Source organism: Pyrus communis, chromosome 17, assembly GCF_041283825.1.
Source record: "Pyrus communis isolate YQ-2024b chromosome 17, ASM4128382v1, whole genome shotgun sequence".
NCBI lineage: Eukaryota > Viridiplantae > Streptophyta > Magnoliopsida > Rosales > Rosaceae > Pyrus > Pyrus communis.
Window position 1 is genome coordinate 20,496,827 of NC_142581.1, and position 72,089 is coordinate 20,568,915.

The window sequence follows — 72,089 nt, forward strand, 5'->3', positions numbered from 1 at the left end:
AAAATGAGTTATGATAAAATTAGGTTAAGTGTTCGAGCCCCTTCCTAACACATCCCGACCCGGAATGTCCACTAGGACTTTGAATCGAGCTGTGCTGGCCAATAACTGGAAGGTGATGAAGCCATAAAATGTAGTGATGTGGAATTGTGAGTAAATGTAAACCTAAAAGTGCCTAAATATAAGAGTGCGCTGTGAGCGGGAAGGAACTCATTTCATGCGTGATGTCAGAGTATAAGTAACGTACAGTAAGATAGGATAAGGATTATACCCTCAAAGATAGCCACCTATACTGAGATTTGCCTAGAATCCTTGTCAATACAAAAGTTCAACAGCTAAAACCTGGAGGGGCGAAAAATAAGGGTGAGTGGGCCTAAAAATAAAGTTTTAATAAAAACCTTTGAAAACGTTGTAACCCCTCGCCGTAAAACATGTATAGTTTTCAAAATATATATACTACGTATAGTATGAAAATACTTACCGTAACCTGCAAAACGTAAATAAGGCATGATATCCCAAAATCACAAAATCTCAACAGTAATATAAGTAAAATTAAGTGCTCAACAACCTATGCTAGCACACCAGTCGGAGTCGCCTAATGCGACCCAAAAGTCAACCGTCAGTCAAAGATTGACGGTAGGGTACACTACCCTACGTAACTCAATCCAGATGATCCAAACCTCAGATTTCTGATATGTAACTTCTAAAGATCCACATTATACTTATAGAACAACATCATAAAGTTTCAGAATGATCCAACGATCGGATCTTCGCCAATTGCTAAGATTAAGTGGCGGCCTAGATTTACAAACTTAAAAAACCCATCCGGGAAGATCCTTACGTCAGATTCCGGATCCGTTAGTTCCTAATATCCTTTAATATTATATACTATTACGTATTAAATTTTGGTGATGATCCAATGGTCGGATCGTCGAATCATACAATAGCCAAGTAACGGCCCTTAACAGAAATATAACCAAACAACGGAATTTCATCAATCGGATGTCTAATATGGAATTGGGGAACAAATTTTAGCCTAGGGAGGTTAAGTGGTGTCTCTGTCCACGCGTCGCCGCACGCGGTGGCCAGCCGCCCCAACTCGCCAAAAAAATCAATTATTTCCAAAAATTACCAAATTTCACAGAAAAGAAGATCTCAATGAGTAGAGCAAGTTTTATAACTGTGGCCAAGTCCAATTTGGCTGAGAAAAGCTCCAATTTGTCTCAAACCCTCCAAAAACCCTAGAAATTGGTGGCTTCGATCAATCACCTTTGGTGCTTTGCCACCCCCAAACCTGATTGGCCTTTGTTCTTGACCTCTTGAAGAGTGTTTTGGTGGTGATAATTGAAGGAAAATGTTTCACAGTTAGAGGATCAACACCTAGACACCCTCGGATCTATTAGTGTTCCATCGCACAATCGAGCTCCAAATCTCATCGAGTTTGGTTGGAAATTGAAGGGAAAGTGGCGGGGAAATGATTTGGCAATGGTGGGGAGCTTTTATTTGCTCAAAAAACGCCGTGAGGGCATCGGAAATGGGTGCCTCCCGAATCAGGTCGAGTGAAAGAAATGGGTCAAGGGGATAGGTTTTTGATTGGGTGCCCATCCTCTCTCTCCTTTCCCCTCCTTCCTCCTGTTTCTCATTGATCAGTCTTCTTCTCTTCTCCCCCGATTGGGCAGCTCTACCCCCTCCTTCCTCCTATGTTTCTCTTCCTCTCTCATTTGTTCTTCCTTTTTCCCCTAATTTCTAACCAAATAATCTTAAAATAATAATATAATAGTTAGGAAAAATATATAAAATAATAAATAGTAATCTTTACAAAAGTACTTTTCGGATTTGTAGTTCCGTAAAACCCCTATCGTAACTCCGGTTTCGATTCAGATTACGCTTACACTTTCGTATCGTCGAGAACACGGTAAAATAGAAGCTTGTACATGTCACGAAATGACGGTCAACTAAAGTCAACTATCTCGCTTCTAGGGTATTTTCGTCCTTTCACTCTTCTAAAATTAATAAAATCGTAAAAATAGGGACGAGTTATCACACTTCCATTATAACAGAAAAAAAAAATAAACAAGGAATATCCTTTGAAAAATCTTTACATGCCTCTTGAAGACAACAGGGAAATGAGTGAACCAAAATTAATAGGAGCATGTACTTTAATTGGATCTACTATCACCAGTCATCCAAATAATCAAAGTCACACAAACACATTTTGTCACATCCCAGATCGGCTCCGTTGTAGCACGATATTGTCCGTTTTGGACCCCGGCCACGCCCTCACGGTTTTGTTTCTGGGAACTCACACGAACTTCCTAGTGGGTCACCCATCTTGGGAATGCTCTCACCCGAACTCGCTTAACTTCGGAGTTTTGATGGAATCCAAAGTCAGTGAGTCCCCAAAAGGTCTCGTGCTATATGGAGGTGGACATGTATATATAAGGCACATCACCCCCTATGTTGGTGGATGTGGGACGTTATGACGGCCAACATGCTTCAACCTTCCTAGGTCGGGGTGTGTCACATTTAGTTGATAAAAATACCACTAAACAGTAGCATTATGTGTCTTGTCCTTGTAGATAAAATAATTTAGAAATATAAAGGAAGAAGGCTAAAAATGTGAAGTTTTCACAATATCAAAATTGTTCTTCCCTATTAGGATTATCAAAAAAAAAAAAAAAAAAAAAAAAAAAAACTGTATAAGGTAGTTAATAAGTAAATTAATTTTCACACTATATTTTAATAAAGAGCAATAATATCTAAAATGTTGTAAACTTCGTATTAAAGTGTGATTGTGTAAATCCTAAATTAGATTTGATTCTAGTTATCCTTTCGTATTATGACTTGTATTCCTTGAGGATGAATGATTTATTCTTTCCCTTATTACTATAAATAAAGGCATTATGTAGGAGGGATAACACACACATTCCCCTACATTCCTACAAACACATTCTCTCTACAATCTCTCTCCCTCTGCCGCCGGCCGTCTTTTTCCCTGTCAGATAAAATAAACCATAACACGTTATCAACAAGCTCCTTCAGTTGCGCTTAGGAATCTGGCGATGAAGCTTTCTACATTAAACCAGTTCATCTATATCATCACGCAATCAGGTTCTTCCAAAATAACAATTTTTATCTCGATATTTTTGCAACCCTGATAGCATGAACATTCACCATAATGCATGACCTAACTTTAGGATTTTTGAATTTTAGATTCTATATAAATTGTGTATGCATTATATTCATAATTGTTGAATTATGGGAATTTGATATTGTCATGAATTGCATCAAAGAATTGCTCATGCATTAAATTATATAATATGCATTGAATTAAATTGAAAAAGAAAGAAAAAAAATTGCGAACTACTAGGGTTCTTCGAACTCATGACCTGAACTGTGCAAGCCGCCAGCAGCCTGCGTCGGCCTGGTGAGCCTATCCTAGCAACGAAACCTAAACTGCAAGCCCAGAACCGAAACGGTGCATTTAAGGCACCACCATCCCGACCTTCAGCTTGAAAGCCAGGTACTCCCCATTGATTTTTCCAACGAAATACAACTGGCAGTCGTGTAATTTGGACGAAACTCATCGTTTTTACCAACGATTTTTTTTCGAAAATCCAAAAGAATTTCATGAGTTTTTATTCGAATTTGATCGAATTCCTTCAGTTTTTCCACCCTCCCCCCCTCGACGTTGAGATTACACCTCCGTTGACAAAATGGTTCTCCGATGAACCATGGCTTGCACCGACCATAGAAACACCGTTTGAAGCAGTGCCGTCAACTAGTTTCTACAGATCCCTACACCCAGCACCGCTGGGGTGGCCTAAAGATCACACTTGAGCCCTAACAAGCCTCGATTTCCATTCGGTCTATTCACACAACACCCTTATTATTTGGGTCTGCTTGTGCCGAGAGTTTCGATTCACATCACTAGCCCTTTGGGCTTTGGTGATAACCCGACCTAAGAACCAGTTGAGCCCATATGGGCTTTTGTCGTTTCTCCCATGCACCGCATCACATAGGATCCTAGCTTTTGCTGGTATATGTATGCGTGACGCACTAGATTTCAACTTCGCTGGAGTATCCATGTTCTCGTGTCTGCATCACAAATGATACATGCCCTTCACTGGCCCTTATTTTGGGCTTGTGCATGCAGCCCACTTACTTTGTGATGTTGGTCCAACATGCATGCTCGGCCCGAGACTAAACTAGCTCAACATTTGGGCTTAAGATGGGATGCACAACACCTATTTGATTAGCCCATCCATGGGCTTTGGCTTTATTTTGGGTCCTAAGTTTAATTGCCTAATTATTTTAGGCCCAATGAGTTATATATTTTTTCACCACTTTAAATTTGGCCTGAAGTTCAAATAATTAATTCAATTATAATTCTAGACCTGAAGTTTTATTTGCATATTTACTTCTTGTATATTTCTGTATATATATATTTACGTTTATCCGCAGGAACATATGAACCTGAAGTTCATAATTATTTCGAAACTTGAAGTTTCTAAAAATATGCCTTGTTTGAAAACCTGAAGTTTTCCTTAAAAACATCACCCCTGAAAACCCGAAATTTTTTTTCATGCAAATTTAAACCAATACATATTTATTAGAACCTGAATGTTCTACTCCTATGTGAATGGATTGATTTTTCTCCATTACACTAACCACATCTTGTCTATCTATTTTGTGATAGGAACATGTCGAATTTGAACAAACTCGACTTCACATTTTTTTGAGGTCTCTGGAATGAACTACCTCAAGTGGGTACTGCAAAGAACTTGCGTCTCGGCATTGAAGATGAGACAACGGACAACCTGGTTGGCGAAGCTGAGAAAGCCATTGCTATGATCTTCAACCGAAGACATATTCATGACGCCCTGCAAACCGAGTACCTTGCTGAAGAGGATCCACGAGTACTATGGGTCACTTTGGCTGATTGTTTTGATCACCAAAAGGACATCTTCTTGCCTGAAGCAAGACATGACTGGCAATATTTACGCTTGCAAGACTTTAAGTCTGTGAATGAATATAATTCTGAAGTTTGTTGAATCCGATTACTTCTCAAGTTTTGTAATGAGACTTTGCCCGAAGATAATTTCCTGGAGAAGACTTATTCGACCTTCTCTGCTACTAATATTGTCCTGCATCAACAATATAGAGCTCAGAAGTTCACTAAGTTTTCAGATTTGATGTCTGTTTTACTTCTCGTTGAAAAACAGAATCAGTTGTTGATGAAAAATCATCAAGCTCGACCTACTGGGGTGACTGTTGTGCCTGAAACACACTATAGCACGAACCAACGTCCAAAACGCCAAAAGAGGTGTGGTAGAGGCAGCCAGGAGCCACCATGTCAAGGTCAACAGAGCCAAGGCTTATCTAAGGGAGGAAACAAAGCTTATAAGCTTCATAACCTCGCTCTCAAGGCCCGAAACTTCAAGAATGAGGGCAAAGCACATGAAACCATGGATACGGATATGTGTTATCGCTGTGGTTCAAATGACCATTGGTCTAGTGTTTGCCGAGCTCCCTAGAAGGTTGTATCTGAATATCATTCTCGTCGTAAGAAGTTTAAATCAAACTTTGTGCAAATGGACGAACCAGAAAGTACAAAGATGGAGGTTTCTGACTTTCAAGAGGTTGTTACCCCTATGGAAGATTAGAATCTTAGACATAAACTATTTTTTAGTTGAAATTGGACATTGTGGCCGAATTCCATAGTAGTGGCCGAACCCCCTTGTGTTTTGGTTAAATTTGAACAATTTTCCTTTATGTTTGGATTATTTGTTGGTGATTTGTTTTTTGGATATTAAGTTTTTAATTAATTACCATCCTTGAATACTTAAAATTATTTTGAATGGATATTTGTTTTTACAACTTTTATGCATGTGACTGATTCAAATTAATTTTTTCATTTTAGGTATAACTAATGGGGAAGTTAGTTGTATGGCAGATAGTGCAACCACGCACACCTTTTTGAGTGAACGCATCTATTTCACTAACTTCATACCTAAAGATGCACCTCTAACAACCCTCTCAGACTCATCCAACCTAATCAAAGGATACGTTAAGACACGTATAATGTTGTCCAATGGTACAATCTTGACCATTAATGAGGTACCCTATTCTCCACATTCTGGAAGAATTGTTGAGTTTCAAGGATATTAGAGATAATTTATGTGCATAACTTCCTATGAATATGGCCAGAAGCGTATCCCGAGTGGTCTGTATACTATGATAATATGACCCATAAAATGCCATTATGTGGTCAGCCCTACCTCTGGGACCGCGCGTGAAATTACACTTTGGCATGATCATTTGGGACATCCTGGACGAATAGTGATGCACTGTATCCTCAAATCATCACACATGCATCCACTAACCTGAAGTTTAGGTTCGATTCAAGGAATCGCATGTCAAACCTGCTCTATGGGAAAACTTATCATTAAGCCTTCTTATGACAAGACTCGTTCGAATCTTTCCATTTTTTTACAAATGATTCAGGGGGACATATGTGGACCGATTCACCCTCCATACGGACCATTTAGATACTTTATGGTTTTGGTTGACGCTTCCACACGTTGGTCACACGTGTGCTTGTTGTCCACAAGGAACACTGCATTCTCCAAACTGTTGGCTCAGGTTATCAAGGTCACGGCTCACCACCCTGATTATTTGATCAAATCTATTCGATTGGATAATGCTGGAGAATTCACATCTAAAACTTTTGATGACTATTGCATGTTGGTTGGGGTGGAAGTTGAACATTATGTACCCCATGTTCACACCTAGAACAACCTTGCAGAGGCATTCATTAAGCGCTTATAAATGATTGCTCGATCGTTGGTCATACGTACCAAGCTCCTAATCGTTGCTTGGGGCCATGCAATATTGCACGCAACCATGTTGATTCGCTTGAGGCCTATTACGACCCAACCATATAGCGCATTTCATTTGGCTATCGGATACGAACCCGACATATCACATCTAAGCATTTTTGGTTATGCAGTCTATGTGTCTATTTCACCGCCCTTACGTACAAAAATGGGGCCTCAACAAAGGATGATAATCTATGTCGAATATGATTTTCCTTTGATATTTCGTTACTTAGAACCTTTGACAAACAATCTGTTTACTGCTAATTTCGCAGATTGTCACTTTTATGAGACATTATTTTCGTCGTTAAAGGGAGATAAGAACGTCAACATTCTTGAAGAATAACCCGAATTATCGTGGACAACTCCCATTTTGTCTCATTTAGATCCCTGCACCACTTAGTTTGAAACTGAAGTGTAGTGCCTATTAGATCTCCAAAGCATAACTCAGAGCATGCCAAATGTTTTCACCGATCTAGCGCGAGTGACAAGATCACATATTTCAGCTGTGAATGTGCTTACAAAGATGGAAGTACCAAATGTACGATGGACTTCCCTCCTGGAGTCCAGGGACGCCACTTTGGTCAATCCACATACATTAGCAGCTAGCCAATCATCTACCCCTACACATAAGCGTAACATACCTTTTGGTTTATGAGATTCACACCCCTAGGAGAGGAAACCCACGACACAAGCACCTGAATAACCTACCATGAATCCGACTATCGCTTATTCATTTTATCCAACTCATAAGGAAATTCTAGATTGCGGAAGCGTCTTTGAAGAGATGAATCCTCCTCCTAAGAATCGTGAGATTTCGGTCTATTATGCTAGCTTAGATGATGTGTGGTGTAGAAATGAGATGATCGTCGACGATGCATTAACATATGCAGTAACTACTGAGATCATGTTGAGCAATGACATTAAACCATGTTCCGTTGATGAATGTTGACATAGAATCGATTGTCAAACTGGAAATAAGCAATCTAAGTCGAACTTGATTCGCTTGCGAAACGTAAAGTGTTTGGACATGTAGCTCCTACTCTTCCACATGTGAAGCTCGTTAGCTACAAGTGGGTTTTCGTTCGGAAGTGTAATGAGAAGAACAAAATTGTGCGTTACAAAGCTCATCTTGTTGCACAATGCTTCTCACAACGCCCCGGGATTGACTATGACGAAACTTATTCACCCGTCATGGATGTGATTACTTTTCACTACCTTATCAGTTTGGCAGTTTCCGAAAAATTAAGTATGCAGCTGATGGACGTAGTAACTGTGTATCTCTCTGGGGATCTTGATACGGAAATTTATATGAAAGTTCCGAATGACTTACATTGACTAGATCAAATATTTCCAAACCCCAGAACATGCTCTTAATTCGGCTGAGGTGTTCACTCTACTGTTTAAAGCAATCTAGAAGAATGTGGTATAATCATCTGAGTGCGTATTTGACTAGTCAGGGATATGTGAACAATGAACGATGCCCTTATGTGTTTATTAAGAAGTCACATTTTGGTTTTGCAATTGTTAAACTATATGTCGATGACATGAATCTCATCAGAACTCCTGAAGAGCTCGCAAGAACTGCCGCGCACCTAAAGTCGGAATTTGAGATGAAAGATCTAGGAAATACTCGATACTGTCTCTGTCTTGAAATAGAGCACTGTTGGATTGAGTCTTAGTACATCAATCAAACTACATCCATAAGGTGTTGTGTCGCTTTAACGAGGATAAAGCGAAGCCTTCGAGTACTTCTATGGTCGTTCGATCGCTAAATGCAAAACGAGATCCCTTCTATCCGAATGAGGATGATGAAGAGATTTTGGAGCCTGAAGTTCCTTATCTAAGTGCGATTGACGCTTTATTGTACTTAACTCAATGTACTACACCCAACATCTCCTTCGCTGTTAAACTTTTGGAAAGATACAGTAATGCACCAACATGCAAACTTGGACTGGTGTTAAAGACATCATCTGTTACCTTAAGGGTACTATGGATTTGGGCTTGTTCTATCCTTACGGATCCTCGAGTGATGTCGCACCCCTTGCTTCTCGAGTTGATTCTCGCCTTGTTGGTTATGCCGATACATTATACTTATCTGATCCGCACAAAGCGCGTTCTCAAACGGGTTATGTCTTTACCGTTAAAGGCACCGCAATCTCTTGGAGGTCAACTAAATAAACCTTAGTTGCCACTTTGTCTAACCATGATGAAATTCTCGCATTACATGAAGCAACTCAGGAATGCTTTTGGTTGAGAGTAGTTGTGGGCCACATTCGAAGCTCCTGCAATCTTTACCCCGTTGTTGATGTCCCTACGACGATCTATGAATACAACGCATCATGCATCGAACAGCTCAACAAGGGTTACATCAAATGAGACGACACCAAGCACATTACGTTGAAGTTCTTTTTCTCACATCAACAACAAGAGCATCGGAAGATTGAAGTCACGCAAATCCGTTTACAAGACAATCTAGGCAACCTCTTCACCAAATCACTGCTGAAGACAACGTTTCAGAAGCTTGTTCAAGGAATTGATATGCGTAAACTTTCTGAGTTGTAACATTGCTAGTTCTCTTTGGAATTGTGTCAAACTCAAAGGGAGTATTTTGAAGTATACTTGCTTGATCTTAATGTACTCTTTTCCCCTACAATTAGGAGCATTTTTTCCGCTGGGTTTGTGCTACCTAACTAGGTTTTAACGAAGCTCCCACCTTGGGTTGATCATATCCCTGATGACGCCCCGTAGACATTTCATTTGATTTTGCATTGCTCACGCATTTTTCCTTAGACTATGGATTTTGTCCTTACTTGGATTTTTGCCACAGCCTTAGGGTTTTTTGATAGACTTACTTCCTTATGCAAGTTTCTACCTTATTGATAGGAGCATATTCATGCAACTTAAATGGCTTGTTCTCGTGCATTTACGTTATGTTTCTTTAGTTATTTTAGTACTTTAAGCTATTTTCGTGTGTTTGTAGGTCCAAAGGGCTAAATGAGCAAAAAGATGCATTTTGGAGACTTTTGGAGCACTTTTGGGCTAAGGATGGATAGCTTATGCTTGGAGCCAAAGTGTTGGACGAAATTGAAGACCTAATTGAAGACCAAAGTGTTGGAACCTTGTTCCCTTTAGTTTTAGGACATTTAAACCTTTCCAATTCCCTTATGCCGTGCATCTCCACAATCCCATTCATCAACACATGCATTCACATGCTTTCACAACCTAATCCACATGCTTTCCCATTACTTATCATCACCACATATCATACATTTATCACTTATCACTTATCACTCATCATAACCATACACTTATCACTTATCATAACCACATATCATACACTTATCATCACCACATATCATATCACTTATCATCACCACTTATCACTTATCATCACCACATATCATATCACTTATCATAACCACTTATCACTTATCATAACCATACACTTATCACTTATCATACTCATAATCATTCACACCTTGCAGCCACATGCATTCCCCTTTTGCACATGTTTTCCCAATTCATTAAAACATTGCACATGCACTCCCATCCTTTACCATTGCAGCCACATGCATTTCCCCCTTTATCATTTCTGCACATGCACTTTGCCTTTCATCATTGCACCACAAATCAGCACATTCACCTTCATTTCCAGATTGTCCCCTTGCACATGCAGCCACATATTCATTGCACATGCATTTCCACCCTTTAATCACATGCATAAATCAGCCACACGCATCTCCCATCACCATTCCAGATTTCCACCAAGTTCCTAGCTGTCATGTTCCCCCCATTTCACCTATAAATAAGCATCCATTGCAGCCACAATTCATCATTCCATTCATAACACAATACACTCTTCCATATTCAGAAAATCATCCATACACACCTCAATTCATATACATTCTTCCATATTCAGAATGTAGACCATCAAACCACCCTTGCCGTGCCTCTCCCTTACAATCCAAACACCATCCTTCCATTTCCACCACTCCCCAAACCATTCACACCATCAAACTATCCTTAGACCTTGTGCCACAATAAAGAGGAAGAGAAGAGTGCCTAAACGTTCATACAATTCAAGTTTGAGTTGTTGGAATGTTTAGGTGTTTCTTTGATTTCAATGTTTAAATTCAATACTCTTTGTTTTGTACGAATGAGGAATGGAAGAGAAGAGGGCCTAAACGTTCATACAATTCAAGTTTGAGTTGTTGGAATGTTTAGGTGTTTCTTTGATTCTCTTTGTTTTGTACGCATAAGGAACTAAACCCCCTTTAGCTAGGGGGTGATTCGAAATATATATTTATGCTTGCATTTTGATTTGATTACTTCTAATTGCGTTTCATAAGTTGTGGATTCAAATTGTTTAACTGTTTGATTGATAACTTATTTATGTATGTTTATTGAGAGTGCACGCTTAATTTTCATGCATGAATATGACGCTAGAACATAAGTAAGTTTCACCTAATAGTTACGAACTTATATTCACAAGTAGTGGAGGTTGCTTATAAACAATCGCGTTAAACGAATTCTTGGCATAAGTTTCATGCAATCCATAGTAACGAATGCCTCGTCAACACTTATAATTTTCATAGAGCGTAATGATTCTTGCTTGTATCTCTTCTATGCATTCATGTTGAGGACTTGTGGGGAATGTTTTGAATTGTGTATGCGCTAACCCATCCAATTCAATAATGTTAGGAAGATTTGAAGGTTAATTAGTGCATCACGGTTAACTTGGGGTGTTGAGAATTCATGGTTTATTGAAATGCAATTGGAAATCATTTTATTATGCAAGTGTAACATGTATGGAGATGAACCCCTTGGCTAGCATCCATCCATTCTAATCTATCACAAATCCATATTTACATTCTGTCTAGTTTATTAATTTGTTTCATTATTTCAATTTTCGTCAAATCTAATTCCCCCTTTACTTTAATGTCCAATTTAGTTAGAAATACATTTAGTTTGTGTTTATAAGTGTTGTGATTCAATTTATTACATAAATTCGTCCAAATTCACCAAAGTGCTCAAAACTGCCCAGAAAGTGTTTTTAAGGCAGTTTTGAGTGTTTTGGGTGATGTTTGAGTCTTTTGGTTTGTTTTAGTGTTTTAAAGTTTAGTTTTGCATTCTTTGAGTCTAGTATAGTGTTTTATATTGTGTTTTTACGTTTGAATCAAACCATAATCTTAAATTCGTCCAACATTGGGTTTAAGGTCAGAAACTGCCTAGTTAGTGTTTTTAAGGCAGTTTTGAGTGTTTTGGGTGATGTTTGAGTCTTTTGGTTTGTTTTAGTGTTTTAAAGTTTAGTTTTGCATTCTTTGAGTCTAGTATAGTGTTTTATATTGTGTTTTTACGTTTGAATCAAACCATAATCTTAAATTCGTCCAACATTGGGTTTAAGGTCAGAAACTGCCTAGTTAGTGTTTTTAGGCAGTTTTGAGTCTTTTGAACTTGTTTTGAGTCCTTTGAGTCTTTGTGAACGTTTTTAACTTTGTTTTTACGTTTTTGTGTCAAATCCAAGTGATTAACAATCCCTCCTAATCCCCGGTCCAAAACGATCCCTACTTATACTTATACTACAATTGACAAAAAGAGGGTTTAATTTGTGTGCGTATAAATCTCGCATCAAATTTTGGCGCCGTTGCCGGGGATTAGTAAATTTGCTAATCCCTTGGATTGTTTTATTTTTGTTTGTTTTATTTTATTCCAGATTCTTAATCTTGTTTTGTTTCGTGTTCTAGGTACAAGTTTATGACTCGGAGTTCTCATCCGATTCGTGAACATATCCTGGAGTGATTGGGTTCTTCGTTCGGCTGCAAGACGTAAAAGAAAGCGCTACTTGGGAGGCAACCCAATGCACTGAATAAAACAAAGCATGTTCAGTAAAAAAAAAAAAAAAAAAAAATGGCAGAATGATGGAGCCTTCACAAAGGTTGTTTACGTGAACCCCTACTACGAGGCATCGGAGCGGAAGGCATCGGAGCAGGAGGCATCGAAGAAGAGGCCTCAACACTTGGTGGAACGCTAGATGAGCCAGGAAAAATATGCCTCTGGAAGAAAGCCGCAAGCCTTTGACGGTCACTTTGGCGGTCACTTTGCATTCGATCATTGGATTCTTGCAGCTCATCAAGCTTCCTCTTCATGCCCGACGAATAGTTATTTGCAAGCACATGCAAACTTCTATTCTCGTACTTAAGCAGTTTGATCTCTTGCTTAAGACTTTCCACCTTCGTCATCAACGATTCAACCTGACGGGAGCGAGCAAGTAGGCGTTGGCCCATGTTGGACACAGAGCCTGTACACTGAACACTGAGTGCTAGGGACTCTTGAACGGCCAACTCATCGGACCGTCCTGAAAGCAGCCGACTATCTTCAGGAGTGAGGAGGTTCCTAGCTACTATCGTAGCTGTTGTTGCGTCCTTCATCACAGAGTCTTCACCTGTAAGAGGACCGTTAGAAGATAAAAAAGAAGGGCGCCATACATTACCTTGATGGGGAACAACCGGATCGCTGCTGAGACTCAAATCTAAGCAAAGGTTCCATGGGTTAGTCATTTTTCAAAGGTGTTCACAGAGAAGGGATGGAGTAAAATTTCAAAGGGTCGGAGACGATTTTTCAAGAATGGAAAATCTTCAGAGTGTGTATGTTGGTGGTGATCAATACCGCTATAAAATGCCAAGGCGACACGACCACCAATTCAAAAATCCAGATTTTCCTGCGTGAAGTTCGGCGACGCGTTCGCGGCTTTTCAGAAAACGCGTTCAACTTTGTCAAAAGATATCTGACAAAGGCGAAAACACGTGGAGGCCATCATCGCAACTACACATCTTTAGCCGACAAGCGCAAAGTTCGGCAACGCTTTCTCTGCTTTTCAGAAAACGCGTGTAGCTTTGTCAAAAGGAACCGCATCCGCACTACTACGTGTCGTTCAGAAAGCGAAGGGGCGTCGTTCAGAAATCGAAGGGGCGTCGTTCAGAAATCGAAGAGGCGCCACTATTTCAAAAAGTCGGATTTGCGGGATCAAAACGTTTGTCGACAAGGGTAAAAGAACAGTACCACCACTTGATATTATCTCTATATATGTCGACCTTCATCTTTTATGGCAAGGCAGACCTGAAGAAAATGCCCAACTCTTCCTCACCTCTGAGGGCGCACTCCCAGCAAAGCCTTTCGAAATACTCAATTTTTTCTTCTTCCCCAAAGATGATACCAGATGCCTGGAGTATAGATGACCCAGGAGGAAACGGTAGATTGAAGCATGTGCTGATTCATTCACCGTTTCTTCAAAAGCAAAGGTATCTCATATCATCAAGGTCAAAAGCAAAAGTATCTCATATCATGCTCTTTCCCTGTCCTTTTCTTTGTCTTTGTTCTTACTCGCATGGCAAAGTGAAAGAAGCAATCAGCCGGCACTTGGAGTCAGTCTTCCGATCTGGATCCGACTGCCTGGAATTTATTCCTGGTTGTTTACCTAGCGTTGCTCTCGAGTAGTCATCTTCAACGGTTGATACACTTCCAGAGAAGGGACCACTCCTGCAAAGATTGAACAAAGAAACAGATAAAAGGGGAAAGCTCAGACCTTCGGGGGAGACCAAAAGAATCCTGCTGCCCAGTTCAAGAGTAGCACAAAGGAAAATCAACGATGGGAGGAAACCAGTTCAAGAGTAAGCCTGTGGAATCACCAAGATCAAAGCCTCAATGCAATTACCAAGGAGAAGATGGAATTTACACTCCATAACCAGATTTGCGTCCCTAAACTCTTCTCTTTGTTAGTTACATTCTGCCATGTTTAATATGTTTAAGTGCTTTTTGTGTGTTTACTTATGTTTTGTGTGAATCTATGCTTAAAACATTGAGGACAATGTTTGATTTAAGTGTGGGGGGGGTAACTAATGTTGTTAATACAAATTCGTGGGATTTTATCACCCATTACTTCAAATGTTGTTCCTTACTGTTTTAAGGTGTTTTTAAGTTGTTTTAGAGTGTTCTATTATGTTTTGTTTTTATAACTCCGAAAATCACATAAAATTTTGAAAAACATGTTTTGAAAAACCTAAAAAGAGTGTTTTGAGTAGTTTTTGTGTGTTTGTGTCTTAGGGTACCTTCCAACACAATGATAAGGATTTGGTTTGTAATTGCATGACTGTTAAAAAGAGTTATAAACATAGAGAAAAGTTTGATTTACTCTTGGTATATGCTTGGTTATGGTTATAATGTATGACTTCACATGCAATCATAAAAGAAAAATTCGTTGTTGTAACATGCTTGAAGGAAGGAACTCAAACAAACGCTACAACCCTGTGAGACTCGAGCCATTACCTTCCTTGGAGAGTTATTTTCTGTGATTCTTTGTTTTCTAAAGTTGTTGCATGATCTCATTATTCCTTGCTTGGTTGCTACTTAGAATGCAATTGTATCATAATAGAACTAAATGCTAGAACTTATATCCGTTTCATTCAAAGCATGATATTGTTTGCATAACATACAATAAGATGAAGTTGTTAGTCAAGCCAAAGCCAAAAAGCCTATCCCTTTTCATATTTCTTATTTGTTGTAAGTTTTAACCCTTTTTAGCCTTTTTCAGCCTATTTTCTTTGTTAACCACATTATCCTCACCTAGCCTAGATTAGGACTTTCCATACCCTTGTTCTTAAAGGATAGTGAAGCATGACTTAGAATGAACTCCTTTTGATCAATATATTGCAGAAAATAAGTGTGGGGGAAGATAATAGGGCACGGCCAAAGAATGAATTAAAGAAAAAAAAATTGTTGAAAAGAAAGAAAAAGAGTTGAAAAATAAGTGAGAATGATCTCACAAGCATTGGTTATTGAAGGAAGGGTCCAAAAGAGTGAATTTGACCCTAGTTGTTGCATGAATCTTCCCTTGTGTTTAAAAATTGATTTCTGCCATTAAAAGTGAGTTTAAGTGTCAATTTCATTACTTCGCTTCCTATTACTTTAAGAACCTTGGTTTTACTTTACCTTTCTTTGTTAAACCATTACCCTTAGCCCCGTTACAACCCTCAACTTCTATCTTGATGTTATGTATTCAATATGTGGAGTTTGAATTTGGTATGAGCATATGGAATCACTGGTTCTCGTTCTAAGTAGTAGCTTTCCATTCATGAGATCATATTCATGTCATTGTCGTAAATCCAGAAAATGCTTTCCTTGTTATAACATATGTGAGTGTTCGTCTACATGTTTACATCAATCTTCTCACATATAACTAGTGTAGGGTGTGTAGTCAGAAAATCTGTGTGAAAATAGAGTGCATTCTTGTAAGGATTTGAGCAAATTCTCTAAGGCATGTTACTACATTCCAATCATGATTTTAAATGCTTAATTGTGAACTAGTATATGGTGACTATGAGTAAGAATGTACTTAAGTGTAAAGATAGCTAAAATCTATGGGAATAATGATTTTTAACTTGTCATGTGCATTGGAAATCCGTGAGACGATTGTTGGAAGGTGTAGGTTGTGTTTTGTTCGTTTTGTCTAGTTTCGTGTTCTTTTGTTGTTTTGTTTTGCTCGAGGACTAGCAAAAGATAAGTGTGGGGGTATTTGATAGAAGCATATTCATGCGACTTAAATGGCTTGTTCTCGTGCATTTACGTTATGTTTCTTTAGTTATTTTAGTACTTTAAGCTATTTTCGTGTGTTTGTAGGTCCAAAGGGCTAAAGGAGCAAAAAGATGCATTTTGGAGACTTTTGGAGCACTTTTGGGCTAAGGATGGATAACTTATGCTTGGAGCCAAAGTGTTGGACGAAATTGAAGACCTAATTGAAGATCAAAGTGTTGGAACCTTGTTCCCTTTAGTTTTAGGACATTTAAACCTTTCCAATTCCCTTATGCCGTGCATCTCCACAATCCCATTCATCAACACATGCATTCACATGCTTTCACAACCTAATCCACATGCTTTCCCATTACTTATCATCACCACATATCATACATTTATCACTTATCACTTATCACTCATCATAACCATACACTTATCACTTATCATAACCACATATCATACACTTATCATCACCACATATCATATCACTTATCATCACCACTTATCACTTATCATCACCACATATCATATCACTTATCATAACCACTTATCACTTATCATAACCATACACTTATCACTTATCATACTCATAATCATTCACACCTTGCAGCCACATGCATTCCCCTTTTGCACATGTTTTCCCAATTCATTAAAACATTGCACATGCACTCCCATCCTTTACCATTGCAGCCACATGCATTTCCCCCTTTATCATTTCTGCACATGCACTTTGCCTTTCATCATTGCACCACAAATCAGCACATTCACCTTCATTTCCAGATTGTCCCCTTGCACATGCAGCCACATATTCATTGCACATGCATTTCCACCCTTTAATCACATGCATAAATCAGCCACACGCATCTCCCATCACCATTCCAGATTTCCACCAAGTTCCTAGCTGTCATGTTCCCCCCATTTCACCTATAAATAAGCATCCATTGCAGCCACAATTCATCATTCCATTCACAACACAATACACTCTTCCATATTCAGAAAATCATCCATACACACCTCAATTCATATACATTCTTCCATATTCAGAATGTAGACCATCAAACCACCCTTGCCGTGCCTCTCCCTTACAATCCAAACACCATCCTTCCATTTCCACCACTCCCCAAACCATTCACACCATCAAACTATCCTTAGACCTTGTGCCACAATAAAGAGGAAGAGAAGAGTGCCTAAACGTTCATACAATTCAAGTTTGAGTTGTTGGGAAGATTTGAAGGTTAATTAGTGCATCACGGTTAACTTGGGGTGTTGAGAATTCATGGTTTATTGAAATGCAATTGGAAATCATTTTATTATGCAAGTGTAACATGTATGGAGATGAACCCCTTGGCTAGCATCCATCCATTCTAATCTATCACAAATCCATATTTACATTCTGTCTAGTTTATTAATTTGTTTCATTATTTCAATTTTCGTCAAATCTAATTCCCCCTTTACTTTAATGTCCAATTTAGTTAGAAATACATTTAGTTTGTGTTTATAAGTGTTGTGATTCAATTTATTACATAAATTCGTCCAAATTCACCAAAGTGCTCAAAACTGCCCATAAAGTGTTTTTAAGGCAGTTTTGAGTGTTTTGGGTGATGTTTGAGTCTTTTGGTTTGTTTTAGTGTTTTAAAGTTTAGTTTTGCATTCTTTGAGTCTAGTATAGTGTTTTATATTGTGTTTTTACGTTTGAATCAAACCATAATCTTAAATTCGTCCAACATTGGGTTTAAGGTCAGAAACTGCCTAGTTAGTGTTTTTAAGGCAGTTTTGAGTGTTTTGGGTGATGTTTGAGTCTTTTGGTTTGTTTTAGTGTTTTAAAGTTTAGTTTTGCATTCTTTGAGTCTAGTATAGTGTTTTATATTGTGTTTTTACGTTTGAATCAAACCATAATCTTAAATTCGTCCAACATTGGGTTTAAGATCAGAAACTGCCTAGTTAGTGTTTTTAGGCAGTTTTGAGTCTTTTGAACTTGTTTTGAGTCCTTTGAGTCTTTGTGAACGTTTTTAACTTTGTTTTTACGTTTTTGTGTCAAATCCAAGTGATTAACAATCCCTCCTAATCCCCGGTCCAGAACGATCCCTACTTATACTTATACTACAATTGACAAAAAGAGGGTTTAATTTGTGTGCGTATAAATCTCGCATCACTTATTAAGAATAACATGTTCCCAGAATTAGTGCTGACGAGTCGACTTCCTCAACTTTTACCTGATGCTGAATCTACCTTGAGTATTTACACACTCAAGGAGAAGTGTTGTAAACTTCATATTAATGTGTGATTGTATAAATCCTAGATTAGATTTGATTTTAGGTATCCTTTCCTATTATGACTTGTATTCCTTGGGGATGAAGGATTTCTTCTCTTCCTTATTACTATAAATAAAGGCACTACGTAGGAAGGATAACACACATTCCCCTACATTCCTACAAACACATTCTCTCTACAATCTCTTTCCCTCTACCGCCGACCTTCCCTGTCAGATAAAATAGACCACAACATAAAATAAGTAAAATAAAAAAAAAAATAAAAAAGAGCCTATTGCCACACGTAATTTTGAAGTTAAGGTCTTATAAAAACATAAATAATAAAAAAGAATATTCACAATAATAATAAACAAAAAAATATGGGAGATTCGGGTTCAATGCTCCGAGTTGGTAAGTATGCTTGACTGATTCCCCATAGAGCTTGGAATGGATAGATAATCGTGGGTTTTCACCGGTTGTTCTCTTTTTTCTTTTTGAAAAAAAAAAAAAAAAAAAAAAAAACAATGATAATAAAAAAAATAAATAAATAAAAAAGAGAGGAAACAACCATGAAAGTTGTTTTCTTTAACCGTAAGCCATACGAACACCAACTGAAACTGAAAAATTGAAAAAAAGAAAGAAAAGAAAAGCTCTGCCTCTGAGCGTTCAACACTCTATCCCTTTATCCCAACCGGTCCGGAAGCAAAGAAATCAATCAACCAAGAAACAAAAGCAACGGGCTTTCTCATGGGGAGCTCTTGCTTTTTGCACTCACCCCTCTCCCTCTCTCCTTTCCCCTCTTCTTCTTCTTCTTCCTCTCACCCCATTTTCCTGTGTTCCTCCTCCAGAAATGCAGATACCAGGAGGAGGAGGACGACGTTGCCAATGGCGTCCCTGCGTCAGGAGGACTCAAACGACGGCGTTTGCAGCAGCAGGAGGGCTATTCTGTTTGTGGGTATTTCAGTTCTTCCATTTTTGCAGCTCAGGGGCACTGCTCTTGAAGGCTTGGCCACTAGTAAGTTGAACTTTCATTAGAATGTTGTTTTTAAGGCAAAGAGATTATTGGGTTTGCTGATTGCTTGCCATTTTAATTCTTAGAGATTTGGGTTTTTGGCAAGTTGATCATTGCACTTCAATTGTTTGCCATTGAAAAGATTTGGGTTTGTTGCAAATAGTCTTGAGAAACTTATTAGAATTTGAATGAGTTCTTTTTTCTCTTTATTTTTCTGTTTTAAGTGACTGGTGACTCAAGATTCTGTAAATGCATTAGGGGTTTTGATAGTGCAGTTTAAGTTTAAAGGATGATAATAAATATTAAAAATTTGATGGTGATTAGGCAATTCTAGAGTGGTTAATTGGTTATGGTATATTTCCTTTTGTACTGCATCAAGTGGGAAGTTTCTACTTGTAAGCATAAGTGATTGTAAGATTTTCCGGTTGTTTAAGGTAATTGTGCATTGCATAGGCATTGATCAGAACAAATCTCCTAATACGTGTCATATGGTAGTACAAGAGAGTTTACAAGCTCTTGGGCCCCCATGCCTTACTAGACAGTTTTGTGCAGAAATTTCTAACCATGAGTCATGCCATTTGGTACGAGGGTAGGTCTCACCATGCAATTGGGCTAGATTCCATGGCTGGGGCGACCTATACCAAGTCTGGTTTAGAGTGCGCATTGGTATTATGCACGGGGTATAATATTAAGTCACTGAAAGTTGGTGGGTGGTAAATGAGTGTAGAAAGACAGGTAGACAAGGATTAAGGCATATAAGTGTTGTTGACTGTCTCGTCCCAAATTCCCCATATTGGAACAAAAAGAGTATCTTTGGATAGTTTATAAGCTCTTGGACACCCTTCCCTTACAAGATGGTTTTGTAGGGGTAAGTTCCACCCATCATTCATGACTTTAAATGCTTAATCAGGAGTAAAGAGAAAATCTGACCCTAATGTTTTAGGTTGTTATAAGTTTATTAGTTAATCTTAATGCCAGGCCAGCTACATAAATTTATTGTCCGATCAGCTGTTCTGCGAGTCAGTTTCTTCTTTAGCAACTCAAAATAGCAGCAGAATTTGGGTAGTCATGTTGGATTTTTAGTTTCTTTGTTCATCATGTTGCCAACCAAACGATGGGAAAGGGATGCAGACAAGCAGGATTTTGGTAGAGTTCCACAAAACACAGTTCATATCCTTTAAATGCGCAAAGATAGGATGTAGTTGTGGATCTTATTAATTAGGCAATAATATTTCTAACGTAGTTTAGGGTATTACTATTTATTAAACCTTCTCCTTATATATTTTTTATACGAAGACTCTTACTGTGCTGCATTTTTAGTTCTTTTCTTAGCAAGGACTGGTGTTATTATAAATTATTCTCTTTGATAACAAATTTCCGTCTCGTTTCATGTGGTTTATGCGTCAGTTCCTTTATTTATTTTTATTTCAGAACAAAGTGAGCTAAAGACACTGGAGGAGAGTAAAAACGCAGAGGTATGAAATTTGAATGTCTACTAGATTCACTATAAAATCTTTATTTACTTTCCTTTTTATTTTGTTAAATGGTTGCCATAAGGCTTAATGTTCTAAAGTGAGTTATTCATTAAACAGGAAGCACCTCAAACAAATGGGGCACCAAATCCCGTTTTGTCTCTCCTAAATGGCATTGGTATATTCAGTTCTGGTGTCGTCGGTGCACTCTATCTGTTGACTCAGTCGGAAAAGAAAGCCACTGATGCCATGGTCGAATCTGTAAGTCCCTATCCAATACCACAGAAAAAGCTTTTCTTGGCATGCTGAGACGACATAGACTTACCACAGATGCTGAAGGGAGTCTAGTCCCTTTGAAAAGGAACCTCAAAAAGTACTAAAAGCATAATGTGTGTCTTTTAATTTGGCTCCCAATCTTGTTTTTGTAAATGCTTCCTTGGAAACAGATCCCCCATCCGGCGCTCCCTTTTTCTTTCCTTGTTTCTCTTATAGAAATGTGAACTAAGCTCAACCAGTTAATGTATGAGTCTGAGCTCGGTTAAATCACTCTCCTTTAGTTTTGGTTCTGTTCAAGAAAATACTTTTAGATGCTTTGTCTGATTTTACCCACATATACTATGGTTGAAATGCACAGATGAAGACCAAGCTGAAAGAAAAGGAAGCTGCTATTGTTTCACTGGGGAAGAGCTATGAATCTAAGCTACTAGGTGAACAGGAAGAACGGAGCAAGCAACTCGCAAAGGCAAAGGAAGAGCAGAATTCTCTAACAAGCCAACTGAGTTCGGCAAAAAGTACAATTGCAAGCTTAAGAAAGGAACTAAATGGTGAGAAGAAATTGATTGAGGAGCTTAAAATTCAAATTGACAGTCTTAAAACCAACCTTTCAAGGGCCGGAGAAGAAAAGGTGGTACTTGAAGAAAATTTGAAGGAAAAGCAAAACTCAATTGAAGTCTTACAGGGAAGAATTGATTTGCTCAATTCAGACATCAAGGATAAAGAAAATAATGTTCAAAGTCTTGGCTCTTCTCTTGTAGCAAAAGATATGGAGTTGAAGGACTTGAAATCTATCTACAATCAAACGAGGGATGAACTAGCCAATACACTTACAGATATTCAAAAATTGAAAGGCGAAGTCCTGAAAAATCAAAAGGAATTGGATTTGAAGAATTTATCTGTCGATGAACTGAATGCAACAGTTAGTTCTTTAATTTCTGAGATAGATGATTTGAAGAGCAAGTTTGTTGCTATTCAGGAGGAATACAATAAGCTGAAAACATCCTCCGCTAGAAAGGCAGATTTGGATTCTAAGCTTTTGGGAGAAAAGGAAGAGGAACTTCAGCAGCTAAAGGAAAAGCTTGAACTTGCTCTGAATGACACGAGTAGAAACAAAGAAGTAATTGCTGATTTGACCCGAGAGAAGGAAAACTTGAAGGAAATTCTGGATAAAGAACTGGAAAATGAAAAGAATCTGAAACATGAACTCAAGAGTACTCAGGAAGCTCTTTTAAAATCAAGAAGTGAAGCTTCCAATTTGGAAAATCAATTAAAACAGTCAAAAACTTTGTGCACGGAGCTTGAAGCTGAGATCTCTAGGGTTCAGGCCGAGTTTGCTGGGGTCAGGGAATCGCTGCAGAGGAGCCTTGATGAGGCTACCTTAAGTGGTGATGCGGTTGCTGGTGAGCTTGCTGCAGCAAAAGAACTTTTGAAGAAGACAAATGCGGAACTGCAAGTTCTGTCCCAGGACTTAGCAACTGTTGTGATAAAACGTGATAGCCTGCAGGAGGAATTGGTTGATGTCTATAAAGATGCTGAAAGAGCTTCTAATGATCTAAAAGAAGAAAAAGAGCTAGTTTCTTCTTTAAAAAAAGAAGTTCAAGCGCTGGAGAAGCAGATTTCGAAAGATAAGCAGTCTCGTAAGTCTCTTGAAACAGACCTGGAAGGGGCTACCAAAGCACTGGATGAGATGAGCCGAAATGCGTTGGTACTTTCCCAAGATTTTGAGAGGGCTAATTCTCTAATTTCTAGCCTTGAAGATGAGAAAAAGGTCGTTTACAAGTCCCTTACAGAGCAAAAGATTGTGTCCAAAGAGGCCCGAGAAAATATGGAAGATGTCCGTAATCTTGCCATGAGACTGAGCAAGGAAAGGGATGGTCTGGAGAAGAGAAGCAAAAAATTGGAGGAGGAATTGGCATCTGCCAAGGGTGAAATATTGTGGCTAAGAAATCAAATAAACTCGTCCAAACATCTTGTAAATAATCAGCAACTGCCGGAAAAGGCTGAAGAGCCTGTCACTGTCGCTCCAAGAAAACGTGGTAGGAGGAAAAAGGCTGCTGAGTAAAGGTAGTGAAGTACTTTAATTGTGGTAATCTTCTTTTCCCGATTATTTTGAGTCTTCCTGTACCATCATCCTATGAAGCCAGTTGTTCTTTGGCTCTCTTGTTCTTGGACTTCAAAATTTTTCCCCGATATGAATGCGTTTTCAAGTAGGATGCTGAGGGAGTAGTGAAAAATGAATTGTATGTAACACGGATGTGATCCCTTTCACGCACATGTTCAGTGTATAGTATCGATTCTGGAGATTAGCGGATGTACAGAAGATTCAATATCCAATATTTTCTTGCAACTTTCTGCGTCTCTACTATCTGTATGCTAAATAGATTGTTCTTCAGCACAAGGTTTTCGGATTATGCTCGTTTAACAGGAAAATCCATACACAACCCTACTCATTGGAAGCACGATTTTCTGTTTTTCATTTTTCCTAATGTGAAATCGTTATAAATAACTGTATCAGTAATCCGGCACCAATTTGAATTCATGCAGTGACTGCACACTCGAAAAAATAGTAGTCTAATTCGTGCATGGCTCGAAAAATATATATATATCAATGCCTCAAACCCTAGAAAGTTTACGAACTTTTGCTGCTGCATTGTGATTGTGATGTGGAGATGCTGAATTAAAATCCAGTGGAAATAATGAGATCCACAAATTGAATCATGGGAGGATAAAAGCTGGAATAAGTGCTTTTATTCAAGTGCTTTTGGAGTGATAAGTAAGAAACTAGCTCATCCAAAAAGCACAGACACAGACAGATACCTTCGAGTGGAAGATAAAAAAAAAGTTGAAGTGGTTGCGACGCAAAGCAGCACAAAATGCTGTAAGTGCAGCAGCATTTTCCGGAAACCCAAAAAATTAAAAAAGGAAAAAAAATGAGAGCTTGAAGCGATCACAGTGGAAGTCAAACGCGCAAATCCAGAACCGAGGACTTACAAGTGAGATTCGAGGAGCTTTTGACCTGAGGAGGAAGACAAAAACTTTGGCTTTGTTTTACCCTCACCGAGCGCTCATCTCATCTCTCTGTCGAATTCCGGCCAGCCACCGGCCCACCGCCACACCATACTATCGTCTCTGATTCTCCAGCCTTCCTTCACCACACAGCCACGCCACCACTCTCTCTCGCGATCTCTCTCTCTCGTGCGATTTTCTCTCACAGACAGAAGACCTCTCGATCCAGCACCGAGTCTCACTCTCACCCCAAATTAGGTAATTAATTTAGTGTTTTGAAATCTAATTTCTGTCTTCCTTTTGAAATTTAATTTAGGGTTTGGAATTAATTTTGTTTGCGGAGTTCCCTTACTGTGTTGGTTGAATGAATTGGCATGTTTACCATTTGGTTATCTTTTTCTGGTTGATCCCCTTTTTGCCCTTTATTCTTGTCTTGCGTTTGGTAATTTGAAATTTGGATATTTGTTGATTTTTGTTTTTGATGTGTTTGGTTAGTGAGAAAATGGTGGGACAGTAGAAGGAAAACAGGTGTTTGGTCATTTGGGTGTGTGCATATATTGAATGAAAGAAATTTGAGAAGGTGGTCCGCTCTTAAAAGAATCCAGATTTAACATTCAGTTAACTTAATAAGCTGAAAATAAAATGAAAAATGAATCATACAAGGAAATTAAATTAGGGTGATCACTGTTTGAATTTGTTTCGGTTGTACTTTCTATTTATAGGACAAGGTAATGGATGGATATCCCAGTTTGCCCATATAAACTTTTTGGAGGTATGTGTCTGTTTCAACCAGATCAGAATAAACTCGATTTGTAATGTGATACAAGCTTTCAAAGATATCCTGTTTTAAGCAAAAATACTCTGCATTGCATCTTATGTCTATTGGCTTTTGTGTCCATTTGCAGGATGGGTTTCTCGTACTTTGCTTCTTATATACATACGCACTATCATTCATCTATTTTTTATTTATTTTATTTTTATCATTATTCAGAACCACTTGAGGAGGTTCATCTGGCTTAACATGATGGTAAACTCAGCGCTCCACCAAAGGGCAGAATCCAGCTGTTGAGGTACCAGATAATAAAGTTCCAGCAGAATGCATTAATTATAATAATTTAGTTGCTGCAATATGTTCAGTATTGTTATGCTTGAACTCACAGAATCACTAGCATGTTTTTTCTTTCTGCTGTACAAAACCACCTGCAATCGCACAATGTAGAAAGAAATTATTGTGTTTGGTTCTTCTGATCACAGCATAGTAATTGCAAATCGTACTCAACAATTGAAGTTATTTGCCATTAGCTAAGTTTGCTGCATGACGGTTGCGATAACATCTCATTTTATGTACAAACAAACTTATTTTGTCCCCACTTGCTTCTACATTCGCTAAGTTTACTTCTCTCTTGCATTTGCTAGTAGTGCTGGTGCTCATTAAAGTTTACTTCTCTCTTGAATTGGATGTGTGATTTATTGATTGGAATTTGGATATATGCTGAACTGTGGTTGTGATATATTAATGTGCATTGTTATTTTATTTGTTAGGATGGACGGGTCTAGTAGCCAATCTAGTACACCTATGGTCTCGGTATTAGGAAAACGAAAACAAACCCAACCTAGTGCTACCCTTCAACTAGGCACTCCCTCACCTGAAGATTATTTGCATGATGATTATTATGAAGATTGTTGGGATGATGATCCGGATGTGGAGGAGGATATTGCATTAGAACAAATAGAAGAAGAGGGGGAAGAGCGGGAAGAGGAAGTAGAAGTAGAAGTAGTAGTGAGACAATGGGAGGGTCCTCCTCGGAAAAAGGGCAATAAGAGAAAGGGTCCAAGTTTGGCGTGGAACGATGTTAAGAGGGTAAACGATCGCCAATAATAATGGGGAGAAATCGTTCATGGCCGAATGCAAGCATTGCAAACTCTTAGTACTGGCACACCCTAGAACTCATGGGACGGTGGGAATTCTTAAGCATTTGAGGAAATGCCTGGGTTCTAGTCTGTTTTAGAATGTGGATCCGAACTAACCTACATTGACACAAGCGAGGGAAATAATAGGACTAGAATGTGGATGGTAAAATAGGGAAATGCATGCTAAAATGTACCCTAATATGACTTAAATTGACGAAAAATAAAATAAAATAATAGATTTGAATATAATAGTAGGATGAAATTACCAGCTTTTAATGAATTTAGGGACTCATTTTACCCAAAAAATAATAATTTAAGGACCTAATTTTCACTGGAGTTACAATTCAGAGAATAAATGACTATTTTGATTAAACAAAAATAAAAAATGGAATTAACGACTATTTTGATTAAACAAAAACAAGAGTCATATTTTTACAGACACAACTTGTATATAATTTATATATATGTTGTTTGATTAATGTCTATTAAATTCCGCTACTCAATTATAAGTATATGATTAACGATTCTAATTAGCAGTATGACAAAAATAATTATAAGATCGATGTACAATTTGTGCGCTACTTGTCCTGGCACTTAGCAACTCGTAAATATGATCAACTATATATGGCCAACCTACTTGTACAAGCTGTTTTGCTATGTGCTTTGGATTATGAGGTTTTTTTTAGTTTGGTCAATTTATGTAAGCATTAGGTGAACAAACTCACAAACACAATTTATTCTCTTATAATCCTACTCTATTGAAATATCCAAATTTAGTTGGTTCCATATTTGCCTATGTTAGGTGGTCTTAGTTAATCTTATATATAAATGGGGTAATCCGTGGCACAACTCCTTTTACACAGTTTTTGACACGGTTTTGTGGAGGCCTCTCTGCAACGTATTTTAACAAAGCAGTATTATTCTTCATTTGTAAGTGAATTCTTCTTCACTTGTAAGTGAGAGTTTTTAGGTTAGATTCTCGCCAAAGACGAAATTATTAAGTTATCACAGTCAGTCCATGCTTGCTAATTTCTTTAAATTATTAAGTTTCTGTATTTTTGCGTTCTTTTGGTTGATGTGTTCTCAATTCTTTTTTGTCTTTGTGTACAAATGTGTTGTCAAATTTCTCGTACTTGAGAAGCGGAATGGTTATCAAGCGGCCGCTACTTGTTTGTGTTTGCTGTGTAGAGTGAGCCATTGAACGATAGGATAGTAATACAAGCATAAGATAATATCACAGAAGCAACTATATTACAGGAGTCCCACAAATTAACCTTATATTGGTTTTCCTTTAACGATTGTAAAATGACTTCTGTTACCATTTCTGTACACACTTCGGGCTCGTTTTGTACACATGATTGGATTGGATACATGATTGCTGCTACCATTTCTGTTCACATGATTGCTGTCTAGTGAGTTGGTAAATGCTTAAACAAATTCAAAATGTTTAATCCTGGGTTCTATAGTACAAGTTGTGTATGTGTGTGTTTGAAACAATATCCCTAATGCAAGTTATTGCGTTTTTACGCTGGTCTAGTAATGTATCCCGTGCTTCAGGTGTATGCCGGGAAGGAAAACAAAGCAATTTTCCTAATGAAAGTTATCATCTATGCTTCCTTTGTGTGTGAATGTGCTGTAGTATAGTTGAATACAGTTTCCAAGGAACATGTATTTCTTGTCATATTGGAAATGGAAAATAATATAGCAGAGCAGATGATGAAGTTCTGAGTTTTTAGGTATATTTTTGTACCAATGATTCTGCTATTTTGGGGACAATAAAAGAGAGGTTGGTATTGAGGTCATTCTCTTACGTTTGCTCAAGTTGCCATCGATTTTGCTTTGTTAATTAGATATACAAAAGATAGGAGACAGATAAATATAAATATTTCCTGGCCTCCTAGAAGGTTGAATTGGGACTGAAAAAGAGTTAATACATGTGCTAAATTTGTTTAAAAGTAATGAGGTCATTTGTGTTGTGTTTCTGTGATTTTAAAAGAATTTTATTGTTATCTTCGATTCTTTAAATTACTTGTATTTTTTCTCTCTGCATTTCGCGTTGAATTGTAAGACCTTCAAGCTATTTATTGGGGCCAGCAAGCTGAAGTTCTGTTTGAAACTTGAATTATTGTCCGTTGTTGATTGAATTTAAAAAATATAAACTGGTGTGTGCCTGTTTTTTCACTGTTGTTTGTAAAATTTTCACTGGTGCCCAGAAAAGATCTTCTGGTGGGCGTTCGAATTTGTGGCTGGTTTAATATTGGTTTTCTTTTGTTAATTTGCAGGATCATAACGAAGTTGTTGTTCTGTATTCTAAGAAAATAATTGAGCTGTCAAAATTAAGGAGATCCTTTAACACAATATCATCTAAGGACTCAAAGATTTCTCATCCAGATTTGGTCCTGGTTACATTACGGGATGTAGAAGATGATGAAAAATTAGATGAAGACGATGAAGAAGTAGAAACATCAGAGTCAGCATAGTACAAAATCTCAACTTCTTCTTCATGTTTCATGCATCGCCTCAGCGTCTCCATCACAACCATCTCTGTTTCCCACAAATTCTCAACCATTTGCTCTCTAAACACCTCCAGGTTCATCAGACCCAAATCATATCACACCCGTCCTGCGCTACCAGCAATGAATTTCTTGACTTCTTTGAACACCTTCTTCGACAATGTGCTGGACCTGAACAGTGCAAACAAGTTCATTCCCAAATTGTTACCACGGGCACCTGTCAGTCAGCATTCTTGGCCGCCCGGCTCATAGCTGTTTATGCACGTCTTGGCCTCGTGTTGGATGCAAAGAAAGTTTTTGACACCACCACAGTTGAAGGTACATCAAATGTGCTCATGTGGAATTCAGTCCTTAGAGCTTATGTCTCTCATGGGTTTTATGAAGAAGCACTCCAACTATATGACAAAATGCGTAAACTGGGGGTTTGGGGAGATGGGTTTACATTTCCTTTGGTTATTAGGGCTTGTGCATTTATATCAAGGCTTAAGTTATCCAGGAGTGTGCATGCTCATGTTATACGTATTGGTTTTCAGAATCATCTTCATGTTGTCAACGACTTGTTGGGAATGTATGGGAAAATTGGTCGGATGGATTGTGCTCGCCGGTTGTTTAATAGAATGGGTGTGAGAAATTATGTTTCATGGAATACTATGGTCTCTAGCTATGCCTTTAATTATGACTGCGATGGTACTACTGAGATGTTTAGGAGGATGAAGTTAGACGGGTTTGTGCCGAACCCTGTGACTTGGACATCATTATTGTCAAGTCATGCTCGTTGTGGCCGCCATGAAGAGACCTTGGAGTTGTTTGGTAGAATGAGGGCGGTAGGAATTGAAACTACAGCTGAATCGCTTTCTGTGGTGTTATCTGTATGTGCTAACCTGGCTGTGGTTCACAAGGGTAAGATGATTCATGGATATGTTATAAGGGGTGGCTTCCAAGATTACTTGTTTGTGGAAAATGCCCTTATATGTATGTACGGAAAGTGCGGTGATGTAGAAAATGCTCACGAATCATTTTTGGGAATGAAAAGCCAGAACCTTGTCAGTTGGAATGCTTTGATCTCAGCCTATGCTGAATATGGTTTGTGCGATGAGGCCTTTGCAATATTTTCTCGGCTGAATGAACACCCATTAATGAGACCTAATATCATAAGTTGGAGTGCTGTTATTGGAGGGCTTTCTTCCCAGGGACGAGGAGAGGAGTCTCTAGAACTTTTTCGGCAGATGCAGAATGCAGGAATAATTGGCAATTCTGTCACCATATCCAGTGTTTTATCTGTTTGTGCCGAACTACCAGCATTGAACCTTGGTAGGGAAATTCATTGTCATGTGGTTAGGGCTTTGATAGATGGTAGCATTTTGGTTAGAAATGGCTTGGTTAACATGTATACGAAGTGTGGAAGTTTTAAGGAAGGGCATCTAGTATTTGAGAGTATTGACAGTAAGGACTTGATAACGTGGAACACTATGATTGCTGGATACGGGATGCATGGACTTGGTGAGACTGCTCTAAAAGTTTTTTATCAGATGCTCGACTCGGGATTAAAGCCAGACAAAGTAACATTTGTTTCTGTTCTTTCTTCTTGCAGCCATGGCGGGCTAGTCACAGAGGGTTGTCGTCTTTATGATCAGATGATTAGCGTCTACGGTATAGAACCCCAGATGGAGCACTATGCGTGCATGGTTGATCTTCTCGGCCGTGCTGGGTTATTGCAAGAAGGAAGCAAGATTGTGAAAAACATGCCAATGGAACCCAATGCTTGTGTTTTGGGTGCTCTTCTTAATTCTTGTAGGATGCATAAGAATAGTAATATTGCAGAAGAAACTGCCACCAACGTTTTCAGCTTGAGCTCTGAAATGACCGGGAGCTACATGCTGCTGTCAAATATGTATGCTGCTAGCGGGAGATGGGAGGAGTCAGCGAAGGTGAGGATCTCAGCAAAGACAAAGGGTTTGAAGAAGATCCGGGGCCAGAGTTGGATCGAGGTGAAGAATAAGGTTTTTATGTTCTCGGCAGGGGAGACTATGCAAGCAGGGTTGGAGTTGATTCATGGTATCCTTCAAGACTTGGCGCTTCAAATGGAGAGAGAGGGATTCAACACAACAGGCTACAAATGTAAACATATTTTTCCAAATGATAAATTGGATTGTGTTATTCTTGGTCAATATATTTATTAACTACTAGTTCTTGTGCACTATAGTACTAGTTTTGACTTTGCTTTAATTGATTGGTACCTTTTTTTTTGGATTAATATTTTCTTGGCTTTTCTTTTTTTTTTTTGTTGAATAAACGATATTATCTACAGTACGGGAGTAAAGAGAAAATCTGACCCTAATGTTTTAGGTTGTCATAAGTTCGTTACTTAAACTTAATGCCAGGCCGGCTACATAAATTTATTGTCCGATCAGCTGTTCTGCGAGTCAGTTTGTTCTTTTAGCAACTCGAAATAGCAGCAGAATTTGGGTAGTCATGTTGGATTATTTGTTTCTTTGTTCATCATGTTGCCAACCAAACTAAGGGAAAGGGATGCAGACAAGCAGGATTTTGGTAGAGTTCCACAAAACACAGTTGATATCCTTTAAATGCGCAAAGATAGGATGTAGTTGTGGATATTAATATTAGGCAATAATATTTCTAACGTAGATTAGGGTATCTACTAAACATGAAGATTCTTACTGTGCTGCATTTTTACTTCTTTTCTCAGCGAGGACTGGTGTTATTATAAATTGTTCTCTTTTATAACAAAGTTCCGTCTCGTTTCATGTGGTTTATGCGTCAGTTCCTTTATTTCTTTATTTCAGAAGAAAATGAGCTAAAGACACCGGAGGAGAGTAAAAACGCAGGGGTATGAAATTTGAATGTCAACTAGATTCACTATAAAATCTCTATTTAATATCTCTCCTTTTTATTTTGTTAAATGGTTGCCATAAGGCTTAATGTTCTAAAGTGAGTTATTCATTAAACAGGAAGCACCTCAAACAAATGGAGCACCAAATCCCGTTTTGTCTCTCCTGAATGGCGTTGGTATATTCAGTTCTGGAAAAGCAAAACTCAATTGAAGTCTTACAGGGAAGGATTGATTTGCTCAATTCAGACATCAAGGATAAAGAAAATAATGTTCAAAGTCTTGGCTCTTCTCTTGTTGCAAAAGATGTGGAGTTGAAGGACTTGAAATCTATCTACAATCAAACGAGGGATGAACTAGCCAATACACTTTCTGATATTAAAAAATTGAAAGGTGAAGTCCTGAAAAATCAAAAGGAATTGGATTTGAAGAATTTATCTGTCGATGAACTGAATGCAACAGTTGTTCTTTAATTTATAAGATAGATGATTCGAAGAGGAAGTTTGTTGCTATTCAGGAAGAGTACAATAAGCTGAAAACATCCTCCGCTAGAAAGGCAGATTTGGATGCTAAGCTTTTGGGAGAAAAGGAAGGGGAACTTCAGCAGCTAAAGGAAAAGCTTGAACTTGCTCTGAATGACACAAGTAGAACCAAAGAAGTAATTGCTGATTTGACCTGAGAGAAGGAAAACTTGAAGGAAATTCTGGATAAAGAACTGGAAAATGAAAAGAATTTGAAACATGAACTCAAGAGCACTCAGGAAGCTCTTGTAAAATCAAGAAGTGAAGCTTCCAATTTGGAAAATCAATTAAAACAGTCAAAAACTATGTGCACGGAGCTTGAAGCTGAGATCTCTAGAGTTCAGGCCGAGTTTGCTAGGGTCAGGGAATCGGTGCAGAGGAGCCTTGATGAGGCTACCTTAAGTGGTGATGCGGTTGCTGGTGAGCTTGCTGCAGCAAAAGAACTTTTGAAGAAGACAAATGAGGAGCTGCAAGTTCTGTCCCATGAATTAGCAACTGTTGCGACAAAACGTGATAGCCTGCAGGAGGAATTGGTGGACGTCTATAAAAATGCCGAAAGAGCTTCTAATAATCTAAAAGAAGAAAAAGAGCTAGTTTCTTCTTTAAAAAAAGAAGTTCAAGCTCTGCAGAAGCAGATTTTGAAAGATAAGCAGTCTCATAAGTCTCTTGCAACAGACCTGGAAGAGGCTACCAAAGCACTGGATGAGATGGGCTGAAATGCGCTGGTACTTTCCCAAGATTTTGAGAGGGCTAATTATCTAATTTCTAGCCTGGAAGATGAGAAAGAGGTCATTTACAAGTCCCTTACAGAGCAAAAGGTTGCGTCCAAAGAGGCCCAAGAAAACATGGAAGATGTCCGTAATCTTGCCATGAGACTGAGCGAGGAAAGGGATGGTCTGGAGAAGAGAAGCAAAAAATTGGAAGAGGAATTGGCATCTGCCAAGGGTGAAATATTGCGGCTAAGAAATCAAATAAACTCGTCCAAAGATCTTGTAAATAATCAGCAACCGCTGGAAAGGGCTGAAGAGCCCGTCACTATCGCTCCAAGAAAAGGTGGTAGGAGGAAAAAGGCTGCCGAGTAAAGGTAGTGAAGTACTTTAATTGTGGTATTCTTCTTGTCCTGATTATTTTGAGTCTTCCTACCATCATGCTATGAAACCAGTTGTTCTTTGGCTCTCTTGTTCTTGGACTTAAAAATTTTTCCCTTATATGAATGCATTATACAAGTAGGATGCTGAGGGAGTAGTGAAAAATGATTTGTATGTAACACAGATGTGATCCCTTTTACACACATGTTCAGTGTATAGTATCGATTCTGGAGTTTAGCGGATTTATAGAAGATCCAATATCCAATATTTTCTTGCAAGTTTCTGCATCTCTACTGAGTATCTGCATGCTATATAGATTGTTCTTCAGCACAAGGTTTTCAGATTATCCTCGTTTAACAGGAAAATCCATACACAACCCTACTCATCGGAAGCACGATTTTCTGTTTTTCATTTTTCCTAATGTGACATCGTTATAAATAACTGTATCAGTAATCGGGCACCAGTTTGAATTCATGCAGTGACTGCTACACTCGAATAAATAGTAGTCTAATTCGTTCACGGCTCGAAAATATATATGCTAGTGATTGCCCGTCCTATTAAGGTGCTACATTTCAGCTATAGACTAGGCAGCTAAATGCCTCAAACCTTAGAAAGTTTACAAACTTTTGCTGCTGCATTGTGATTGTGATGTGGAGATAATGAATTAAAAATCCAGTGGAAATAATTAGATCCACAAATTGAATCATGGGAGAATAAAAGCTGGAATAAGTGCTTTTGTTCAAGTGCTTTTGGAGTGATAAGTAAGAAACTAGCTCATCCAAAAAGCACGCAGACACAGAGTGATACCTTCGAGTGGAAGATAAAAAAAAAAAAGTTGAAGTGGTTGTGACGCAAATCAGCATAAAATGCTATAAGTGATACCTTCGAGTGGAAGATAAAAAAAAAAAAGTTGAAGTGGTTGTGACGCAAATCAGCATAAAATGCTATAAGTGCAGCAGCATTTACCAGAAAACAAAAAATTTAAAAACGAAAAAATTTAGAGCTTGAAGCGACCACAGTGGGAGTCGAACCCACGACCTTTTGATCCGAAGTCAAACGCGCTAATCCACTGCGCTATGCGGTCTTCATGCCAATCAGTAAGTTCTATATCTTAGTGTATCTTAAAGGGATTTTTTTTTGTTTAGCCATACCCCTTTTAGAGCTACAAGCGAGTTAACTGGATTCGTGATTATAATTTATTGTTTTAGTATTAAAAAGCTTTTACATATTGATTAATCAAATGAAAAAAAATGCATAGTATGCCATACTTTATTTACATTTTATTTCAAGAATTTTCATCATTTTTTTAGAGAAATGTGAGACAAATTATTATGTGAAAATGTTAAAATACATGGTAACGTGTGTTTGATTTTGAATACAAGCACATAAACAATTATATTCCTATTGTAGATAAGTTTCACCGAATGAGTTAAGAGCAGCTGCGCACGACGAGTTTTTATTATTTTTTTATGTGACTTTAGAGTACACGTGTTTCGGTATGGGGTTTCAAACTGAAAATAGGATCCTGATCCCAAATCGAAAATTTTCATGACGGGAATTTGAAGATCATTCTCAAACCAAATTTTCATTCATAACAAGTCAAATTAATGTTCCAAAGTTCCAAAGTTTCAAACTACTTAATTTCATACTTCTATTTCTAATATAATCTACTATCAAACTACTTCAATTCAACATTCAACATGCATACAACTAAAATAAAATAAAAAATAAAAAAAAAAAAATATATATATATATATATATATATATATATATATATATATATATTTGGTTGGGTTTGGGATTTCTGAATCATTGAATATGTAATCCTGATTCCTGTACTAAAAAGTTCGGGATTGATTTGGTATGAATCCCAAAAATTTTAGTATTATCAATTTGAAATTTTTTCGATATGAGATCGAAATTTTTTTAGTTTGGTTTGGGATTTCAGGGAAAATTTTCCATCCCAAGTTAGAGAATACAAATCATTAGATATGTCTAATAATACACACGTTTTCGCAACTTCAGCGGCACAGACTATGATTTTCCACCAAGTCACTAAAAATAATTCAAAGAAGAAATGTAGTACGCATCTATATATAAAACGACATATAAACGAACACAACAAATTCAACAAAACTACAGTCCTAGTTTATATGGAAAATCTTGTATAAATCACACCGTACAAGTGCCAATAACGACATGTGCAAACGATATTCTATATTAATTTACAATGAAGGAAGATAGAGAGATTGGGTTCGAGACACAGTAAATTAGAGAAGAAGATCCTAACTACTAAAATAATATAATGATAGTGTTATCCATACACTTATTTTCATTTCTTAATCTCTTAATTCCCGACCATCATGTTGAATGAATTGAAAAAAATCAATGACAAAAACTTAACAAGTGTAGGAGATAAAAATGATTGTGTGAAATGTAAATAGCACTATTCGTATACAATAGTTGAAAAAGAAAACAATAAAAAAGGAATGGATACTAATTTTACACTATTTTTAGCTTTCCTCACACGTTTTTTGATTTCTAACCATCGAAGAAAATGAAGTAGAGAAATAATAAGAAGACTCTTAAAAATGAGACTCTCTATTACCTCATTTTTTTTTGCACAATATTATAATATTAGCACAAGAATGGTGTAAAAAACATGAGATGGCGGAAGGTCATGAAAAGTCTTAAGTTAAGAAAATCTCCTTAACATTTCTCAATAAAATAAACAAAATCAACCGTCGTAATTAAATATGAATGTATAAGAAACTAAAAATGGGTACAAAAGTAGTACGTGTTTCCATTAAAAAAACATAAATTAAAAAATTTGGAATTGTTTTTTTTTTTGAAAAAAAAAGGAAAGAAAAAAGGCCAGCACTATCTGGCCTCTGCTTTCTCATGCTCTTGCAAATTGCAATTAGCACAAACGAACGACGAATATCTTTGTTCGTTTAGAAAAAAAACACAAGAGAGTCCAGAAGAGAAGAAGAAGGCTTTCCTCTGAGAGACTCTGCAATTCCCGTCGCCGATCTCTCAACTGTCAGCTTCAAGCTCTTCGTCCTTCTCGATCTAGGTTTTCCAATTCCTCTTCTTTCTATACAATTCCCTTTTGTTCGATTTCAGATTGGATCTTTCAGTACACGTTTAATTTCATACAAGTTCCAATTCGGCCTTAAATTCCCAATTTTCTCGAGAAAATTCTCAGTTTTTTTTTTGTTATTTCTTTAGTGGGGAAGATCCCATATATTCTGGCTTTGTTGAATTCAGATTATTCATGGGTTTCAACTCGGGGTTCAGTGAAATGAATGTTAGAGTAGAAATCCAGAATTTTGTAAAATCAGGTTGATTGTTTAGGGTTCAAGCTTGTTGATTGAGCATTGGGATTATTGGGAACTCTAATTGTCCTTAAAGTTGCAGACTTGGGTTTAGGTTTAATTTTTTAGAGCAATTGGGAAGTGGGTTATTCATGCTTTTGGAGAAATCATTAGTGGTTTGAGAGTTTGAAGGGCCCCTGGCTGTGTGGGAATTTGATTATTGTAGTAGACAATGTTCTATGGTACATTGGTATGGGACCCTTGGCTCATTGTTGTCCAAATTGTGTGCCTTCAATGTTTATACTATCTCACTTTAGGGTTCTTCTTGTCTATTCTTGTTGGCACTCGCGTGTCTCGAATGAGCCTTGTGTATTTCTTTGACTATGCTACTCTCACTATCTCCACGGTCACTGGGTGGTGTGTCATTGGTTCCTATCTGCTCAGTGCACTTGCAGGGTGAGAATCTCATACTACTACTATTTCCAATTGCATTTTATTTTTATTTTGTCGTGTTTTCCATGTCTGCATCGACATTACATTTATTGTCTGGAATACAATTGATTTTATTTTATGTTTGTAAATGAAACTCTTTAGTCTTGTGTGAATTATGAATTGTGCATATGTTTGTTTGCAGCGCTGGATATCTGCTTCTTCTGATTGAGAGGGCAAAGAAGTGCTTAGATTTTTCAGCCACCCTATACATTGTACATCTCTTTATATGCATCGCTTATGGGGGTTGGCCTTCGTCAATGACATGGTGGGTTGTGAATGTTACTGGAGTTGCAGTGATGGCTTTGCTAGGTGAATATCTCTGCATTAGACGTGAACTGCGCGAGATTCCTATAACACGATATCGTGCAAGTAAGAGTTTTTCCATCCTAAACTAACTAGCTAGATGTACCCAACATAAAGTTGTCATGTTCATTCATCTGGGAAAATTTGGGTTTTTTTAGTAACCCCTTCACATAGACCCAATAGAAACTCACCTTTATTTTTTTTCAAAATTTAGAAAACCAACCTATTTTGGATAAGCAATTTTAAGGCCATTCTATAGTCGAGATGTGGGATGGGTAACAAGATTTTGTCCCACATCTTGACTCACACATCGACAATGTCTTGGTTCCTTCAAGTCCGAAACAGTTTTATTTTCCAAAGTTTTTAGAAAAAGGGTTGGTGTATTAATGGACCTATGCAAGTCGGCTAATTTACGAAGAAATCCATAACATTTCTTTTTGGGGTCAATTTTATGTCAAATATGTTGTGTCCATGTGCTCTTTGTACTATTTTTTATTATATGCATCAAGAACGTGCAGTTCTTCATTCTTATTTGTTAGTATTTTCATAAAATATCAGTTTTGTTTTTACCCAGATGAAAAGATATGATAATACTTATTCTCTCTGCCGTCCTGCATATTAGATGAGATTATACCTTGTCTGCCATGTGTTTTAAAATTAGTTGTTTACCAATCATGATTTAGACTTCCCATTCATGTATGTCTTTTTGGTTGATCGATTGTCAAATGTTGGGCTTGCTGGTAGGTTGATCATACCTTACATCCTAAGAAAGTTCCATTGCTTGCATTAATTAGTACTTTAGGTAATGTTTTGACTGGTCAAAGCTTTATATATAGAATCAAGAACTGGTCAAGTAATTGCATGACTGACTTTTATCCTCTCTTCTCAAATCATTATATCTTCACAATTACTTGGAACTATCTCCATGCAGATGTTTGACTGACGAGAAACTCGACAAGCAAGAACAAACATTCATGTGGGATTATAGTGGCTATTCTTTCGTTGCTGAGGAACTTCTAGATAAAGATTATTAATACCAAATTCAATCTATGATGAGGAGAGAATCTACCATAATGTGTGGAATCTTTTATCTATGACGGTGGCTGTTACGGAGGACAAGTGTAAAGTTTGACACAGTGCTTTAAATGATGGGGAGGTTTGAGCAAATGAGACTAGGTATGCATTGTGCTAGGAAATCATAATGTACAATTTTAGGTGGTTTTGAGTAGAGCAACGCCTACTACGTTTCTGATATCATTGTTCTATTTTATTTTCTATAAACATGATACGCCTTGTCAATCTGGTTGCATAATTCTTGTTTGTTACCATTTCTGGTAATTCTTCTGTGTTGTCAGACTTTATTACATAGGATTAGTAAATTGAAATTCCGAGACAGAATGCTTGAACCTGGTAGCACTTGTTCTTTCCCTACTTTCTTTATGTTGATCGTAGGCATGCTTTCTAATTTAGCTAAATCACGAGTTGCAAGCCTAAGAATTTTCTTAATGAGATTAATCGAACAAAAATTCTGCTAGTTTATAAGAAAGCTTAGTGTTAAAAGATGTGTTTTGCTGTCTAGTGTTTTTCCTGGTTGTTGCTTGTATATCTAACTCTTTGTTATCATACTCCACATCTCTAGAATTGTCATAGTTTCTCTAGTCTGCATCAGAAAGTTTTAGGGCCCGTTGGATAACAATTTGGTTTTTAGTTTTTGAACTTGAGATACGAGGAAAGTATGTGAAGACTATAAACCAGAAGCCAAATGGTTATCAAACGGACTCGTAATGTTTAGAGCACGTTGTACATGAGAATTATGTATATTTTTGGTAACATCTGCATTAGGAACCTTTCTCAAGTTTGGAAGCGTGAGCTGTTCTTTGTATCAAGAAATCATAGTAACTAATGGAAAATTGATTTCTCTTACCGAATCGTTGACTTACGACTGGCTGGAAACGTTATAAGTAGACGAATTCTATATGTGGTTGCACAAACCTATTGCATTTGCAGCACTGTTCTAAAAATTGTTCTAGGAGGCCACCTAGGTGCTAGGCGATGGAGGGCCGATGCGATTTAGGCCTAAACGTGTATAAAAATCGAGGGGCTAGGTGGCGGCTAGGTGTGGTGATTATAAATTAGTAAATTTTCAAATTTAGTTTTTGGTTTTTCTTATTTTTAGTGCATTACTCTGATGATTTTTATTTTTAAGAGTAACTAAACATTTATTTATATGTTATATAATAAATTTAATTAAATTCACCGAGTTTTCCTAATTCCCTGCCTAGCGTCTTCTAAAACCTTGATTTGCAGACACAAGCTTTTTCTTCCTGATGCGTTCGATGATGCACATTTCATTCAACTTATAATTTGAATAGACAGCCTTTACTGCATGTTGTTTTTATTAAGTCGTGGTTCAGGAAGGCTTGCAAAATGTTTTCTCAGGGAATGCTGAAACCTATTCCTTAGCCTCAATTTTTCACGTCGTTGAAGATGAAAAAATTTCAGCATCTAAGTAACACCGTCACGTGGTATTATTGGCTCTCTATTGTTATAACGCATGTGTATTTGCTAATACCTCTAAACGATACATCTGTCATCAAATCATGTTATAATACGTGAATTAGTAGCAGCAATCCAATCTTTCGAGAACTAGATCTCGAACCCTCTCATAGAGATTGGATTAGTGCCACTTAACCAAGCATCTAATTAGTTTTTGGTGTGATTTGACTTATTGTTGAGCTTTACTTCATCATGCAACACAACATTGAAGCTTAAAATAACGCAGAAATTGGACAACAAACTTCAAAATTTCTTAATTCAAAACAAAATGATTCGCCTTGGATTCCCTACGCAAGAAAAAGTAAATAAAAAAACCGCTGGCCTCGACCGAGCTCTTCCTACCTAGACTACGGAGGAATGCAGAGCTAGTTATGCATAAGTCTCTATGCTTCTCCTTCCATTCTCCAACTGAAGCCCTTTGGAGTAGCAAGTCATGGTTGAGCCTTCCAGTCGGATGAAATGTCAGCTACAGCTTCTCCGACTGTAAGATAGAGCCCGTTCAATCCAAACGACTCCAATGTTTCGGATTGTTTTAGCTTTTCCATTACACTTCCAACAGGGTTTGCCAACACAAGCTGCCAGAGTAAACAATCACCAGAAGAACAAAATAAGAAACAATGTCCACAACTACTGAAGTTTCAGAGCACTGAATGAAGTGTTTCGATATAATTCTCACCGGAAGCGATCTTTTCTCCAGCATTTTTCTAAGTTCTGACATCATGTCGGTACCACTAGTGTCTATGGCTGTCACAGCTGAGAAGAAGATGAAAACCATGAGCAAGATGTGGGAAAACATTTGCTACCACATTGTTACATGCTGTTAATGTTCGAAGACTCAGCAAAGATTTCATAAATGGCGTACCTGTCATGTCCAGAATTACACATTTCAGTGTGCTCTCGTTGCTTGCTTTGATCCTCTCTTCTTCCTCACGAACCCATCCTAGTATCCTGCACGTAGGAGAACATAAATCAGATAACGAAAGCAAGAAGGTGATCGTATCTGTATTATCTTTTAACAGTCTGCTGGAAACTTACCTTTCTTGTAGGTACGTCGAATTTGCAAAGTAGATGGGTGCCTCAACTGCTAGTATGAGGAATGAAGGAATCCTTGAAGCTTCTCTGTATCTGTTGAGATTGTGGTATGTCTGTGTCCCCGGAATGTTCCCCAGAGCCATTGTGTTTGGCCTGGTGACATGAAGAAGAATCTTGAAAATCGATACTCCAACCTGAAATGTACAGTCAAGATGTTAGAGATTGAAAGTTGACAAACGCCATTCAACCCGATAGAGAAAGTAATCTTAGAAATTAGGAAATTTAGGAAATCTTACCGCAATTGCAAGACCAAGAGGAACGGAAATGAAGAGAACACCGAAGAAGGAGCACATGCAGGCCATGAAGTCGAGTTTGTCAACTTTCCACAACCGATATGCAGCTTGGTAATCGACGAGTCCGCTCACAGCGGTTATGATAATGGCTGCTAAGATGACATTGGGGGTGTAGTAGAACAATGGCATTAGAAACAGCAGAGTGACAAGCACAGCTGATGCCATAATTATGTTCGAAACTACTGTTTGTGCTCCAGCATTGTAGTTAACTGCAGATCTAGAGAACGAACCTGAAAGTAAACGAAAATTATGCTTTTAGTTACTGCCTTAATCGCTGGAGTTGGATTGCTTTTAGGTCAAGCAAGAAGGGGAGGATCTTTACCGGTGGTAACATAGCATGAAGAGCAAGAACCACAAATGTTCATGATCCCAATAGCCATCATTTCTTTGTTTCCATCAACTTGGTAGTTTTTCAGAGATGCAAATGTTCTTCCTACTGCAACTCCTTCCTGCAATGCAAGAAAGATACGCGTGTTTAATAGCTATATGTGAAGCACTGCCTCGTAAGAAGAAAAACTTCAAAGAGTGTTCCTACTACGTGACAGTACTGAGTGGCAGAATAGTCCAGTTAAAAGAGAGATGGATCCAATATTTGGGTGACTTACTGTGAGAGACAAAATCCCTGTTATAATGCCAGTTTTAATAGCAAGAGCAAGGTGAGGGCCACTAAAGTATAGCATGTTTGATGAAGGTGGATTGAGACCCTTTGGCAAATGGCCAATCTGTTACATTAAACGTTTAATTTAGTGACAAAATATAATAACAATCTTTATAATCACAGTGTGATGCATGAAGGAACAATGGTTCATTTCATAGGAGTAGAGCAACATTCATAACTAAAATCGCCAGATCTAGAAGCAAGTACTTACAACTGAGATTCGAGGAGCTTTTGAATGGAGAAGGAAGACTAGAAGCGTAGAAATGATAACCGATGTCAATGGAGCTGCTGCTGCAACCCAAAAGAGCTTTGGCTTTGTTTTACCCTGTACCCAAAAAATCATGTATAAAATTCTAATTTGGAGATGATACACACAGACACATAGTTGTGGATGATAGAGAGTAGGCTAGAGAAGCTTACAATATGTCTTGTTGTGAATAGAAACACAAGGAAGCAGAAGCCCATTACAATCGTTTGCCAAGACCACTGCACACGATTAAAATTTTAATGTTAGTGAAACTAATTTGTAATAAAGACAATCAAAATTTAAAATTTTCGCTGAAAATGCTTTTGTGTAAAGCGCTTTACTTGGTAATACTTGCGGAGTATAAAATTTTATTAACATTTAAATACTTTTGAGTATTCATTTGAGGGAGGGGTTCGATTCATTTGAAGTTGGAACTCGTGATTCACCGCCCGGGATGTATTAGGGTTAAGTTTAAAACATTTAAAATGACGTTGTTTTAAGAAATTTTGGTTTAGTTTTCGAACCACTGAAACTAAACCTGAACCAATAGGTTTTAGTTTAGTTCGGTCTTCAAGTTTGGTTTGGTTTTTCTTCAGTTTGATTTTTTTTCCAACTTCGGTTCGGTGTTGGGTTCAATTTTTTTTCGATTTTTGGTTTTTTGAAACCCCCCCCTTACTTGCAAATGCTTTGTAAAGAAATACCTATATGTATATTTTTTTTTTATCTACAATTTTGTCTATTTTAACCAAAAGAACAATATTTTTTAGTATTTATAGACAAGTGGCGTTGATACATATATGAGTCTTAAAATTGATCCAATTGCTTAATTTAAATAATCTAAAACCATTTAGTTAAATAAAAAATATAAATGTATATAAATAAATAAAAATTGAAAAGAACATTACGAAGGTGCTTTTTAGAATGTACAAATTGATCTGAAATTCATCTCTAACTAATGCAATGAAAACATAAAGCAAACAAGTGACAGATTCTTAAATTAAATCATTGAAAAAGGTAGACACCTGCTTGCTTAAAATAAAAGTATTTGATGGCAACTGGCAAGTATATATCCTTTGGTTATAAAAAGAAATAAAAATAAAAAATAAAAAAATAAAGCACCTTTGGTTGATTTTTCTCAAAGCACTAATAACAGTACCAACAAAATATAGCACCTTTACTTGATTTTTTTATTCATTTATTCCATGATGCTGCTTGCCAATAAATCTCCAACTGTTAACTATACTATAAAAATAAAATTATTTAATTCGGTCGAAATTAAAAAAAAATGTTTAAAAAGAAAAAAAAATGCAGTTATTGTTTTTCTAAAATAAATAAATAAATATTTTAATTTTCCAAACAAAACTTGAGTTGGTTGGTCTTGTAAGAGAAAGTTACCTCTCCTCTGTGGGTGATAACCGAGGACACGACAGAATAAAATTGCATTTTGGTAGTGAAATGAACAATTCCAAGCAACCCTTTGAGCTGTTGCAATATCACAATCACTGAAGCACCCGCCATAAATCCAACCAGAGTTGCCTTTGACAGAAAATCAATTATAAAACCTAACCTGTAAGATCAATCACCCAATTGATCAATTCAGTTAGGATCATAGAGTCTCTTGTAATTCAGCTAATTAAATTATTATAAACTACACACAAAAATTGTCCCAGTTCAATGCGTCCTGCTGTAATAAAACCCTAGTGCTATTCACTGTTATGTAGTGGATTCCGCAAATAGAAAAAATATTATGATTTTTATATGAACGATAATAAGATATCTAAAGCTGCTTCAAGTTTTGTAAGCTTTTTCTTGTACAATAAAAAGTAATTATTGTCGCTTAGTGTGGCTTAGCGTCGCTTATAATAAAACTAAAATAAAAAATAAAGGCCAAGTAGTAAAAGTGGTTTTTTTTTTTATTTTTTTGTTTTTTTTTCAGAGAATAAGTGAAGTTATTACGTACCTTAGAATACCCAGAGAAGCCTGAAACAGACCAGCAAAACATGTAGCAGTGAAAGCCAATTTGAGATAAAGAATGGGGTCTTCAGTGCTCGAAACAGCCTCACTTAACATCGATCCCATGACCAAAGATGCTATCGAAACTGGACCAACTGCAAGATGTCTAGAACTCCCTAGCACAGAATATATCAGTGGGGGGACAAAGCTTGAGTCTGCATGGGAATTCCAAATAAAATAAATAAATTAGGCTAGTTATAATTAATTAATTAATTATGTTTTAATCATGTAAAATAGAAGTTAATTAAGTGTGAAATTGGTACTAACATAGCCCAACAATTGGAGGCAAACTTGCAAGCTTCGCATAACTGATGCCCTGCAATATTAGCAAACAGGTTTTAAATTGAATCACCTAAAAATATTATCCACAACCGAAAAAAAAGAAAGAAAAGAAAAAATTATACAGTCAAATAACAGATTAATTCCAAAAACCAACATTATCATATTTGAAAAGAAAAAAAAATTAAATACAATTCACATGAAGGTTTAAAAAAAATGCAGATTAGCATAATATTTAGTAGGAAATCATTTAAAATCCAACTCAATTGGATGAGCATTAGAAGTAATCCAAACCACCTTTTAATTAATGTCCTAAATGACAATTAGAATAAATGCACATCACCACAACCTGGTCTTTTTTGTCCAAGTAAATGACGGTTATTGATAAAGATAGTTGGTCATGGCAGCGTGCTAGCTTCTATACACCAAAGTTCATATGGTTTTCTTAAAAATGAGGGAGAGAGAAGCGGACGTGAGTTAGGCTTGTGATCAGGACATGCTCGACCCTTTGCACTGAACTTCAAATCCCAATCCCCGCACGTATAGAGAGAGAGAGAGAGAGAGAGAGAGAGAGAGAGAGAGAGAGATTACCTGAGGAATTGCAAGGCTGGCAATAGTGAGGCCAGAGATGATATCAGACTTGAGAAGCTTAATATTGTACTCAGGGGCCCACTGGAAAATTGGGAAGAAGAACTGGAGACCCAGAAGCAGTTTAGTGAACCAAGTTTGGTTCTTGAATCTGTGAAGTGGGTTGTCTGGGAAAAAGATGTCAGCCAACCTCCGCCGGAGTTTCTGCAGGGTGGTCTGTTTCGGTGGCAAACAAACCCTGTGGATTTCTAGCGGTGGCATTGCTGAATCTGTCGGAATTCTGATGGTGGTTTCATGGTAGGGATGATCTTCCACTCTGTTGGAGTTCACACCCATATCTTCTGCAAAATTGCCCAGCAGCGCCCTCCCCAAAGTTTAATACAAAGGAGCACTACCCTGAAAGTTGAAATAAAATGGCAATGGTGGGTTTGTATTTATAGAGCTTTGGAAATGGGGGAAGAGAGGGGGGCAACGCAAGTGTCAAGAAGGTAGTTATCATACAGTTTGTGCTTTTCATGCCAAGGGCAGGGCAGTTTGGTCATATCATTTGTGTTTTGATGCAGGGATATATTTACATTATAAAGGTCACCACTAAAAAATTTGAGGATGTCGTCAAATTAGACTTTAAAATTGGACTTAATATTATAGTTTAGTAATATTAAGTGTAAATAATATTTTTTATTTTTAAAATAAATAAATAAATAAAAAATTTCACTTAATATTACAGTTTGTGCTTTTACAATTGCTAGCTCATTGTGAGCTCTCTCGTCCTGTAGTGTAGATAATATCGTTTATTCTAAAATAAATAAAATAAATAAATAAAATAAAAGACTCTAAAATTCAGGTGTTTATTAGGATTTTAAAGGACTTTGAAATCATGATGTAATCAAAATAGGATTTAACAAGATTTAATGGGGGTGTAGTCAAATTAAGATTTGGAAGAATCTTAAATGAATTTAGAATCAGGATGTAGTCAATCAAGATTTTAAAAGACTTTAAAATCATGTTGTGGTCAAAGTAGGATTTAACAGGTTTAAAGAATACTTCCAAATTTAGGTGTAGTCAATAAGATTTTAAAAGATTACATACAAATATGTAGGTATTCAAAATGTGAAAATTTTGAATTTTTTTTTTTTTTTTTTTGTAGAATTTAAGAGTGAATTTTATACTTAACAAAAGTTATAGAGAATCCTATCTCCATCCTTGGGATTTATTTTCAAGCTTCTCTCTTAACTTTCAAAGTTGACTTCTTTTTCACCACCTTCACCTTCAGTGGCACACCACGGATGGTAACGGCGAGGACGCAAACTTCAGCTCCAACTTCAAGCCAATAAAGAAAAAGAAGAAAAAAGAAAAAAAAAGTAAGGTCTTTTTTTCCTTAAACCCTGATGCCTCTTTTTTTCACTTTTTTTTTTTTTTTTTTTTTTTTCCAATTAGGGTTTTCTCAATTTCCCTCCTTTTTCTTTCTGTAAGGGGTTTCTGACTTCGTTGTTGATTGCAATTTGGCTGTGGCCGACGGCGTTAAATCCCAATTCTTGTTTCTGAGTCGCCGTTGATTGCAATTTGTTGCGTAATTGACGATTTTTTAATCTTTTAAAAATTTATAGTTCAAGGGTTTTTTAGTTGGATAATTTTAGCAGCCAAATGCTGAATTTTGGATTTGGAGTTAGCTCTTGGCAAGGTAATTTATTGGAATAATTTGGGGTATGATAATTGTATTTGGAAATTTGGGATTTGAGCAGATTGATGAATTTGAACTTTTTTAACAGGATTTGAAATTTTATTAGAATAATTTGATGGTTTCACGTGGATAATCATGATTTAAACGTGGTAATTGGTAAATATTATCAAGGTAAATCTTAGTTTACTACCTTCAAATTTCATGATTTTCAATATTTTGTACATAAAGTTTTTTTTTGTCTCAGAATCACGTTAATTTTGAGATAGTTTCATACATCTGTTAATCAAACTGTTAAGTCTCTCGTTAATTGATAACGTGAAGGATGATGGCAAACTCAATCCATCTTCTTCCAAGGACCAAACCAAAATCCACCTCTAATTCCACCAAGAATATCAATTGAAGAAGCTCAATCCCACATCAATGCCCTCAAATTCCACCAAATCCGCTAGCACATGTTATCTAACCTTGTGTTCCTCTCCGCCGGACTCCTCGCTGTCGTCGCCCCCTCCATTTCCGGCAATCTTCTTCCTAAACTTCAAGATCTCGTTTTAGAGCTTTGAGATCTCAGAGTCGATGAGGGACTTGTGGAGGTGGACGGTCTTGGACACGACATTGGCGACTTCGAAGGAGAGAATGCTGATGGTCTGCTTCTGGGTTTTGGCGGCGGTGGCACCGACACATGGTGGCTCCTCTGCTTCAGCACTTCGATTCTTCCCTCTCCTCGGGTGGCCCGCGAAACAGAGCTGCTCCGGATCAGTTTCAGATTCAGGTTCCTCAGATGTTGGGACCCCAGAAAGTTTGGATTTTATTTTTTGTAAATAATCGTGGGTGTTTGGTGGGAAGGAAAAGCTTGTGAAGCTGCTGACTCGCAGGAATTCAAAGTTCAATTTTTTAATCGGAAGATTAAGGATTTGGGTGTGTTTGATTTGATTAATGGGTCTTACAGTTCATACCTCGTTACCAAAACGCGTTGTGTCACCGCCTTGATTTCTTTATTGCGTGATTTCTTTCTTCTGGTGTTGTCGTAGTCGTCGGTGTTGCTTATTACTGTCGCAATCGGATCTGCGTTTGGTTTCTCAATCAGACATTCTCTTTCCCGTCGCTTGGAAACTTTGTTCATCTGTTTGGTTGCCGAGAAATTACGAACAAAAAAAGGTGAGACAAAATGTAGAGTAAAACGTAAGTTTCAGTTCTTTGTCTTCTGGGTTAGCTGAATACCTACTTATTCGTGACATTTTACTTCTGTTTTGTATGATTTCAATTGCCAAATGATGGAATATCCAAGATGTAACCTTTCCCGTTCTGTTTTACTTACATATGTCGGCAAGTGAGACAGCATATGGTTGTTGATATAACCAATCTGTTGACGTTCTTTTTTAGGTTTTTGCAAAGGGTGGAGGTGAAGAGGGTGGAGGAGAGAGAAGGGAGCGGAGCGGAGCGGATGGGTGGGTGCAGAGGAGGAGAGAAGGGAGAGAGAAGGGAGGGAGAAGGGAGGCAGGGGTTGGGGGAGATGGGGATGACTGGTGAGGTAGGAGACGGATCGGGTTTGCAGGGAAAAAGAAAACCTTTTTTCAATTTTTAATTTTTAATTTTTTAATATTCATTGTGGGCCCATGTCAGGCGTCCAATCATTGTCTACATACATCATGTCATCAGTTAACGGAAGACTTAACAGCCAAACTAATGAATGTATAAGACTGTTCCAAAAATAACACTTTAGTATGACTCTAGGACAAATATTGAAAACCACGAAACTTGAGCATAGTAAATTGAGATTTACCCTATTATCAAACAACAGTTCCATTGTTATTAAGATTATTATTTTGCATAAGAAACTTTAATAATTTTGGTACAATGTTGCTGCTCACTCAAACATTACATTTGTAAATCTTAAGAAATCCATGAAATAAGTCTATACAACCAAACCTCATGAATAATGTTTTTTATTTAAGAGCAAAATTAATAAAATTCATAATAATTATTGTAGAAGTGTGAAAAATGTAAAAAATGTATACAATCACTTGTAATGACAAGCTTTACAACTTTTATGAAGGGGTCAACTCCGAAATTTGACACCATAATCCATAAATCTTTGATTTATATTTAACCGTCGATTGTTGTTTATACTTTATTCTCTCACAAAATTTTGTTTTTCAGATTTTCTATTTTGAAAACATGATCTTTTAACGAATGTAGAAAAACGAACTGTTCAGATGGTTGATATCCCATTCCGATATTTACGGTTAATTAAAATAAGAGTTGATGTTATATAGTTTTTGGAGACTTTATAAACTCTGACAATATTTTTATTGACGGTAAAATTTTGAACGTAATATCAACGATCTGAACTATTCATCTTCATGCATCCTCTAAAAGATCTTGTTTTCAAAAAAAAAAAAAAAAAAAAAAAAAAAAAAAAAAATTAGAAGAAAAAAAAAATTGGTGAGAAGAATGGAGTGTAAATGTAAATGACAATCAACGGTTAAATTTCAATCTATAGGTTATATGATTATAGTGGCGAATTTCGAAGTTGGGCGTTTATGAAAGTTGTAAAGCTTCCCATTACATGTGTTTATGTAATTTTTTTTGTATTTTTTGACACTTCTACATTAATTAAAACTTATGTCATCCTTGAAAGACAAATGTGTTTTTATGTTTTGAAGTAATATTTACGTAACAATATGCAGTATGTATATATTAATTTAGTATTATGGTTTTCATTTGATTATTTATTGGTTTAAAATATATTTTCTTTAACAGGTAACAGGTCGAACCATATTACCCAGTTAATATTAACAAGTCGAGTTCGGGTCGGGTCATATTACCCGTTCATTTTAACGGGTGTTACATGACACGACCCGTTAAGATATCGGGTATGAGAGGAAAATGACACGAATACGAAAAACACAACACGAATGTCAAGTCTAATTAATTACATTTTTTTTCACAAGCTTGATTTACCAAATATGGGAAAGGAAGTGATTTTCCATTCCCAAGCCTCATTTTTACCGCACAAAATGTAGCTAAAAGGGTAGAGATTTGAGCTAAGCCACATAGTGAGCCATTCATAATATGATTGAAATAGGGTGAGGAATTTGAGTTAAACAACACAATGAGTCAGCTACAATAATTTGGTTTGAAGTCGTCATCTCCAAGAGTTAACTTAAGACCTCTCACTTTCAAATTGAGAAAAATACCACAAGAGCATACACTAGTAAAAAACAACCTTTGCGCGACGAAACACACATTATCGCGCAAAGTCACTTTGCGAGACGAAATTCAAAACTTCGTCGCTTTGTGTGATGAAACAACATCATCGTGCAAAGTAACTTTGCGTGACGAAATACTAAACTTCGTCACGCAAAATCTTTACAAAAATAAATAAAATAAAAAATTATTTTTTTAAATATTTGCGTGACGTAATCCAAATATTTCGTCGCCTAAACCAATTTATTTTCCTCTTTTTGTATGTATAACACTTAAGAAATTGAACGGTATATATATTTATTAAGTAGCTTTAAATTTATTATTTCAGTTCGGATCGGGGTTTTGTTAGAAAAATATATTATTGTAGTTTGGATTGGGTTTTTGTTAGAAAACATATATTTTAAATTGACGATCGAATTAGTTCATTGTATTCATATAGGGTCAAGGAGTGTAGCTGTTAAAAATCATCAAAATCGGAGTTGAAATAACCGTTAAATCGTGATTTTTCATTTATAACCGTCGAAAAGTTTTGTCCCATTACTTGATCTTTGAATGTTTGTTCTTTCCAATTTTTGGCGTATATGATCTCGAAGTATATACAAACAAGTTTGACGGTTGGATCATTGATACTAATTTCGTAGAATGCGTATCCCATCAAACCAATAGATTCGCTAACAATTAAGAGTTTATTTATACTTTCATTAAATATAACATAAGATTTTGTGGTATCTACTAGTGTAAATATTTTAAATTGAAGATCAAATTTAGTCATTTTATTCATATAGGGTCAGGGAGTGTAAATGTAAAAAGTCATCAAAATCAGAGTTAAAATAACCGTTATTTTTCATTTATAATCGTCGAAAAGTTTTGTCCTGTTACTAGATCTCTGAATGTTTTTTACGATTTTTTGCGTATGCGATCTTGAAGTATATACAAACAAGTTTGACGGTTGGATCTTTGAAACTAGTTTTGTAGAATGCGTATCCCATCAAAACAATAGATTCACTAACACTTTGAGTTTATTTATACTTTCATTAAGTATAACATAAGATTTTGTGGTATCCACTAGTGTAAATATTTTAAATTGAAGATCAAATTCATTCATTATATTCTTATTGAGTCAAAGAGTGTAGATGTAAAAAAATCATCAAAATCGGAGTTAAAATAACCGTTAAATCGTGATTTTTCGTTTATAACCATCGAAAAGTTTTGTCCTGTTACTTGATCTCTGAATGTTTGTTTTTTACGATTTTTGGCGTATGCGCTCGAAATATATACAAACAAGTTTGACGGTTGGATCGTTGAAACTAGTTTTGTGGAATGCATATCCCATCAAAACAATAGATTCACTAACACTTAAGAGTTTATTTATACTTTCATTAAGTAATACATAAGATTTTGTGGTATCCACTAGTGTAAATATTTTTAAATTAAAGATCGAATTCATTCATTGTATTCATATAGGGTCAAGGAGTGTAGCTATAAATAATCATCAAAATCGGAGTTAAAATAACCGTTAAATCGTGATTTTTTGTTTATAACCATCGAAAAGTTTTGTTCCGTTACTTGATATCTGAATGTTTATTTTTTGCGATTTTTGGCGTATACGATCTCGAAGTATATACAATCATTGAATGGTGTGTGTGTGTATATATATATATATTTATTAAGTAGCTTTAAATTTATTTATTTTGTACGAAACACTTAAGAAATTGAATGATATATATATTTATTAGTAGCTTTATATTTATTATTGTAATTCGGATCAGATTTTTGTTAGAAAAATATATTATTGTGGGTTTTATGTAAAAAAAATTGAATTTGAAGGGAGTAAAGTCATATTTTCAGTAAACTTTATAATAATTTTTTTTAATATAACTTGTGCAACGCCACAATGGGGTCGTTGTGCAAAAACCAATAGCGTGACGTCATAATGTAAACAAGCGTTGCGCAAACCAATTTATTTTTTTATTTAATTTTATATTATAAATTTTAAGATATAGTTGTTTTTATTAGTTTTTAAAAACTTTGCTCGACGAATATCAATATTCGTCGCCTAACCCTTATTTACTTACTTTTATATTTTATATTGGTAAACTAAATTATTTCTTTATTTTTTATTATTTTCTTTGCGTGACGAATACACATTTGGTTGCCTAAACCTTATTTATTTTAATTTATTTTAATTTATTTATATTTTAAATTGTAAAATAAAATTATTTTATTTTTTTATTATTCATAACAATTATTTTTATAAATATTGCGCGACGAACCAATATTTCGTTGTGCAAAATCCTTAAATTTGGATGGGAGCAAAAAATGAGTCGTGAGAGTTTTTAAAAACAAAAATTTAAGACTTTGCGCGACCAACACTTCATTGTGCAAAACTCTAAAAATTTGGGCAGGCACCAAAAATGGGACGCGGGAATTAAATTTTTTTTTTTTTTAAGACTCTCAACCAATATTTCATCGCACAAACTCGTATCCTTCGTCGCGCAAAGTGATATGGTTTTTAAAACCAAAATAACTCCACCATTTTCTCAATGTCTTTCTCTACTCTTACCTCTCATTTCTCTTTCCCTTTCCCCAAATTTGACCCTTTCTCTCACACTCACTCCTTTCAATTAATCTCTCATCTCTCTCTTCTCTATCTCTCACTCTCTCTCACTCTCTCATCTCTCTCTTCACTATCTCTCACTCTCACTCTGTCACATCCCGGCCCGGGGCGGATCACTTCCCGGGCCCGCTCCACCACCGTAGCACGATATTGTCCGCTTTGGGCCCCAACCACACCCTCACGGTTTTTTTTCTGGGAACTCACACGAGAACTTCCCGATGGGTCACCCATCCTGGGAATGCTCTCGTGCGCTACTCGCTTAACTTCGGAGTTCCCATGGAACCCGAAGCCAGTGAGCTCCCAAAATGCCTCGTGCTAGGTAGGGATGGGAATATACATATAAGGATCACTCCCCTGGGCGATGTGGGATGTCACAATCCACCCCCCTTAGGGGCCCGACGTCCTCGTTGACACACCACGGCCAGGGTTAGGCTCTGATACCAAATTGTCACATCCCGGCCCGGGGCGGATCACTTCCCGGGCCCGCTCCACCACCGTAGCACGATATTGTCCGCTTTGGGCCCTGACCACACCCTCACGGTTTTGTTTCTGGGAACTCACACGAGAACTTCCCGATGGGAATTGGTATCAGAGCCTAACCATGGCCGGGTGTGTGCCGACGAGGACGTCGGGCCCCTAAGGGGGTGGATTGTAACATCCCACATCGCCCAGGGGAGTGATCCTTAAATGTATATTCCCATCTCTACCTAGCACGAGGCCTTTTGGGAGCTCACTGGCTTCGAGTTCTGTAGGAACTCTGAAGTTAAGCGAGAAGAGGGCTAGAGCAATCTCATGATGGGTGACCCACTGGGAAGTTGCTCGTGAGTTCCCAAAAACAAAACCGTGAGGGAATGGTAAGCCCAAAGCGGATAATATCGTGTTACGGTGGTGGAGCGGGCCCGAGAAGTGGTCCCGCCCCGGGCGGGGATGTGACACACTCACACTCACCCTCTCATCTCTCTCTCTCAATATCTACTCTAATTCTCTCACACTCACTCCTCCCTCTCATTCTCACTCACTCTCAATCTTGCCAAAAGGTATATTCTCTCCAAATTTAATTTTTTTTTTTCATTAATATGTGTTTTTGGAGTTAGTTTTGAGTTTGTGCAGGGTTTGGGGTCGAGTATAGGGTGAGGAGTGGAGTTTGGGATCAAATTTGGGGTATACCAATTTTAGGGGAGATTATGCCAATTTTTTTGGTTATTATTTTATGTTATTTGACCATATTTATTTTTTTGTAGGTCGAGAATTTGACGGCTAAGGTTGAGGATTAGAACGCTATCGAAACATATCCCCCGACACTACCACCACAATAGACTTGTATTAGGATTTTATTATTGTACTTTGTTAATTTATGTGTACATTTTGAGTATATTATATATATTGGATAATTTGATCACTATTTTTCATTGTACTTTGATTTTGAATATGTCAATTTAAATTAAAGTAATTAAAAAATAAAATCATACAATTAAATTAAATTAAAAAGTAAAAATTCAAAAAAATTAATATCTCTACTAATTAATAAAGCACTCATTGTCAATCAAAACCATATGAAATTACTAGTTTAACCCTCTAATTAAAACAGAACATGAATAAGAAATATGGGGCTGAAATGTAATTTCACACAACCAAATTTTGTCGTTTTTTTTTCAAAGCCTCGTTTACATGTAATCCTAACATAGCTCTAATTAAAAAAGAAAAAAAAAAGAAAAAAAAAAGCCTTCCTACTTCTGCATTCTCTATCACTTAGTGTGTGCCCATATGCTAGCAATTAAATTAATATAAGAGAAATAATAAAACAAAAAGTCAAAAACCTTGCGCGACAAAATATTTCATCGTGCAAAAATTAAATTAATTTATTTTAATTAAAAAATTTTAAAAACAAAAATTAAAAAATTTGAAATGTTTCGTCGCGCAAAGCTTTGCGTGACGAAGAGTAATTTTCGTCGCTCAAACCTTATCGTCACGAGCTTTGCAAGATGAACCATGCATGACCAAACTTTTGTTGCACAAGGTTTTGCACGACAAATTTGTACTTTACGCAACAAACTTATTTCGTCGCACAAAGTAATTTTTGTAGTAGTGATATTAACTAGTAGTTAAAACTTTTAATAGTATAAAAACTAGAAACAAAAAGTCCTTCGCATTGTCCTCAATATATAGATCATTAATTTGAACCCTTTAAAAAAAATTTGTGGATTTAAAATATGGGCGTAGTGATAGATTTTAAGAGTATTCAACGAGGGCTTTTACAAACTATACAAAAAAAAAGTCTTGAGTTATTCTAAAATGGATAATACTTGGTACTGGTGCCAGTACTCATTATTAAGGTCTTATTGCAGTTTAACTTTTATAAAATACTAGCGTATGCTTCATATTTTGTGTGTGAAAATATTTTTTTATTTTTTATTTTAAAATGGGAAGAAGAAAGGGAGGAAAAAGGAATGTAGATTAGAGAGAGAAGTTTTCTTTTTTATATTTTATTTTTCAAAATTAGATGATGTTAGGATCACCCTTAGGTGAGGCTTTGAAAAAAAAAATTGTAAAATTTAGTTTGTGTGAATTTACTTTACTGTCCATAATTTTGTTTTGTGGTGGAAGAAATTTTTTTATTAATGTAGTTAGCATCCAAACATCAACCAAATGAAACTGAAACATCTTCATCCCATACCCCCAACATCTCCCAACTCTCGTCTCCGGCCATGGCTGGTCTTGGTGGCTTGAACATCGTGATTATTACAGTCCATTCCTAATTCTATTTTATTCTATTTTATTTTATGACGTTGTGAAATTACAAAATTACCTTTAGAAAGGTTAAATGGAATTCCTACATAGACATTTGAGCTTATTTTAATTAGCGGGCCGGTTCAGTGTATTTATTTATTTTCACTTTTATTTGGTTAAAAAAGTGACATAATATATAAAATATTTGTTATGTACTTGAACAACAAAAAAATACCTTGCATGAGGGATCTTTAGGCTGATGAAAATTGGTATTACAATGCATATCGAATAAGCCAGACATCAATTCATTGAGTATTAGTAGGTGGTAATGTACGAGTGAAAAGTTACCTCAAAGGAATGTAACAGTAAGCATGGAGAGCAATCCTTCTAGTGTCGATAGAGTGAGATAACGAGGACGCTGATATGAAGTATTATCGTTACCCCAATTAATTAACAATAAATCGTTACATCACAATGAAAAACATAGCGTGTTCGACTAATATATGAACTCTTGGGCAACAAATCCTTAATTTGTAATCGACGATGACGTTTATGGTTCCCTCCCCTAACTAAATTTGGCAGCTGTCTAATTTGTTTGGCTACTATACGCACCTCATGCATGAGAGTGAAGTTTGGTTTATGATGTAGATGAATTTTCATGCTTTGCTTAGTCTTTCCTCTCTTTTTTTTTCTTTTCTTGTAGGACTTGCTCAATCTGTTTGCTTTTAATTTACGTAAGATTCTATGAGATCACGATTATATAGTAGGGTGGACGGATATTTATAGTCGCATTTTTGTTTTATATATCTTTAATTTGTGTTTTGTTATTTCCTTTTTATAATCTTGATTCGATTTGGTAAAGCGTGAAGAAAAAGTTACTAAATTATCTTTCTAATACAATTGAAAACTTTGCACAAAAATCACTTTAACAATTTTATAGGAGAATCATGCTCACCTAAGAACCTACAAATAAAAATAAGAAGAGTGATGCTCACCTAATGACCTAACAACCTCATTTCAATATTCCCCTCGATCACTATTAATGTGGAAAGATAGAACAAAACGGGGTCTCTTTGATCGTGAATTTCCAATGGGGTTTACCGTTTTATGTTCCTAAATATTTTAAGGTGTGAGTTCTAGCTTAATATAATCATGTAACAAATATGAATTCGGTCCTACATGTTCTCATTTTTAAGTCCTTAGATGAGAAGAACTGAAGAGAGAAAATAGTTGACAAGACTAACTCATCTTTCTTCCACGAGTATGTGTGGTAAGTTGACAAAACTTTCTGTTTATTTGGTATTCCAATTTCTGCACGCCTGGTGTTTGTACAATTTTCACATAGAAATTTAAATACTTAATTTAAATTCCGAAATGATTAATTTAACATCTTTAAAAGCACCCTGTTCATCACAAGTACAGTTAACATTTGCTATATATAAAATTATGGGTAAATTACATTTTATCTCCTCATATTTTAGTGCAATTGCAACCTCATACAACATATTTAAAACATTTCAATCTCATACATTTATTTATTATTTTATTTCAATTTCATACATCCGTTAGAAAATCTGTTAAGTGATGACGTGGCAAATATGAGGTCCTCATTTATGCTGACGTGGCAAATATGAGGTCCTCATTTATGTTGACATGGCTGCCAAACGTGTGCCACGTGGCCAAACAATTAATAAAAAATTAAAATTTAATTTGAATATTAAAATAATTAATTTAAAAAAATCACAAATCTTCATCTTCCCCACCTGAGCCACCCCCTTGCCCACTCGAGCCACCCTTCTCCCATCACCACCCCCATCCCCCATCATTTCCACACCTCATTCTCTAACCAAAAATCCCAAATTCCTAATTTCTACATCTAATTTGATTCGAATTCGCCATTTGCAATTAAACCCTAGATCCCAAATCCAAGTAATTCAATTGGATGATGGGGCTAAGAGAAACCTCCAGGCCTTAGTCGTATTTAGAGATGCCTGGAGCCCGAGTCGAGCTCCTCCTTGATCTGCAAAACGACGTCATCCATGGGCGCAGTGTTAGGGTTGATGGTTGGGTCAGGCTTGAAGGGGTCGAGTTCGAAGATTGGATGCCAGTAGCCCGAGTCGAGATCCTCCGCGGATTGCGTGGCATCGGAGTCGTTGAACTCATCCCAGTCTAGCGAGTTATTTAGAGCTGAGTCAGTGGTGTCGGTGAGTCGTCTGCTGAGGCGGGGGTGTTTAGTTGGTCGTCTTGTGTGAGAACAACGATGAAGGGACGGGCAGAAAGTGAGCAAGAGTTGATGGCTGACATAAGAGGCTAGGATGAAGGGCATCACTTGGAAGAAGAAATCGAGGCAAGGGTTTGAGGTGGTGATGAAGGTGGGGGGAAAATCGAGGGTCTTTGGGTTGCTTGAGGCTTTACGGATGAGGAAATTGATGGTGGTGGTGTTGTTGGGAGAAGCTTGGTGCGGAAGTGATGGGGGATAGTGGTGGTGTTGGAGGGAGAAGCTTGGTGCGGAAATGATGGAGAAGGGGGTGATGATGGGGAATGGTGGTGGTGCTGGAAGGAAAAGATTGGTGCGGAAGTGATGGGGGAAGGAGGTGGTGATGGGGACAGGGTTGGAGACGGGAGAAAGGGTGGCTTGGGTGGGAAGATGAAGATTTTGTAATTTTCTTATTTTTTAATTAATTATTTTAATATGTTAATATTCAAATTAGATTTTAATTTTTTATTAATTGTTTGGCAACATAACACACGTTTAGCAGCCACGTCAGCATAAATGAGGACCTCATATTTGCCACGTCATCACTTAACAGTTAACTTAACATATTTTCTAACAGATGTAAGAAATTGAAATGAAATAATAAATAAATGTATGAGATTGAAATGTTTTAAAGATATTGTATGAGGTTGCAATTGCACCGAAACCTGAGGGGGTAAAATGTAATTTACCCTAAAATTATAGTTAGTCATATTCGTTAGAGCAAATATGTATTTTTTTTTCTTTTAAAAAGAGGGACAACTGGTGGCAAGTCGCGGTTATTCACCCCTTCTGGGGGTTTGGAAGACTCATAGAGGCATTTCAGCCCCCTGGCCACAAGAGCAGATATGTATTTGAGTTCGAATCATTCTTCCCTTATTAGTGGTATGTTAACAAAAAAAAATTGAATTTCATGCGTACATCAAAAGGTTTTTATCACAAATGATCCTTGAAATTTATCCTCACCGTCAAGATGGTTGCTAAAATTAAAAATCAATCAATGTAGTCCCTGAAAATAGGTGTCACAAATCAATGTGATCATTTCGTTAGAATTCTGTTAAAAATTCTGTTAAGTACTGATGTGGCACATAAATGAGCCCCACAAGATTTACAGGTTTTTATCACAAAATGATCCTTTAAATTGACTCACACATCAAGATAGTCTTTGAAATTGACCCACACCATTAAGATGGTTCTTAAAATTGAAAATCGATGAATGTAATCCTTGAAAATAGGTGTCGCAAATCAATATGATCCTTCCGCCACAATTCTTTTGTTATATGTTGATATGAGTTTAATAATTAATTAAAAAAATTGTCTGAATACATATTTGCATAATAGATTTATTTTTATAGTATGACATACTTCGAATAGAGATCTCTTCCATAAATTCTCAAAGGCACAAGGCTTAACCAAGGCCTAAGAGGGGGTTTGGAAATAGTTTTCAACCAACAATAGACGCACATTGGTTATAACCTCATTATCTCAAGGCAGACCTTGCCGTTCTTTGAGTCACCAGACCACCATGAAAGCGCCAAACAAGCTCTCTAAGATTAAGCTTGTGAGGATGTTGATCGCCTAAATGTTAACGGTAATGTCCTAGAAGTCATTGCCAATCAGCCAAGTCGTCACCAAAGGTGATCTCGATCTAGGTTCAATTCTGTGAAAGGTGTCGAAGTGTGTAAAGATAAGTGGAGGTAGAGGAATGTGGACTGGGATTGGAGGTGATTGCGGGACTGGGTTTTTGGGTTCACAACTTTTTATTAACTATTAAATTATTAAACCTATTTGTAATTTTTTTTTTAATTTAATTAGACTTGTGTGATCCATTTATGTGTCACATTAGCACATAACAGAATTTTTGACAGAATTGTGACTTAAGGACTACATTGATTTGAGGCACTTACTTGCGGGACTACATTGATCAATTTTCAATTTCAAGAACCACTTATGAGAAAAAAGACTTATGAGACCCATTTATGTGCCACATCATCATTTAATGGAATTTTTAACAGAATTGTGACAGAATGATCACATTGATTTGCGACACCTATTTTTAGAGACTATATTCATTGATTTTCAATTTCAGGGACCATCTTGATGGGAGGGGTCAATTTTAGGGACCATTTGTGATAAAAATTCTACATTAAATATAAGTATTGGAGTCATTTTAATTTATGATTTCCCCTGCATTTACTGACACATATTAAATATAAAAAAAGTAATGCCAAATTTTCCACATATTTGTATGATATTGGTGATGTGGCAAATGAAACACACAACTCAATAGGGACTATATTTAATAAGATAAACTCATTAATTAATACATGACATGCATACATCAAATAGTACGTTGATCAATGTGGTGTTCGATCTTATCATTTTTCTAAAAAGAAAATTTCGTTTTTTTTAAATACCTAAAAAATTAGAAATCAGATCAACTAAGGGACTAGTTAATACCATTCTCATTCCTTATTTTCCTTATGGAATTTGTTGAGATGAAACAATAGCAGTTTTATTATAATATTAAGAACTGATACAAAATATAAAAAAGGAAATTCGAGGTAACATCCAAGAGGTCCTCAGTTCAAAGAAACTAACAAAACATAAAAGACCAACTTGACAAAAATAGTTGCCACCATACTAGTTGATTTTAGGTCCAAACAGACCCGAAAATAAGCAAATTAAGGAATGCATTTAAGTCTTGAAATCATCTGCACTCAAACTTAGAAGACTAAGATGGCACTCCATAGGCAAAAGAACTTCATTCCTAATGAAAAGGAGCACTTCCTGAAATAGCAAGAGACCAGCTGCTATGGAGTTTGTAAATTTAGAATTTGGTAATAGGAAGGAGATAGAGGAGAGAGCGGCTAGGGTTTATGTAGTTTTTCCTCCTCCAATTCTTAATAAGTGAATATTTCACAATGTAAATTTATTTATGTAAAAAATCCCATTATAAATCTCATTTCCATTTCAATTGCTCTCAGATCGAAAGAGACCACACAATTGATGCTAAAGTTACACGAGTTGACGGATTCCAATTTCCTCTGCCAACCTTTTCTCTACTGCACTTTTTTTTTTCTCTACTTTGCTATATACTTTCTCGCTTTCTTTTCACCATCAACGTCCAGCGATATAAATTAAAGATGTTGAAACAACACAAGAAGAAAAGTTGAAAGAACAAGATCCATCTTCGGTCTTCACAGCATCAACATATATAATAATTTACTCTTTTTTTATTAGAGATGATATTACTACACAAAATCACAAATTATGAGGAAGGTTTGAATCCGAAATGCAGTGGGTTGAAGAGAAAGATTCTAACACCAAAGCAATTCGCCATATGCTAATATATCACTTCCACATTGATTAAATTGTAAAATACTACTAGACACAACACAAGCTCGTCATCCTGTGGTAGTCATCACCGATTAACCAAGAGATACAGAATAATTATTTTCAGTAAGCCAGCAAAGTTTGCAAATATTTAGATGCTCTTTTTAAAGTTCAAAATCAAGAAACTAAAACCATATTGCATATATGACCTTTCTTAGCTAAATAACCAAACTACACCCTCATTATTTCTTGGACGGAAAAGGACTAGTCGAACTCTTATCATAAATATGAAGGTAAACTAAAGGTAAACTAAATTGGAGTATAAACCTACACGACTAAAATGCCATTTCGCAGAGTGGAGGCAGAAAATGATTTGTGCATGTATCCAGTATCAACATCAATTTGATTAATGCACTAGATGAATAGGGGAAAACTAATCTCATTAAAGGACTCTTATTCATAATAAGAAAAGCTTATTGATGAAATGTATCAATGTGATTAACGTCGTTTTCAATCCTTGCATTTGTACCATTTTCTTATAAGTTAAATTCAACAGAAACTAAAACACATGTATACTTATTAATATGTAAACCCTAAATCCGGAATAGTGAAACATTACACGATATACGATTTGTGTGGACTTATAATGACATGTCACTCTGTATTACCAATACATGCATCTTTTCAAATATGTTTTGATAAAGGAAGTTGATAACTTTTAGGCTCAGTATAGTATACCACTAACATTACTGTTATTATCTCATTTTAACCACATCTGTTACTAGGTGTTGAGTTTCTCACAAAAGACTTCGATGTTATTTGGTGTTAAATATTATTTTATTATTTTTCTGATGTGAGACTGTATTTTCCAACAAAAAGTTGGAAAGGAAAACAATTCGTGACGGATGAACTGACTCGTCACCGTATATGGAGCTCTTTTCCTCTAAAACGATTTAATTCTAGCTTTTTGTAAAATAGTTAATTTTCAAAACATAGTTGTACGATCAGTACACTTTCTTCACTAGTTCAACTGGAACGTGTTGGAACTTGGACTTTCTTCGTACTGAAAGTGCCTTGCTTATATATTGACAAAAAACGAAAGTGCTTTGCTGTGTAGGATTGAACTCACAATACAAATTAAGCAGTACCTCTTATTTGACCGACCAAACTAGTCCATCGTTAGACCTACCATCAATCAAGCTATCTTCATTACTTCTTTACGAAATTAACCCGATAAATCTGTATTTTTAAAGTAATCCTGGCAGCTAATGGCATCGATTAGGAGTTTATAACATTTAAGATATTAATGTGCCTAATTAGTTAAGCACTATAGTGCATACTAAGAAAGGTCGTTTAAACAAATGAGGCCATGATCTTAACAATAATTCCCTCGCTAATTTCAATCCTGAACAGGATCTTTGTCGTTTGAATATATTGCCAATTTGTATTTCTCTACGTAAAGGTAATAGAAAAAAGTGGCCATGGAAGTGCTTAATTGAAAAATATCATTGTCGTTCTAGAATTCATCCTTCATTCCACAAATATATATTTAATCTAGGGGATCTACTTTATGCCAAGAAAATAATTTTTGACGAATCAAAAACTTTCTTTTTATTGGTATATATATTCTAATAGATCCTAGTATAATTTCATGATTCTTCATATTGTGATGGAAGGAAGATAGAATCTTAATCATGATCCCCTACTCATATTTTTGTTCTAATCTATATTGTGCTTTTTGACAAAAAAAAAAAAAAAAAAAAGGCCTCATTTCAGGCCTTAAATTATGTAATCCAATATAAATTAATTAGGTAAACCACATTTATACAATATTTCTATTAAAAGTATGGCCTACCAATACAAGTAGGTTCCACCTCTATTACAGAGGTGTTACAAATGTGTGGTCAACCAAATGTGATATCCATAGCATTTTTCAAATTTTACACGAAACCCTAAAGACTTTTTATAACTACTTGTTTTTAGTTCTCATTTTCTGCTACAAATAACGTGAAAGTATGTGTGAGAAAGAAAGACTAAAGAAGGATAGTTTAAAAAATACATATGAAATGGCACACCAAATGAAAACTGAAAACTGAAAACTTTTTAAATTTGTTTTCACCTCCACCGATCTACCTTCATCATTCTCCATTCCTCAAATCTATATACATTTATTCAACCTCTAGCATAAAAACTAAAAACTCAAAAGAAAAATGAAACGGTTCGACCGGGTCTCTCAAACTCTGAGTAAAATATTTTCAAGAAATAATCTACAGTATGTATATGCACGTAATTTTTGAGGATTAATGTAGTCAAATTGGAGCTAACCCTTCATCAAATAAATAGGAAAAAAAATATAATGCTTTCAAGATTTTTTTTTTTTTTTTTGGAAATGATAACTTTAAGGACATTAATTATGAGGCTATGTTTTGTGATGAAAATACCTGGCACATAACGTTAACATTATTTTTATTTACGATAATTTATCATGTTGGTTTTAGGTTATATAGTTTATAATTAATATCAACGATTGTATATTATAATTTGAGTGTGGTACTCTTGACACCATATCAGCTTTCGCATAAAAAAATTCTATATCGGGTTGTTGTTAGTAATATGATTTTTTTTTTTTTTTAAAAGAAGGAAACTACTATTTACGCTTGAAGAAATTCACCTTGAACTCCTCCGTATCGTAAGAGGTATGACTTCTCACATTATGAACCGTGCCACAGAAGAAAAAACAATTGGGAAGATGTGATGAATGGGAGGTGCCTAATCCATATTGTAGCTCAGATCCTCGTTAAGCAGAATCCATAGCTTTGAGTCAAAAGTTTCTGCTGTTGAACGTGCTGTGATTTGCCCTCCCACAACATAATATCTTCCACCACTGATATTATTATTATTATTTTTTTGGTCACGAGAATATTTTTGACGTGCAGAAGAATGGAGACGTATTCCCAATAATAATAGGTGTCAGCTAGCACCATGCAGAGAGGGACCGAGAACAGAATCAAATTTCTATACGCGGCGATGTGCAGATGCATTTCGTTGCTTGCCTTCTCATAAATGGACTCCGAAAGTTGAGCATAGCTAACCCATCAAAATGGCATGTCGATTTTTTTCTTTTCCAATTATTACTTTTGTAAGAATATGATATGTGGAGCAACTTTTCGGTGTATTCAAAATAAGATCACATAATGTTATTATTTTATTGAAATTATAATATGTGAATTTGTCTTTTTAGTAATACAGTCTAAAGTGAGTGTGTGACATGTCAATGTCATCCATATTTTGTATAATACATAAAATTATATATCACGTAACTTGTATTCCCGATACAAATAAAATAAAATAAAATTCATCATGTAGTTGTTGAGCAAAGTATTAACATTCACAATTGATGGACCAATTTATACCAGAATTTCCCTAGCTCTATGTATTGGACCCATTTTTCCTTTTTGATAAGAGAGAATATTCTGTTATCTTCTTTGAAAATATATGATAGGTTACAGACAGCACTAGGAATTCATCAATTGCATGCAGCTAAATGTGGCACTCCTTGTGGGTCAGTTTCTAGGGTCCTGGCTGAAACACACGTCCATCCCCTTTGATACAAAGAACTGATGCTTTTATTTTGCGTTTTTTTGTTTAGTAGAGAACATATTTTTGACTAATTTGCTAGAGCAAGGAAGGACATGTTGCTTTGGACATATTCAAACGAGCAGAAAATTAAGGTGCCCACAACATATTCACAGACGCACTTTCTGGTCTTGTCTAAAGCAGTTTAATATTTTCCAAGCAATTATAAGTCTTGGAAGCTATATACATGGTGCATGTTTTCTGTACTAGTAATTAAGAGTAAGTAACAAATTGCCTTTGGAATGGTGCTTTTCTTCTTCAACTCAAAGAATTTGGGGTTCGGATTTTTCCTCTTTCTTTAAATAATATAGAGTAGCAACATCACTTGTAATAAAAAATTAATAATTAAGACATACATAAATTCAACACCGTATAAGGACGGATCTATTTAAGGACCTCCGTGGTCTTGAGACCACCCAGAAGCTCGAATAATTAGGTGTGAGAACTTCCAGAGACTACCCAAGTCTGGGCAGTGGAGGGAAAGAGCAGCGGCTGCATAATGTTCTACCTTTCTGCAAACTAGGAGAGAAGAAGAAGACTAACCTTTTTTACATGGTAACCTAGATCACATGCTACTAGGTCACGTTGAGTATTAAATTAATGAAAAAGACTTGAAAACTTTGAGTTTTAATTAAAATGACAAAAAGATGTTGTAAATGAATAGTACAAGGAGTAACTTTTTAGAGTAAAAATGTTCTTAACGTTAAAAGTGAACAGTAACCGAGATGTTTCGTTAAGATATTATTTGTGTTTAATTTTAAATAAAAAAAGTCAAATGATTTATGATTGCACAATACATGATGAATGACTAAGATGTGAGAATCCCTAAGATCCCCACAAAGTGAAACCGGATGGGATTCAATTTCAATGCTAGTGAGACTAAACTTGTAAACAGAATACACAAACTAAATGATGTGTCACCCATAGGAAATGAGCATGTTTATCAACGTTTAAGTAATAATATAATCACTAATTTCTATGTCATTTAATTTACAAATTTTTATTTATAAATTTAATTTCTTTGACATTAAGTAAAACCATGAGCATTATTAATGTATTGTCTGAGAACACCATCCTTATGTCACGTGGAAGGTTGAGAGCCTCACCAGCGACTTTCAGAAAAAGTCCACCCCACCCAAATTAACTCCCTAATTTCCACCTCACCCAAGAGAAGGCCACCTTCATCAGCACAACACGAATCTCTCTTCCAGTCTTCACATTCCTATCCGCAGGTCAATTTGATGTTTATATTCATTCTATGTGTTTGAGAAGTGATTTTTAATAATTGCAAGGGATTAGTGATCTTACTAAAAAATAGTGAAAAAGGATTAAATCGAATTGTTTTTTGTACAAAAAAATATGAATAAAAAGTTATAGTTTATCGTTTAATGTTTCTGTTATTTTTATTTAATCTTTTTTAAAGCTTTTATACTGGAATCATCTGATATTAATATCTTGAATTCATCACTGACCGTATGTCATACATCTGCAAGTGCAATGGGAGTCGACACCCATGAATTTACATAATTAAGCTTTGAGAAAGCAGTTGTCCACAACACTAATTCTATAAGAATTGATCCTTGATACTACCAACTCCCACACGCTGTATAAGCAAGGGGACCTATTTCTATTTCTTAGACAATACTTCTAAAATCTAAAAGACGGCCATCTAACAAATTCGTCTGTTGACTTGCTTAACATGCATGCACAATATTACAAGACGGAACCTGAGTCTGAGTGCCGATTTCACGTTGCCAAGAGAGACTTGCATAAGCTTGAACTAATTAAGGAAACAAAGTATATGTACTAGTTGAGTTCTCATGCAACAAACAACGGCCGAGCCAAACGAAAAGAAAAGCTCCACCAAATTATCCAATATACCACAACCACTACATGTGGGTCTAATATTCTTCTCAGTACGATCAGTATTATTGCAAAGATAGTGCTAACTGATGACTAGGTGATCTCTATAGCTATTCCACGGGATAAATATGGAAGAACATGATCATGATAGACAAGCGGCCAATGGAGAAGCCCCACACGTCTATGTGATTTTGCTCCATCATTCCATTGCCACTCACTTTCAAGGTAGCTAGAATGATAGATAGTTGATTATTTGATTAGTTGATTGTCAATGTCATTGGTTATCTCATGATCCAATAATGCAGCTATGCCCGTCCTAACGACAGCAACTTGTATGACACGGCTACATTGTTATGGTGGTGTCTCGTGTCAATAATATAAGAGTATATAGAAAGAAACTAATGCATCTCCTTGTACTATTAACATGGGAGGACCTATACGCCATACAAGTCTTTCTCTGATGATGGTCTCGTATCAATAATACAAGAGTCTATAGAGAGAAACTAACACATCTCCTTATACTATTAACACGGAACGCTACCATAGTTGTATACCTATGTACGCCATGCAAGTCATAATCTTCCGCCCTAATACACTGCATTTTGTTCCACTGGTCTGGAGCATATAGCTAGGTAGCGGTCAGTTCTTCGTACATGCAATATGTAGGGTAGAGATTTTCAGGAAAAAATAAAAGAGTGGTTTGTAAATTGGAATGCTGTTCCTGATTCTAACAGTAAAGTTTCCGAATTCGAACTTTGAAAATTCTGAATCTGAATATTTTCTGAAAAATTGGAATGGAAATTGGAATGCATTTAGTGATTCTAAGAATTCCGAATTTTCCATCCAAATTTTTTGAAATTTTCCGAACTTATTTCGATAATAACTTCTGAAATATTCTGATTTTTGTAGTTATTTACTCAAATTATATATTTTGTAATTAACTCTTGTATTTTATTATTAGTTTTGGATATATTTTGTTCATTGTTTTAATATTAAACATACATTTATATATTAAAAAGGATAAGCGTACTAGTATACCACATAATTAATTCAATTTATATATTAAGAAAGAACAATAAATTACATGAACGAAAAAGTTAGAGAATATTCAAAAAATTATAAAATAAATAAATTTTTTATAATATTAGTTCTACCACATTAGGAAGACCTTAACTATCATAACAATCTACACTGAGAGAAATGCAAAGTCTCCGAGTCACTGTAGGGATACTGGTGGTAGATGGTAGAGTGGAGGGGAGATGGGGGGTTGAGTTGGTGTTTTTTTTTTCTAGTCTTTTGAATTTTAATGTTTATTGACAATAGTAAATTTGATATCGATCAATTCGAAAAAGAAAAAGTTGTTAGATCATGGATGAGTTTATAGGTGGTTTATTGGGTCTAAATATAGGGTTTAGGGTCTAAATAAATTAACTCGTACAAGCGCTTGACTTTTTGTTTTTTGAACAAAAGATATTATCTATACGGGATGGAGGAAGAGACTAAGTCTCACAATGAGTTAGCAATAATGTGATTCTAATTTGCCTTTGACGAGAAACGAACCTAAGACCTCTTACTTACTAATGAAGAAAAATATCACTAAACTGTAATACTAAGCGGCTACAAGTGCTTGACTTAGACTCTCTCTAACTCCAGCCCCCTAGCCAATTAAACTAGTTGAATTTGTGGGATAATTGAGTACAATGAGAAGTGGCGATGAGTGCAGAGGTTTATTCTTGGAATATCCACTTCCATATTCTGATCTTCCACGGCACACTTCCATGTACTTTTCATGGCTGTAATCATTCTTTGGTCGACTGGTTTTAAATTGTATGGTGTTTAAGTACACAAAAATGGCCCTGGCCTCGGCCCTCCACCCAACTAGGTCAACATGGTGGATCTTGAAGCGTTCATTTCCTACCATAAACACCAAAGTGGTGAAAACACTATAATCCTATATATACAGAATCGGATTCAAGATCTATGCTATAACTGCTATACCTAGACCAGTTTCTTGCGTGAAATCAACTGATGGGTATTACTGTACGGACTGGTGGACGATGGAAGTCTCGAGAAAAAAGAAGAACATTTCGATTTTCTGGATTCTTCGATTGGTGGATATTCTTGTTGTACTGGTGGACTTTGAAACGTGATGATTAGAATGAACCAAAGTCCTATTGAACCAAAGTCTCTATTGAACCAAAGCCCTATTGTATAAATTTGTGATTCGTTAGCTTAATAGGTTAATTTTCGCTTTTAATAAGTTTAGTCATGCATGTAAACCCATGTGGTCTCGAACATTACTGAGGAGCGAGTTAATTATCAATGACAGGAAAAACACTAGGGTTTCAAGGACAAAGTTATTTGAGCAATCTATTATATTATATATAAAGTCGGAGGTGTGATGAACAGTGCATCACAGTGGAGATTAGATTTTTGATTGCAAAATTACCAATTTACCCTTGCATAATTTGAAATATGATTTTGGGCAAGTTTTGAATTTTTTTGGCTGAGGGGCATTTTGGTCCAATTATTTTTTTCAAAGCGGGTGACACCAAAGTTTTTGTGTCATGTGTAAAGAATAAAAAAAATGAAAGGGAAGAGAGAAAATAATAAACAAATGACAAAGTTGATGGTGCCCACGTGATATAAAAAATGTCTTTTACATGCGAATAATAATGTGATTGAATAAGTTGTCAAATTATTGTTTTTATTTTTATTTTTTATGTAACAAACTATATTATCTACATTAGGGGGAGGGGTGGGATTAGCCTCACAATGGGCTAACAATAATGTGATTCGATCAGTTATTTATTAAATATTATTTTTTTTCTATTTTTAAACACGTTCAAAACATTGTAAGAAGCGTGTAATGCTGGTTATAAAAAAGGTCTTTCACACGTGGATAATAATGTGATTAAATTAATTGTCAAATGATTTTTTTTTTAAACAAATGATATTATCTACATTAAGGGGAGGGGGTGAGCTTGGCCTCACAATGTCTAGCAATAATGTGATTTAATCAATTGTTTATTAAATATTAATTTCTCAATTCTTATTGTAAATTCTATAGAGACCGATTTTATTATGTGAATTTATCTGCTTTAACTAGTTTATTAGATGTTACTTCTAGCATGATCTAAAATGATTCATTTACTTCAAATATTTGATTTTCCTTTTTCAATTTACGCATATAAATACATTTAAAACATGTAAGTCACGCGTAGCACGCCGTGATTCAAAAAATGCTTTTTGCACGTGCGTGAACGCGTGCATGAGGGCTAGTATTTATAATGTGAGATCTAATAATACAATTATTACAGGGACAAAGCAGTTCTTTCTTCTTCCTTTTTTGGGTTGTTGATGAAAAAAAAAACAGCTTTCTTTTTACTTTTATATATATATATATATATATATATATATATATATATATATATATTGTGCTAAGTTTCTTCAGCAACGATTGATCTGGTTCTATTTGAGAATTTGTTAGTTGCATTATAATTGAAGAAAAAACACCGACATAATCATGAGTTAAAATTGTTAGTGCTCAAGAAGATTACGTGGATATTTTTCCACCGGCCTAAGTTAAAAAAATTGCTCTTTTTTGTTCTGCCAAACCAATAGGATATGTACAATGATTTTGCAATTTCGTAATCAGAGTGCCAACCAAAGTTAGTGGTAGAGTCAAAATTATAGCTGGGAAAGGATCCAAAAGTCTCATCCTAAAACACTTTCTTGATCTAAGAAAACAAAGGATTTGCCATGTCCTAAGCTAACCATCATTCAAGTTTGGTATGACGTCATCCTTGTCATCCTCTTTCTCAACTCAACCCCATGCCTATTATCACAATTCGCAAAATAAAAGTCCTTTTAAGCGGAAGAAGGAAGAAAGAGGAGGGGAATAAAAAAAAAAGTAAGAGACTTCAAGGAATAAAATAAAATTATAAAGCAAAAATAAAAATAAAAATCAGCTCTCTCTCTTACTTCCTCTCTCTCCCTCTTCTGATCACCTTGAGTTTCTTCTCTCTCCCTCTTCTGATCACCTTGAGTTTCTTCAAACCCACAATGATGCAAGTTAACTGCATAATAGTTACAAGCCTTAAATTGAACCCAAAGAAAATGCTAGGGGAGGCTCAGAACCATTCTGATTCCTACATGGCTCCCCCTTTGAACAAAGCGACGCATTGCAATGCGGATGGTCACAACTAGGTATCATATTCATTAGTGCTTATAAATTATAAATACTTATACATGGATATTCTCTCTCTTCGCGTTGAAGGATCCTCAAGAAATACATACAAGGGAATCTCCAAGTTCCCCTTTGCCTTTTATGTGTCATGTTTGTAATTAACAGAGCATGTGTATGGCTCTCTGTACACCCTATTTTTGCTCAGCATGCCCTTTTTCTTTATTCATTTGAACCCAGCAAACAAAACAATTTTGAAACTTGGATTTTGTTGTTCATATGTAACCACCCCAATAACAACAAATGACATGCTTGAAAGTTATAGCACGCGACTAACCAACTTAACTTTGATATAACTCATTGAAGACTCCTTGAGCATGCTGACCAGCAGTCATTAGAAAGCTTGTAAACTAATAATGTGGGTTAGAGTTACTTAAGGGCTTTTGTTTTTTGTTTTCTATAAAAGAAGATGAATGGAAATTCTCCCTCGTTCATTTATTTTTTTCATGAGTGAATAATTAAGATTTAACTAATTGAGATTTAGTTAAATCTCAACCACTTACACGTGAAAAACATTGTGCGGGTGAGTAAAGAGTTGAATATCAGAGTGCACGATGAACAAATGAATACAAAACTATGATATTATTCAATTAATTGAAATCAAATAAACAAGAGCCAGGACGGCTATATATTGATGGCTACATTATGACTAACTTGTTATTCATACTAAACTTTATGCTATATAGAACAAAATTTAAGAAAACATAATTTGGATGGGTAAGGCCCAAATCCAAAACTAACAAGCAAACCCAAATAAATAATTGACTAATTTTTTAACACTCCGTCAAACTCATGCCACATGACAAGAATTTGCCAACAAGAAGATACGGATGCAGCTTCGCTACGCATACAGGCTAGCGAAGTGAAATAAACTTGACTTGATTTAACTTGATTGGTGAACTGGACTTGATTCATTTTGATTCATTTTGAACTTGATTGGACTAATTCTGGCAGACTGGCAAACTGATTTCATATCTCGCCACTGTACGAAAGAGATTTTCATATCCCAATTGCAACAACAAATGAGCAAACAAAAAAAACAAAAAAAAAAAAAAAAAAAAAAAAAAAAAACCACTATCACTTGAGTGGTCACAAATTCAAGCATTCAAAGTGATGGTCACAGAAAACTCTGTGGGCCTCAAGGACTTTCAAACAAAAAAAACAACAAACAGCCCATTTCTTTTTCTTCCTTGCCCGTGTGGGCTTCAGACCTCAAAACACCTTTTTTTTTGCTCTTTTTGTTTTATCCTTTTCTGCTTTTCTGAACTTACAACGCATCATTTTTCATCTCTCGTTTTCCTATTCCATTGATTCAAGTTTTATCAATTTGAATACTTTGATTG

General features: G+C 36.2%; 4 protein-coding genes, 1 long non-coding RNA gene, 1 other non-coding gene and 1 pseudogene across 7 annotated transcripts; 4 read left to right on the forward strand and 3 right to left on the reverse strand.

Annotated features, from left to right (window-relative positions):
- The first annotated feature begins 19,292 nt into the window (after positions 1-19,292).
- Positions 19,293-23,801, forward strand: LOC137708795 (MAR-binding filament-like protein 1-1). The gene is made up of 4 exons (XM_068447945.2): positions 19,293-19,709; positions 21,138-21,181; positions 21,299-21,439; positions 21,813-23,801. The coding sequence occupies exons 1-4, from the start codon at positions 19,442-19,444 to the stop codon at positions 23,514-23,516; spliced, it is 2,157 nt and encodes a 718-aa protein (XP_068304046.2). The 5' UTR covers positions 19,293-19,441; the 3' UTR covers positions 23,517-23,801.
- A 4,930-nt stretch (positions 23,802-28,731) lies between these two features.
- LOC137749259 (putative pentatricopeptide repeat-containing protein At1g17630) lies at positions 28,732-31,138 on the forward strand. Its single transcript, XM_068489362.2, is given in 2 exon segments — positions 28,732-30,966; positions 30,969-31,138. Coding segments are annotated over 2 exon segments (2,130 nt in total). The 5' UTR covers positions 28,732-28,874; the 3' UTR covers positions 31,007-31,138.
- Positions 31,139-31,688: 550 nt separating this feature from the next.
- Positions 31,689-33,575, forward strand: LOC137749258 (MAR-binding filament-like protein 1 pseudogene; annotated as a pseudogene). The gene is made up of 2 exons (XR_015958823.1): positions 31,689-31,732; positions 31,854-33,575. The product of XR_015958823.1 is annotated as an MAR-binding filament-like protein 1 pseudogene (transcript).
- A 776-nt stretch (positions 33,576-34,351) lies between these two features.
- On the reverse strand, positions 34,352-34,425 carry TRNAR-UCG (transfer RNA arginine (anticodon UCG)). Its single transcript has one exon. It is a non-coding gene; the product is annotated as a tRNA-Arg (tRNA).
- Positions 34,426-36,198: 1,773 nt separating this feature from the next.
- LOC137707817 (structural molecules protein) lies at positions 36,199-38,791 on the forward strand. The gene is made up of 3 exons (XM_068446733.2): positions 36,199-37,114; positions 37,293-37,519; positions 38,385-38,791. Exons 1-3 carry the CDS (start codon positions 36,891-36,893, stop codon positions 38,390-38,392), a joined length of 459 nt encoding a protein of 152 aa, XP_068302834.2. The 5' UTR covers positions 36,199-36,890; the 3' UTR covers positions 38,393-38,791.
- A 1,447-nt stretch (positions 38,792-40,238) lies between these two features.
- Positions 40,239-45,626, reverse strand: SULTR3;4 (sulfate transporter 3;4). Its single transcript, XM_068446732.2, has 13 exons — positions 45,183-45,626; positions 44,580-44,628; positions 44,260-44,467; positions 43,695-43,866; positions 42,473-42,538; positions 42,264-42,377; positions 42,000-42,116; positions 41,717-41,843; positions 41,338-41,624; positions 41,045-41,235; positions 40,872-40,957; positions 40,686-40,762; positions 40,239-40,584 (listed from the first exon to the last, which is right to left on the reverse strand). Exons 1-13 carry the CDS (start codon positions 45,513-45,515, stop codon positions 40,441-40,443), a joined length of 1,971 nt encoding a protein of 656 aa, XP_068302833.2. The 5' UTR covers positions 45,516-45,626; the 3' UTR covers positions 40,239-40,440.
- Positions 45,627-47,279: 1,653 nt separating this feature from the next.
- Positions 47,280-48,371, reverse strand: LOC148689591 (uncharacterized). Its single transcript, XR_015958294.1, has 2 exons — positions 48,176-48,371; positions 47,280-47,980 (listed from the first exon to the last, which is right to left on the reverse strand). It is a non-coding gene; the product is annotated as an uncharacterized LOC148689591 (long non-coding RNA).
- Positions 48,372-72,089: the final 23,718 nt, after the last annotated feature.

Coding starts and splice junctions, on each gene's coding strand:
- LOC137708795 (XM_068447945.2), top strand. CDS start 19,442: ATGGGGAGCTCTTGCTTTTTGCACTCACCCCTCTCCCTCTCTCCTTTC. Junction 19,710..21,137: donor TCTTGAAGGCTTGGCCACTA/GTAAGTTGAACT, acceptor TTTTTATTTCAG/AACAAAGTGAGCTAAAGACA. Junction 21,182..21,298: donor AGGAGAGTAAAAACGCAGAG/GTATGAAATTTG, acceptor TTCATTAAACAG/GAAGCACCTCAAACAAATGG.
- LOC137707817 (XM_068446733.2), top strand. CDS start 36,891: ATGTTCTATGGTACATTGGTATGGGACCCTTGGCTCATTGTTGTCCAA. Junction 37,115..37,292: donor CTGCTCAGTGCACTTGCAGG/GTGAGAATCTCA, acceptor GTTTGTTTGCAG/CGCTGGATATCTGCTTCTTC.